Source organism: Mastigoproctus giganteus, chromosome 10 (genome assembly GCF_048544385.1).
Source record: "Mastigoproctus giganteus isolate SK-2022 chromosome 10, ASM4854438v1, whole genome shotgun sequence".
Lineage (NCBI taxonomy): Eukaryota > Metazoa > Arthropoda > Arachnida > Uropygi > Thelyphonidae > Mastigoproctus > Mastigoproctus giganteus.
Genome location: NC_143584.1, coordinates 63,817,781 through 63,889,869, shown reverse-complemented (window position 1 = coordinate 63,889,869; position 72,089 = coordinate 63,817,781).

The following is a 72,089-nucleotide window of genomic DNA, read 5'->3' as shown; positions in this document are numbered from 1 at the left end:
GTGTGTTACTTAGTAAAACACAAACAGGAATAATCAGTTTTATATATCCCTCATTATTTACGTCTCTTTAAGGAAAATACGGGTACACGTTTCTTTACGAAGGATTGCAATGTTTATGTTTCAATCCGCAGTAGGAAAACAAATTTTAATCAGACACAATTACCGACCTGATTTATTTTGGAGTTTAGAGTAATGATAAATTCTTTCGCCCACCCCCTCTCCATATTTATAATTAGGATCTTTTGATGGGATGTTCCCGATTATCAACACGTCGGGGGAGGGGGCGCTCCAGTACTTTAAGCGATCTCTGATAATCACTGAGAATGTTTCCAGCTTTCGCAATGGAAGAAAGAAAGAAGAAAACTGAAAGAAGTACACTACATAAGAATTATATTTTTGAGGGGAGGGGAAGGGAAGGGAAGGAGCCAAGGTTAAGCGTAATTCGATTCATGTATCAAGTAGAGTGCACAACAGTTCATAGTCGAAAACTGCGCAGATTTTGCCCCAAGATATTTCTGTTTCAATTAATTAAACTGACTCACTTTTCGGTATCCGGAATTAATGATTGATTTGTTCAGTGAAACACTAAGAAGTGTATCAGGCTTAGCATTTGCAAGAATTAGTTTTGTCTCACGAGTCCTCTGTAAGCGATGGCCATTGATGCTGTGATAGTTCAAGGATCCGACTATTAGCCCGATATTTATATCAAGCTGATCACTGTATTCGTTGCATTTTAAACACGGGCAACCTCCAACTTATCGCCTCATTTCATTAATCTCTGTCCTCCAAATGATTACATACGAGCTGACAATTCCCACCGAGAATTCTGTTTGCGTTACTTATCAGCCAGCAATCCAAATAAACTAAGTTAACGAATGTAAACTGTTTAAAGTAAGCAATGTACCCTATTGCAGCTCCACCGCTTCTGCCAATTACTGCGGAAGCCATTTTGTCAGTTTACACTTTTGTCTATTGCCACTAGCCTCTACATTTGTTAAGAGATGAGCCCGAAAGAGTCGAGACTTAGTTGAGGTTTTGCTGCTGAACATCGGTGTCCTTACTTTGCATCCCAGGATTAAGTGATTGAATTAAATTCACCGACGCGTGGAAAATGTGCGAAAGGAGTTCAAAGAGTATTATAACAGATGGCCACGTGTAAGTCTACGTTATTAGTTTTGCAAAAAAAAAGGGGGAATTTTACGGTTTGAAAGTGTGCAGTTACTCCAAGGAATAAATTAACACAGGTAAGTTTACGTCAAATAGTTTTAGAAATTGCTGAAAATGCTTACCGTTCAGAGCAATATCCATGCTTTCATTTCCAAGCAGGGCTTGATACAGCTGACTTGTTCCGGTGTTGTATGAGTTAGGGTCATTGCCAGAGTTGATCCCCGTAGGTGAAAGACTTTGCATGGAACCTGCTGGACTGGCAGACGGGCTAACAGGGGGTTGCTTGAGGTATTGTCCATGCGTAGCACCTGACCACGGCGAAGCTTGTATGATTGTTTCCCTTTCTATCGATGTAGACAGTGGCGATCCCCCATACAGCGAGTTCGGTATGGGAGATGCTGTAGAAGCGATGCCGGCGAAATCCGAACAGGGTGTTGGAGTCACTGGAGAGAGTGTACTCAGATTGGCATTTGCGGACAATGAGCAACTAGGCATGCAGTGACCGTTACTCAAACCCAATCCCATGCCGCCGACAGGCATCCCCATTCCGCCACTCTGTGTACTGGGGTGATATTCATAAGAGCTACTGCTCAACGGCGCGTTAGAACTTGTCATCAACGTCTGCGGATCTGTATGAGGCAAGTAGGGCTGACTCGTGTTCATTGAAGCGGTCATGTTCCCACAGGTAATGTTCGGGCTTTGTTGAGTTAACATATCATATCCTAGGAAGCTGGAATTTGGGTAATAAGGTGAGTACCTTCTCATTGCTTGTGATTTCCGCCGATAGCCGCGAGGTCGACGGCGAAACGAACCTTCTTGGAATTCGCGTTCACTAGCTGGGTCTACTGTCCAGTAATGCCCTTTACCAGGCCTACCTAAACCTTTTGGCAACTTGATGAAGCAGTCGTTCAGAGAAAGGTTGTGTCTAATGGAATTCTTCCACCCTTGGTACGAACCACGAAAGAAATTAAATCTTTGTTGGAGGTACTGGTAGATTTCGTTCAGTGTAAGTTTCTTGCTAGGAGAGCTTTGGATAGCCATGGCAATAAGGGTGATGTATGAATAAGGGGGCTTCTCCTGTCTCCGCACCCCAGCTCCTGGTTTCTTACTTTTATTTCCATTCTTTTCAGATTCTTCAGGATCGTTCTGGGAGGGCATGTCCGGAAGGATAGATTCGCTGCCGTTGTTATTCATGTCCGAAGGCGGAGACATACTAGAAAGCTGGGCAGTGTGATCTGTGATTACGGCTACCTTCTCTGAAGAAGGAGGGCTGCGGCTCGCAAGCGGAAGGTCGTAGGGTGTGCCGATTTGATCCTTGGAGTGATGGTCGTCCACTGTTTCGATCTTCATTTCGCAAAGAGCAAAGAATTAAAAAGCAGGACCGCTCTGTTTCTCGAAGGTGTCCTAATTAGCCGGCGAACATCACACTTGTCTTCGATTGAACCTGTCGATAATGTTTTGACTACTGAAATTTGAAAGGCGAATACATCGTAGAGTCTTGGTCAGTTAGGCCTCGAGTTTACATTGTGCTGACACATGCAAAACCACAAGCACCAAACATCAATTGCAACAACCAGTCACACATAAACAAGTGCTTTGTTCTCCTTCCTATCTCTGGTCTCTCTCCCTTTAAGCTCCTCCTTCTAACTGACGAACTTCGGTGGCACGCGCACACACTGAAACGACACAAGCGTATCACTATAAAAATCCTACCGAATAGTACACCGTGTCAATATTCAATTAGAGCGATCTGTTCCGCTTTCTAGACTCTGCGACAGTGTCTGAAGGCAGGAGGAGGCGTTATGACAACCATCTACTTTGATCCCCCCAGTTACCACCCCTTCCTAAAGACCATCAAACCACCACGTGAATCTGCGTACTATGAACAAACTGGTCGGTGATTCACGCACCTCGGGATACCATCTCAGACAGCAGTATCGCCGCCTTGTCCCTACGTCAACACCCCATTGTGCTGGGCGGAGCTATCGCTACGCCAGTCTCCCAAGCCACCGCCTTCTCAGAGAGGAGAGTGAATTAGATGACACAACCGTTTCCTTCCCACCTACAGTAATACGCAAGAATTATACATAACCCAGCTGATTTACTAATGTTTACGTGTACATGAAAATCAAGAAAGATGAGTAGCAAAACAATGTAATAATGTACCTGATCGGATTTTATTATAGTAAAAATAACTAGTAATGTTATAGTAAAAAGTAAAGGGATTTTTTATCTAATATACTATGATAAAATGATCATAAAGAGCAACACACACGTACACAATTTTGGTTTATCTAAGACAGTGCTCTGAACTGTTTTTTTCGGCCGCGGATGCCTTTTGCAAATAGAAATCTGCGGAATAATCCCAATTGCGGTAACATACACTATGTACAAAATAAATAAAAATCAATAATGAATCAAATAATGTATTCTATTTATTTTATTGTAAAATAAATAAACTCCACTGACAGTGTGGTCAGGGGAATTTACACGACACGGAGAATATGAGAAACAACACCGTATTAGCAGTTGACCACTCATCTACGGCGGCCATCACAAAACATTAGTATGGTCGCTTTTTATGTTTTTTTTTTTTTTTTTTTTTTGAACAAACTGAAAGCTAAAAGACACACCAAATAAATTTCATTTACTAAATGAACAAATAAATAAATTTCATTTATTTATTTTTTCATAAATTTCATAAAGGCATTAATTTCATTATATCAAAGTATCCATAATTAATGGCATAAAATTAAAATAAGGACAATACAACCTGAGTAGATATTCTCGCGCCGAGAGAAAAATAAAAACTTTGCGCCCCTCATCTTCAATAAAAATATGTTATAAATTAACATTGAAATATTATAAAATGCGTGTGGCTCACTATTTTTCGGTATTTCGGTGTAAAAAAAGTAAAAATAAATAAATACGTAATACTGTACTTTAAATGCGTACTTTTGTTTTCCCCGCTCGTAGTTTTATGTTCCCGAGACAAGCGCTCTGCCCAGTTGCTTCTCTGGGTACATAATAACAATATGTATAAATAATATTTTTATGAGGAAGCGCTAAATTATGTATAAAAGATATATTAGTACATTATATTACGTTCCAGATGCTCAAAAGTTAAGCTGCATTTTGACATTTGAATAAAATATTTAAAAATGATATAAAATTAAGAAGGCTGGGGCCCAAGGAAGGGAAAGGGGGGAGATATATATATATAGAGAGAGCGCATTCTTCCTCCTCCTCCTCAAAATTTGGTGACTATCTTTAATTTAGAATACACTTCACATATTCCACCCGCAGAAAAAGAATGTAATTCTTTTTTTTTTTTCTTCTTCTTCTTTTTGAAACTGTAATTTGTCCACTCCTCTGAGGAATTTAAAGCATCTGCCATGGAAACGGCATTAGTATATTACTATGTCTCTAGTTTTCTTAAAAAAATGGACTGAGAAGTTAAAGATTACATTATGTTCAGTTTAAACTTAAGAAAAAAAATACTACAAATGGCTAAAACCAAATCTATCGTTAAAAATAGCTGTAGCCGCGTGGTGAGAAGTTGCAATACTACTTGAGTTTGAGTTCAGTGTGGTTCTAGCCTACGTAATTGATAAATACAGTGATGTTTTATATTCTTTCCATCATGTAAACTCCTCTGACTTTATTTTGACGTTCCGGAGTATACACAGAAAATTTATTTTTATTTATTAGCAGTGAGAATCACCAGGTTTGAAATAAATCTCGGGGGAGGGGGGAAGCTAGGGTAAATTTGCAGGTGAGTACACCTGTCATAGGGGAGGGGTGTCGTTAAATTTTGAACACATTCTCTTCAGAATTAGTACAAATGTAATCAATGTACCTACAAGACATCTCTGTAATCAGAGAACTTAAGTTCACGATCAGTGGTATTAATTTCAATGATATTCATTAAAACAGTATTCATTTTATAGATCACGTTGTCAGGCAGTTGTTAAAGAGAAGAAAATAATCTTGTTTGTGTTGCCAAATATTGGCATTCCAATTATTAAAATTGTCAACTTTGAGCACATTCCAGGATAACAAGAAAGAAAAACGGAGGAGGGGGGGTATCCTCTCCACGTGTATGTTATTTTCTTCTTCCTACTGCAGTGAGGGGGTGATGAATATTTTTTATTCTTTTGCAGGTGGTCATTCTTTTTTCTCTTTATACATTACATTGAACTTGAGACACTGCTAAAAGATACAGCAAATTTGAAAGAACTCGTGTGTTTCCTGTAATAAAACGACAAGCGTGTTAGCAGGCGCACGGGTGCATAACTACACGTGCCTTGAGTGACCGGGGTTCAAGCTCGTGACTGCTAAATACGGTGCTGTTTCTTGTATTCTGTCTATCCTATAAACTCCTCTGACCGTCTGGTCGTCCCGGAGTACAAACAGAAAATGTAATTTTTATAATAGGCTAACACCTCTCGTGGCGCACTATGGCAATAGATTAAAAACTTAATAAATTAATGGCCATAGACTGTAAAAAATTACAGTCTATGATTCTACCACCTAACGTTAAACATCCTCAGTTAGCGGTATGGTGACAAGAAAGTAAACCTGACTGATAAAACAAAGGCTACTAAAGAAGACTACTAATTTTATTCGCTATAAAACAATAATTATATCAAAGTTCGCAGTCACAGACAAAATAGTCTCAAGAAAACTTTCTGTTCGCATGAGAGTATAAAAAAGCATGTCGCGAAACATTGTTTCCCTCGTCCGTCCTTCAATACTGACACCCAAGTACTGTACTGATATTGATACTATTTATAACTTCAGTAGACTCGAAACTAATAAAAATTTAATTTGTTTATGTTCGAACTACACAGCGAAACATTCTGAAAATCACACCGGCGTTTTCCTGTTGGAGAATACTGTTGCTATAGTGATGGGCATTATGAAGATTCCCAGTGTTTGTTCAACGCACATCTAGAAGTGCCTGCATTGGGTTTATACATTTACCATTACTGACAGTCAAAGTTTTTTTTTTTTTAATTAAAGGTTTTAATTTGTTTTTAACTTTAAACTATTTTCGACTCCAGTTATACTTTTTTTTTTTTTTTAAAGAAACTTATTAATATGCGTCTTTTAAAAGGGTTTAATCAAGACTTGGATCCAGTCGTTTCCTTCGTGGGGGTCATAAGTTTGATACAAATTACCTGCTCTCTTCACACCGCGATAAAATCATTTATTACTCAACAGTATATTGCAGCAGCACCTTTATCGCAGTTTGGAAGTGGTCAACGCTCCGGTAAAGGTACCGTAACTTCTTGCTGGATAATGAATGATTTTATCGTAGTATAAAGAGTCTAGGTAATTTGCATCCGATCTTTAGTAGGGAAAATACAGACTGAGACTTTTGTCTAGAAACCGGTCTCGTTTTATTCCGAAGGTATTACGTGCTTGATAGTTTTATTCCAAAGCTTTTTTTTACTGAATGGTTTTATTCCAAAAGAATTTCATTCTGAAATTTGTCAAAAATATTCACCAGTCCAAGTTTAAATTCCACGTTTGAATACGTAATTAAGAATTTTAAGGCGACTTCTGTTACTTGAAGTTTTTAATTTTTTTTAACAGAGAAAAACTGATAGAAAATCAGAGAAAATAACCTAATACTAAAATAAATACTTTGAAGAATAAATTTTTCAGTGCCAGTGAAGGTGGTAAGGGAGGATCAGGCTCATCGTTTGAGAAGTGGCAACTGAGGTTGAATTCTATCACAGGGGATAAAAGGGCAAAGTAATTGCAGCTTCTTTTCTGCTCCGGGGAAACTGAAGGAGTCAGTGGTTAACGGAGTATTATGGTTTCATTTTGACAGGAATTCAGCTATATGGAAAATTCCAGCATTGCGGTATTACTGCTACGGATAAAAAAATTGAGTAGAAAAAGACAGAGGGAGGTTATAAATAGGCGCTGCTCTTCTTGGACTAATGTTATCAGTGGAGTCTCTCAGAGTTCAGCGTTGGGCCCTCAATAATGACGGCGGCATATCAAACTTATTGTCTACAGTAAGTTTAATATGATACTGAGGTTGACAAGGAGGTTAACGGCAGGAATCCTAGAAAACTTAGGCTGAAGGGCTGAGAAGTGGCAAACGAGGATTATTATTATTATTATTATTATTATTATCATCATCATCATCATCATCATTAGCCATATGGTGCAAGGAAGCCTGAGGCTTTTGCTGCACCAGCCAAAAAAAAAAAAAAAAAAAATTCTAATTTACCCTAAGAGAGAGAGAAAGAAGTAGAAGGATCACCAAGGAAGAGAAGAATGATGATATCCAGCTCAGGACCCTGGGTGTGCCAAGCCCATGCTCACGAGATGTGAGCCCCTGAGGTTAAATGTGAGCTCCTGGGGTTAGCATTGATAAAAGCGAAGTACTGCATATAAATAATTAAATAATTTTTTGTTTTTACTCGGCGATGATCACACAGTCAGAGGAGCTCACAAAATGGAGAATACAAGAAACAGCATCGTCTTTAGAAGTCATGTGGGCTTGCATTGTTCACCACCTTGAGTACGGTACCACCATCTGGGTGGTATCATACTCAAGGTGGTGAAGAATACAGAGCTAAGGATAATTTATGCAGACAGGATGCTACGAGAACCCACGAGTTCTCGTAACATCCTGTCTCTCAATGATATACAGTAATTTTGCCAATGGGGACAAGGAGGTAATTATCCCATTGTATAAAGCAATGTATTCATTAACGGCATCTTGATTAACGCATACAAGTTTTGAAGCCTAATTAAAAAAAAAAAGTATACTGACGGATCTGTTGAACCGGGTGCAGAAAGAGCAACACGATTAGTGAAGAACATAAGAGGGTATTCTTATCACGAGAGACTTCAGTTCTGTAAATTGCATCGCTCGGAAATTAAGCACCTGCGAAAAGACCTGATTGATGTGTTTAAGGCTTTAAATGGATTGACCAAACTTAATAATGATGCTATTTTTACTCTTTCGCAGACAACCCACACACACAAGGGGACATAAATTGAAACAGGTGGCTGCAGGATAGAAGTGCATACAAAATTTCTTTCAGCCAGAGAATAATTAATTCTTGGAACAAACTACCATTTGTTGTTGTGAAAGTGAGTAATTTGAATAAATTTAAGGGAGAATTGGACATATTATTAGAGGGGACAAACAGATGAGGGGGATAGTTCTCTAATTCCTTTTTTTTTTATGTTGTTTTAATGCTAATTAAGTTGCTTCCTTGCATAATTTGTCACTACTAATACTAACAGCGAGGTGCAGAACAAGCTTTCGTGTTTAGGCAAGGAGAAGAGCGCGATTACAGCGTAAGAAAACTATTTTATCGACAGATAACGAGAAGCAAAATATACAAAGGCATGCCTCCAGAATAATGGTAGGAGGTAATTCATCACCTCTCTGGACCGTATTCAATTGAAATATCACTTTCAAGATAAAAGTTAATTAAAAATGATTAAAGGTCTATCCTTGTCACAAGAAAGACTGTTCGAATTCGGAATGTTGCCAACTGAATACCAGGAAGCTAACAGCTGAGCAACTACTAAGAAATTATCAATATATAATAATAATAAAAAAATAATAATAATATGTTATGTTTATAACCACATAAGTCAGACGACTTACAACTAATCATTTTCACAAGAACACGATCAGTACCCAGTGGCGTAGCCACCATGTAGGCAGACAAGGCAATTGCCACCGGGCCCGGGCCCTTGGAGGGATCCGGCGTCTTTGGCTGTCTCCTGTTTTTGTAATTTTCATTAATTAATTAGGGGCACGGAACATGTTCTTTGCCTCCGGGCCCGTAAAAGGGTAGCTACGCTACTGTCACTACCGCATTTAGCAGCTACGTAGGATCGAAGCATGGTCAACTGAAATTTGTGTTATTGCACCCTGGCTCCAACCTGATCCAATTCCGCCTCCAATAGACAAAATTGTGTGACGTTCATTAATAACAGAGTCTAAAATCCATAAGTTTTCAGGGTGTTTTCTCCGCGAATATATTCTTATGCAATCCAAATAAATTTAGGGTAAAGGCTTCATGATATATGAGCAAAAACATAATGATACACTGTGCATAATTTATTTTAAATGAGGAATGGCATGCATTTTAGGTAGACAGCAATAGCTACTTGAAAAAATTCTTTAAGTAACCTAAGTAAAAAATTTACTTTCAATCATTATTATTATTTTCTTCTTCTTTTTTAAAGCTTACGCAATACAAGGTGAAAAGGATCAATTTTAATATGTATGGAAATTGATTCTTCGAAGAGTCGTTTAAGGCCTGACGTAGCCCAGTGGTCAGGAGCGAGAGTGCACAGCACGCGTTCCTTGAGTGGACCGGGGTTCAAGCCCGTGACTACTAAATACGATAAATATTTGTATTGACGATTTATTGTAAACCTACTGACTTGGTTGTCGAGCCGGAGTATAAACAGAAAATTTATTTATTGAGGAACTGGTATTGTCCAGAGAAAGGGTACTAAGTCGGACATCAGGGAATGAGCAAACTCCCTTAACTCAGGAATGTCGAGTCATCCATGGTGGAAGCTAGTTGCTAGGTTACCCTCTTTCTGTAGTGGAAGTCTTAAACAAAGATTTTATTTGTATTTTATTACTCGCATCATTTTTACTCGTTTTTTTTTTTTTTTTTTTAATTCTTACGCTGCCCAAGTGGCTGCACAGTATATATACTGTGCTGCCACTTTATTAGGTACACCCCTGATGTGCACACAAATGGTTTGTCTCAAAACGTTGCAAGTCACATGGCCACAGTTTTGGATATAAATGCAGCAGATCAACCTTTCTAGTATCAGTTAAGCGTACAAACCGTAGCAAAAATGGGGAAAAAGAGTAATCTAACGGACTTCGAACGTGGCATGGTAGTAGGTGCAAGACATACTGGACAAAGCATCTCTGAAACGGCAGTTCTGAACTTTTCACGCACCACAGTTTCAAGGGTGTATCGAAAGAATAGTGCAAAGAACAGAAGACATCCTCTCAACGGCAGTCCTGTGGAAGAAAATCGCTTGTTGATCAGAGAGGTCAGACGCGGATGGCTAGAATTGTGCAAGCAAACAGACGGGCCACAATGTCGCACATCACATCAGAATACAACCTTGGTGCGCAGAAAAAAATATCGGAAACGGCCACTAGTAGCACTTTGTCGCGAATGGGCTACAACAGCCGACGGCCATCACGTACCTTTGTTATCAATGAAGAACAAGAGAGCAACCTCTTGTGGGCACAGCAACACCGGCACTGGACTATTGAGTATTGGAAAACAGTTGCTTGGTCTGACGAGTCGAAGTTCCTAGTGTATCGTGTTGATAGAAGGCTCAGAATTTGGCGAAAACAACATGAATCCATGGACCCGTCATATCTGACGACTACTGTGAAAGGTGGTGGTGGGGGCAGTGTTATTGTGTGGGGAATGTTTTCTTGGCACACGCTGAGTCCATTGATACCCACAGATTCACGTCTGAATGCCACATCGTACCTAAACATCCTTGCTGACCAAGTGCATCCGTTCATATTGACAGTTTATCCTCAGTCAGATGGTTACTTCCAGCAGGATAATGCGCCGGTGCACAAAGCCCGAATCACTACGGAATGGTTCCAGGAACATGATGATGACTTTTCTTTGCTGAAGTGGCCCGCGGATCTCAATCCTATTGAACATCTTTGGGATGAGCTGGAAAGGGCTGTTCGCTGCAGGTCTACACCTCCGTCGAATGTCAAGGAACTGTGTGACACACTCGTGTCAGCATTGTACTCCATTCCTGCACAACGTTTTCAGCATCTTGTTCAATCCATGCCTAGACGAATTCAGGCTGTTTCGAAGGCTAAAGGAGTCTCAACACACTACTAGGTAGGTGTATCTAATAAAGTGGCAGCACAGTTTATTTATATGTATTTATATGTCTGACTGAGAGAGAGAGAGAGAGAGAGAGAGAGAGAGAGAGAGAGAGAGAGAGAGAAAGAAAGAAAGAAAGAAAAAAATAAACAAACATCGCAACACTTAGATTTAGTTTAATAACATTAGATCGAATTCCTCCACTATCAATTTCCTTTTATTACTTTCTTAAATTTCAAAATCAAATTATTCGCATAATCGATTATTAATCATTCGATTATGTCCATTACTAATAAACACAGTACAGTATTTGTTTCAATTTACTCAGGACCATTGTTCCCTCCTGAAATTAAATTAAAATTATTTTCGCTTGTTTGAGTGAGATCGTGACAGTTACGTAGATTTATCTGGGTTAAGCCTGAAAGCGTTGCCAATATCTGCCGATTCGCTACTGATTGAATTGATGACGCCACTAAATTTGTCGATGATTTAATCTGTTGAAAAGGTTGCTGCCATTATCAAGGTTGAAGTAGCTGAGTGATCACGACGGAAGTGCGATAGCACGCGTCTTTATACTGACCATTATTCTAGTCCACGTGATTATTATATATGGCTAATAGCTGTATTTTTATTAAAATGATTAGTCTTCTCTCGCCCAGGTGGTCATGCTGGGGCATAAAACAGAATATATGAAATTATATTTTCGTTGACAATAGGGATTATTTATTTTATTTTATTACTCTGCCAAAGAGCCACCCCCTAGACAGCTAGAAGCTAGGGGGGTGATATTACACACAGAGGTTAAGACAGGGACATGTGCCTGGCGGTTACATGGGGCACATATATGCTTAACCCGACATGTACAGAAAGTAGTGTTTATTATTTTACATAATTAAAAGAATTAAAGGATATTATTTTCTCAAAATTGCTATAAATTACATAAGCATGAGGGAAATATACAAAATATAAAGAAATGAGGCAGTCCTTCACCGGTTGTTACACGTGGTATCTCTTCAATTCTTCAATCTTGAACGTAATAGTGCAGCCAGGCGTCTTTGGAGTAGTAGATTCTAAGTAAGAGAGGACCAGTGACGGCTTCAGCTATCTTTAACGGGATGCATTGTGGTGGCATTTTCCTTCTGGTGGCGTCTCATAAGTGTATGTTTGCATATGTGTTCTTTAGTTTCTGACGTCTGTATGAATGCTGTTCTCAGAATCCATCCAGGTCGATGGCTAGATTGTTCATCAAATCTACCGTGTTTCCTGGGAACATGCGTCTCAATCCTTTTAGGTTGTTCAAGCTGATTGTGAGTGGGAGCCTTGGGTCCATTTGATTCCTTCCGGCAATGCGTGGAGTTTTTATTAAATCAGTGATGTCAGGGGTGTCGAGTCGTCTTGTGATTAGTCTGGCAAGTGTAAGAAGGTTTGCTGCCACAATCTGTTGTTTCCATGGGGTATCTTCCAGATTTATGTAGAACTGAGCCCTAGAAATGGTGTATTGGTTGCCAGTCCGCCAGTTGAGCCATTTCAGGAGCCAGTATTCTAGGCTGAGGAACTTGTTGAAGTGTGTTGTGGGAGCAGAGGGCCAAATGGTTGCGGCATAGAGAGGTATAGGACAGACCAGTGTTTCCCAACGTGGGTCCCACGCCCCACATGGGGGCAATTTGATTGTTCAGGGGGGCAATTCAAAAATTGCTCGTCTAGAGTTTAAAACAACCGCCTACTATGATTTAACTTGTACAAAAGAAGAATTGTTGGTATCTCAATTTTAAATAAGCATTCGTTAAATGTTGTACTTTCTATAGAGCTGCACTTGAAAGTTTGGAGTAATATCAACTACAGTTTGCTCGGAGAGTATTGCTTACTATGCCTAGTGAAGGAATAGTACATACTGTATTGGACGATTGCTTATGGCATATGCAATGTGCAAGCAAAGTGGTTGTCTACTGTAGCCTACCGCAAACTCAGCATGTTATATGAAATAGGTAATTCCTTTCATACAAACGCTCGTTTGGGCATCGTGACTGTACATTTGGATAGGTTTGACGATCTCAGATTAAAATAAAAATTACTTTGTCCACGCACAGAATTATTATTAATGAAGAACCGTGATATACAATGGTATGTATTTGTCATATATGTATTTCTGTGGTCTCAGTAAATAAGCAAATAAGTCCAAAAACTCGAATTTGCAGGAGAGGAAAAATAAACTTCACACTCTCATATAAACACGCATATATTCGAATATACAAATATTTATTACTCACGCTAAAACTACAATAACGAAGATAGCTGCGTGTCACATAATAGTAAATAATAAATACTTTATTATAGTGCACTTATCTCATTTTTGACAAATTAGACTTATCTGCTTGTTCACAGAGACCACAGATTTAATAGCCCGAATTCAGTAATTCGTGTGATTTATTCATTCAAAAAGCGTACTAATAATTAATTTTGATATATTAAAATAAAATTAAATTAACTTTAATGCATAGTTTATTTTTAGTTTTTGATTTATCTTATATTTATTTCTTTCAGTTGCGCAGTAAAATGAGTAGTGCAAGTAAAAAAAAAGTTCGTCAGTATTCAGAGGAATACTTAAAATTTGGTTTCATACCCGCTATCCACGATCAAAGGTCACCTTTTTGTCTTTTATGCCAACAATGCTTGACCAACGAATCAATGAAGCGAGGTCGTCTTGAGGCGCATTTGAAGGCGAAACATAATGCTCATGTAAATTCAGATTTAGATTACTTTCAAACTTTAAAGAAGAATTTTGAAAAAAGAGCAACATTAAAGTCTCTGTTTATTGCTCATACTGCAACTGTCAATCGTACTCTTGAGGCTAGTTATGAAATTTCTTTACTCATTGCTAAATCTGGGAAAAATCATACTATAGGAGAGAATTTAATCAAACCATCAATATCAGCATTTCTTAAAACAGTTCTGGAAAAAGATGACAAAGACGTGAAAGCTATGCCACTCAATAACAATACTGTTAGCAGAAGAATAGATGAAATGAGTGAAGATATTGAAATACAACTTGTTGGAAAGCTGAAAACAAGAAAATTCTCAGTGCAAATGGATGAATCAACTTTGAGAGACAGTGAAGCCGTACTGATAACTTATGTGAGATATATTGATAAAGGTAATTTTGCTGAAGAAATGTTATTCTGTAAATCATTAGAGAGCACCACTACCTCCAAAGATATATATAATAAGCTAAAAAATTACTTAGATGACAATAATATACCAATGAAAAATATAACATCTTGCGCTTCAGATGGTGCTCCTAATATGATGGGCAAGAAAAATGGCTGCTTAAAATTGATGAAAGATAAGAATCCAGAAATGCTTCTTGTGCATTGTGTTATTCATAGGGAAAACTTGGTAGCTAAAAATATTTCGCCTGTTCTTCATGAAGTACTAAAATCAGTTATAAAATGTGTCAATGCTATTAAAGCTAATGCCAAATGTGAGCGTCTCTTCAAGCTTTTTTGTGAAGAACAAAATGGAGACCATGTGAGACTTTTACTTCACACTGAAGTAAGGTGGCTCTCGAAAGGGAACTGCTTGAAAAGATTCATGGAACTATTTGATACTATTAGTGACTTTTTAAGTGACAAACCTGAAATGAAGCATCTGTTAACGGTCGATGGTAAAGCATTTGTGAGTTATTTAGCCGATATCTTTGAAAAACTAAATATATTAAATAAACAACTTCAAGGAACAAATAAAACTCTCGTCGATGCAAAAGCGAAGATATTTGGTTTCATTACATTTATTGAATTATGTCAAAAATATATTTGTAACAAAAATTTTGAACAGTTTCGTTGGCTGCAAAAATGTGAAGTGACTGATACCGCTGTACTTGTTATTGTCGATCATCTGAAAATTCTGTCCGCTGATTTAAAAGAAAGGTTTTCTGATTTAAAACAAATTGATTTTCCAACCTGGATGATGCAACCAATGTTAGTGGATTTGTCTGATGTATCAATGCAGTACCAAGAAGAACTCTCAGAAATGCAAAATGATGAGTCAGTTAAAACTTTATTCAATATAAAAGGAGCGATGGCATGGCTTTGTGATGAAACAGAAATTAAATACCCAAATTCAACCAACTTTGCAAGAGAGCTATTGTTACCGTTTCCATCTTCATATTTAGCTGAATGTGGATTTAGTGCCATAAATGATTTGTTCCTAAAGAAAAGAAATCGACTGGATATCACAAAACGGGGAGACTTGAGACTGAAGCTGACTAAATTGGAGCCCAATATAAAATCTCTCTGCGGCAAGCATCAAGCACAAGGGTCTCACTAAATTTAGTGCACTCATCTAGAAGTGACTTCACATGGAATGTTGAAATTATTAAACAATTAAATAATAATTACTAAAAATTAAAATATTATAAAAAAATCTTTCATATAAATTATTTTGTACTTGAATTTTAGTTGTCCATTATATGTTTTGAAAATTTACTTACTGTTTTTTTCTTAATAATTTCCTAATGATTTCTTCCTAAAACCTAAGTTTTGTGTCCTGAACAAGTTGTAATTAGGCTTCATTTAGGAAATAATTCAATTTTTGAATATAAAAAATATGTATATCGGTGTTTCCCAACGTTACATAGGGGGCATCAGAATTTTAGAAAGACTTAGGTGGGGCATGGTAAAAAAAAGGTTGGGAAACACTGGGATAGACACATCGGACAACATATTTCTTTACCAGGTCGGCGTCATGAATTCCCGTTAGTTCCTGGCGGATCGCCCACATAGCGGAGTACATTTTTGTTTTTGTGTTTAGGAGGTGAGCCTGGAATGTCAGCCCCTCATCCCACACTAATCCGAGATCTTTGTGCGTTTTAACTTTCTGAATGGGTGATCCATTGATAGTAAGATTAATGTCATTGCGTGACTTCTTCCAGGTGAAGGACATTTGAGCTGTCTTTGTTTGGTTAATCTGTAGTCCGATGGAAGCCAAATATTGTTGAAGGTTATGTATGGTTTTATTTGCCTGCACGGTAGTTCTACGAACCTGAGTTTGGTCAGAGGATGTAATATAAAGTTTCAGGTCATTGGCGTATGATTGGAAGTCAGTTTGGGATGCAAGGAAGGGCTCCAGCGCTGCGGCAAATAGGGTTGGTGATAGGACTCCCCCTTGCGGGACACCCCTATTAGTAATGCAAGTTGTCTGAAGTCTGCGATGTGATATGATGAGATGTCTATGCTCCAGGATTGATTTAATGATACGGAGAATCCTTCCAGTGATGTTAAAGTACTGCTGGAGAATGGTGATTAGAGCTGTTATATCTATTTTGTCATAGGGCCGCTTTTATGTCAAAGAAAATAACATCAAGCTGTGTCCTGTTGTTGAGGGCTTTCTGGATTCTGGTAAGGGTGTCTAGGAGGTTGCTGTTAGTAGATCTCCCCTTAATCACAGTGTGGAGGTACGGAGGCCTGTGATTGAAACAGTGGTCTGCAATGGTGGGCTGGATTGCTTTTTCAAATATCTTTAGGAACCCACAGCCGATGGCAATCGGCCTGAAATCTTGAGACCGCTTGGGGTCCCTGCATTTAGGGACTGGCCGCACAAAGTATGTGTTCCAGATATTTGGAATCTCCCCACTTTCTAAGATTTTGTTAAAAATATGGACTAGTGAGTCTATAATATATGTACTGCAGATTTTGATTAGAAACAGAGGAAACCGGTCCGGACCCACAACAGCTTTCAGTGGAAGTTTTTTGATGACCTCCATCAGATGGTTTCGGGTTATGGTTATTAGTGAAATTGGAGGTTTGAAGAGAGGGCCAAAAAGTGTAACAGGGGGTGGAACATGTGACTGGTCGGTCTGTTGAAAAGTAAGCTCAGTCCATTCTTTAAATATTTCTTCCTTCATATTGATTTGCTTATGGCTCTGTTTCTGGAGTCTTTTAGATCTTTTCAGCTTATCCAGGGCAAACTGGTTGCAGACAAGTCGTTTTTGTCTTAAGAAGAGAGCCCTTGCCTTTTTATAGGCGCTGAAGTTTTCGGTGTCAGCTGATTTTCTCCATCGTCTGTAAGCCTTCTGTTTCTGGAGAAAAGTTTGCTTGATTGTTTGATTAAACCATACAGAGGTTCTGGAGGTGATGCGTATTTCTTTTGCAGCTCCCTCTTTGGCTATTCCATAAAGCTCTTCGGCTAGGTGGCTTAGGGCTACATCAGGAGGGACAGTGAATAGGTGTGTCCAGTTGAATTCTCTGAGACGTCTGAGGATGATTTCTGGTTTCAGGAATTTAGTAGAAAAGGTGAGTTCTCTCTCAGGTTGGTTTTCTTTCTTTTCTGGGCAAGTGATGACTGTGATTTTTTTGTAAGGCGATTTCACATGTTTTCACACGATTTCACACGATTATCACAACAGCGAAGAGGAAAGAACTCTTTCCAAAAGGCCTGCCTTGATATTCTGGTGAAGGGTTTGGTGGCTAGTCGTCTATTTAATACTTCGGTTCGCCAGGAGAAGAAATTAAGAATGCTGAAATAAATTTCGTAAATAGTCTTGAGGAACTCTAGCTGCGCAGGCATAGTAATACAGTAGAAAGTGGCATCTGGGTCAATGTTTATGACTACCAAGTAGTCTTTTGCTGACAGGGTTAAGGTTTTTTTAGATACAGTCGATATGTTTGCTGGATTTCGGATGGAAGATGTCGAATTAAAGTGATAAGCAGTGGCGTTACTGCCAAAGGGGTGCATTGGGGCCAAAAGGGAGCCTACTGCCTCCTGCCCGAAACAGAAGAAAATTTAATTGAGTAAAAATGTAAGGTTTTTTTTTTTTTTTTTTTTTTAGCTATGTTTATGATAAAATTTACTATGTCTACGAACTACAGTGAATAGAAGTGAAATGGTATTAGCATAGCTGCTGCTTCCAGGGCTATTTTTAAGGATTTGTGACTGCTGGGCCAAGTCAAATGGGGGTCCCACTTATTGAGGGTAGGGGCCCATTTATTGGGGGTAATTATTATTGAGTATGGTATAGTATTACTCAATATTTTCAGGGAGATCCCACACTAAACTTTTCATTTGGGGGGGGGGACCACTTTTTCTAGTTACGACATTCGTTGGAAACAAATTATTTCCACTGAAGTTTTATAAGATATAACGGTTTTGCAACTACTGTATAATCAATCATTTGCCTGGGGTTTCTTCGGAAATACAGTGTATGTATATGTTCCAGAATGGTGGAAAATATGAGGTTGGTAAAATTAAGTTGAATGGGTAGGCAAGTAGGTTTGAATGCCTTTGATAACAAATTGAGGGGCTCTATGATTCACGTATGATGCTACTAAAAACACTGACTCAAATTGATAAAATGCCTTTATTAAACAAAAAATAAAAATAAAATAAAAATACACATACTGACTGTATACTATATATTAAAATAAAATTAAAATGAAATAAAATGGTATGTAACAAGAATAAAATGCGATAAAATAACTGTTGAAATTAAAAACGCTAAAAAGATGTTTAAAATCACTAAAACAGGAGCTTTCGGCAGCAGGGGCTGCCTCCATCAGCAATAATTGTTGCAGGTTATCCGACAATTTATGTATGTACACATAAGGCTGCCGTAGCCGAGTGGTGAATGTAAGTACACGGGCCTTGTGTTACCGGGGTTCAAGCCCGCGACTGCTAAATACGATGCTGTTTCTTGTATTCTGTCTATCTTGTAAACTCCTCTGACCGTTTGGTCGTCCCGGAGTATTATTTATTTATACGCCCCAGCAGATCCGCGACTCGCAGGGATGCTTTTACACCTGTTGCCACTGCATATATTCCCTACTATCCGGGCATTTCAGAACCCATTTCCCGTATTTTACGTTCGTGTAAGATACGGTGTGTGCTGCTGCCGGGTCGGAGACTGCATACAGTAGTGTCCGCAATTAAAGATCCTACTGCGGGTAATGACACTAGTGGGGTCGTACATGAAATTGAGTGTCCGGATTTTGGGGGAAACGAAACGTAGGCTGCGTGATTGCGTGGGGGAACACCATAGGGCCCTCAAGACAGCCAATTACGTGGGTTCAGCCGTAGCTGAACATGCCTGGGAAACTGGGCATGGCATTACAGCTAAAGAAGCCGTGATCGTGGATAAGAGCGCATGGATTTTGAAACCGGAAATGGATTGAGAGTTTAAGGATATGTTCGTCTGGACGCTATAGGGATTAATAGGGATAAGGGCTGTCGCATTAATCCACTCTTTGAAGCACTTATTCCAGTGGGTTTCAACCTTTTTTTTAATAACAGCACCCCTAAGTAATTTATTTTATTTTGTAGCATCCCTACTTAATTTTCTGCCTGTTAAATCAGATTCTCTCTGTATGTATATATATATATATATATATATATATATATATATATATATGTATGTTACATGATAGTTATTACAATAATATAATTATAAAATTTACATTTCATAATACAAATTATATATATAGGGTATATAATTTTATTCTTTATATAGAGGTACTAAGTAAACATCACCACAAAATTAAAAATAAACTGTACACCTTTTTATAATGAAATAAACATATAAATTAAAAAATAATAAGTTTAAGTAACTTAAACCCAAATTATGTGGCACCCCTGCAATGTTGTTGCGGCACCCCGGTTGAAAACCACTGGCTTATTCTAAGGAGAGACTAACGGTTTAGAGTGGTTCGTTCCATTTCCGGTTCCAACGCACGAAAAGTAGACCGTGCGCAGGTGCCATAGTTCGAGTCGCGGATCTGCTGGGGCGTATGTGTACGCCCCAGCAGATCCGCGTACACATATATAGATTGTCGGATAACCTGCAACCATTAGCTGATGAAGGCGGCTGCTGCCGAAAGCTCCTGTTTTATTGATTTTTAGTGATATTAAACATCTTTTTAGCGCTTTTAATTTTATATTTTATCGCATTTTATTCTTGTTATATACCATTTTATTTCATTTTAATATAAAGTTTATACAGTCAGTATGTGTATTTTTATTTTATTTTTATTTTTTGTGTAATAAAGGCATTTTATCGATTTCAGTCAGTGTTTTAGCAGCATCACAGATGAATCATAGAGTTCCTGACTCCAGAGGCCTCTTCAATGAATTGAGGGACACCCTTTGTTCTCATACAGGATGAAGCGGCACAGAATGAAAAAGTGGATCAGTTTGCTGTTAAAATAATTTTGTTCCTGAACCAGGAGAATTTAAAAGAGCAGATTGGAATTATTACTCGTTGATATGTATACTGTATTTGACAACAAAACTAAAAGATTAAATGAATACAGTATTATTTAAGTTTATCCAAAGCATGCAGAAATTGCTGTACAACACTAGTTCTCATCTATTCTGACGCCACGATTACTTACCAAAACACTCGAATCTGTAATTTTGGTATACTTTATGGGACGTTTAATTAACAAATGGAATGTTTTGAGCTTGATTTTTGACGAGTTAGATAATGTGAGCAGTTACATTTTAGGCGCTTTAGTAAATAGTAATAATTATGATTTGTAATCACAAAAAAAAAAAAAAAAAAAACGAGTAAAAAGATTTTCATGCGCACGAATCGACCTCATTTCTTTTCTGCGCATCTGCCATTTGTCCATTCATTCCTCCAATCAACGCACAGCAACAAACATAATACTGTACAGGTAGTTCCCGACTTTACCAGTTAATTCGTTCCTAGCGTGCGCTCGTAAAGAGAGAATTTATTTCCCATATATATAAAGTTAAAAATATCTCAACGATGAAATTAGATAGCTAATTAGTTTGTTTAAACAGTGATTGATTTATCCAAAGAAATGAAAACGTAGCCGGTAAAATCAACGAATTATAATAATAGAGAAATTATTTATGACTTACAAATATTAAAGAATGTTTATGCTTCATCATCATCGACTAAATGCACACTCGTTGATTTGTTGCACAAGGAGTCGTCTTCTTCAGAAATGCTTCAAGAGGCGTTAATTTCAAAGATAATCTTCACTTTTCTTTATAAATTTCAATAGCATGCATAAGCATTTTTTAACGGAACGCACAAATTGAAACTAACACGATTTGCGCGGAGTAACAAGTTTAGGAGAGAAGAGAAGATTCTGAAAATTTATTAATGTTTTTTATACGATTGAACATTTCAGTGAAGGGAAACTCATTTCACCGTAACACCATAACGTAAAAAACTACAAATTGCAGCTATTGGTATTTTTGCAAATGCAGTAACATGGAGTTTATTACCCGTTGATAACTGATTGCACTAACAGAAAACCGGAAAGTGCAAATTGTTTTTATTGATTTTTGGTAGTGACCTCCAGAAATGTGTTTTAGAAAAATATCACAAAGGCATTCAAAATTGATTCTTATAACGGAACATATGGTAGCGATGAAAGTGTAGCGCATTTTAATGATTTGAATTAGTAACTAATACAATTTACACTATAAAAACGACCTTTTTGAGAATTATATAGCGAAAATTTCAACTTTCGAGGTCGTGGAACGAATTACCAAAAAACATTGTGTTATTGGGTTATACGATATTTTCACGATACGATGGTGATATTAATCCGTTCAGTAAGAGCCATTATGTCTCTTACTGAACGGTTTAATATCGAACGGATTAATATCGGATTAGTATCGTAAAGCGGGGAGCACTCTGTATCGTATAGCTACGAGCGTGGTTTGAAATGAGCTATTTATGAATGTTTAACATTCATTTTTTGCAATTAATATTCATATTTTCGATTTTGTTGATACTTGGGGAAAAAAAAAAACAAAAAAAACTCGTAAAACCGGGAACTCGTAAAGCGATAACTCATAAAGCGGGAACTGCCTGTATTCAGTGCTTCATAATAACCACTGCTAAAATTTTATGAAATTACATCCTTTAGGAATCGAGTTATTACATGCGGACGGACGCTGATGGTTTTTTTTTTTTTTTTTGATTTGGTAGTTGTTGGCGCATCGGCTTCTGTGGCCATATTGCACCTCCCAAGGTTTTTGCAGTACTTTGATCCAAGCCCGAGGCGGGAATCGAACCCGCGACCTTTGGGTTGCCGGGCAGATACTTTACCCACTCGGCTAGCCCGGTCGGCTACGCTGATGGTAAAGACAATACAGTAGATTATGCCATTATGCATATAATGTTTATGCGCCTAAAAAAGTGACAACAGAAAAGTTTTTGGGGTCGTATTCGTTCCTTGGTATAATGCACAACAGTGCACTCAGAAATTTTGTTTGTGAATGGGGGGGGCAGTTTGTACTAGTAGCTTTGGTAGCTTATTGATATCTTTTACAAGCGTCAACATATGGCAATAAAATTATAAATGCTGGGTGGTTATAAAATAAGTTTCCCTATTCAGGAGACCCTAGTGTTAAAACGGTCACAGTTAACGCTGTGAAAATCGGTGGATATGTCATTTAGAGTATGGGGAAGCGATTTGTAGAAGAAAAAAAAAAAAACAATTGTTCAAATTTTCACCACCAGGGGAAAACGGCGCCTCACATATGTAAAAGTTGTCATTTACTTCACGACACGCTGCTTACGCAAATGATGTACTGTTATACATGTATAAAAGCAGAAAGGCCAATGCCACCGTCAGTAACCATTATGACTCTTACAAAAAATAATCTTGTGGTCTGATGAGGCACATTTCACTCTAAATGCGCAAAACTGTCGAATATTCTCGTCATTGCTGTGCATGAAAGACCACTGCAAAGTTCATACGTTACTAAAGTTCATAGTTTAGCTAAGAGGAGGTGAAATTAGCTAAAGGAATTAGGACAGAAACAGACAATCCTGCTCTCGTACAAACTAATAGCCCAGAGTGTGGAAAGAATTAGTTGGAAGAAAGCGAACAGTACATGAATGAAGAATATAAAATTAGTGGTTATCCGGATGCTGGGCATTGTAGATACAGTAAATGGATCAATAAATAGTGGTATGCATACAAATATAATATAACTATATTAGATTATATAAATCTTATTCTTTGATATAATCTTATAATAATCTTACACTTATAGGTAACTGGCTGACTCACTGTGCGCCTATGCTGCATAAGACTGCAAACATTCTGAAGAAATTCATAAGCGGACAAGAGAATCATGAATCGGGTAAGCCACATAAGGAAGAAAAATAAATATATATTTTTTTCCTATTTGAAAAACAAGGAGTGCCCTTCAGGCAGAATGCGAATTGATTATAAAATAGCTTACTTAACGTTGAAGAAACGTTATCGGTGAAGTGTCTTATTGTTTTTTCACGGTGTCGTGTTGATGAATTTCATTTTGAATATTATCGCTTCTAGGTGAGGGCGTTGCATTTAGCAAGTACAGTAATAATATAAAAGACAGCCAAAAATGCAGAAAGCGAGAAAAAATATGGAAATAATGTGTAATTGGGTTTTCACTAATTTCCCACTAAGAAGGACGAAAATAGTAAATTTACAATGCAGTTGCTAAGAGCTAGTTCCTGTTGTTCAGTAATTTAACCTTTAAGTTAGCATGTAATGTGATCTGTTCCTTACCTAATAATCTTGACAAAATTTGCCCTCTATTTAAAAAGAAAGAAAAAAAAAAAAAAAGTGGCGAAAGGTATGATAAGGATCTTCCCGAGATACTGTATTTACTAAAATTTTCCGAAGGGGTGATTTAGTAGAAAGTGCTGACCTTCAGTTGGAAACTGTTGTGTAACACCACGTTGCTTTGTAAGGGCGCAATATATCAACGAGTCAGCCGACTCTCCATTAAATTTCGATGCATGCAAAATATTTGCGTGAGTTTCAAGCAGAAATAGGTTGAAGCGAAATACAAGTACGAACCAAAACTATGACCTTGAACAAAGAGTACAAAAAATAAAATGAAATAAAACAAGAATAAGACGCAAAAGAGCGATAGGGAAACAGTTTAAACCGATTAAATGTATTTGAACTGCGTTACTACATGTATCTAAAGACTGTAACTCCTATTTGTCCTTTATATCGGAGACAATCACTTTTTAATGACATCGATCGAGAAATATTTAATATTTTCAACTGCAGACTTTTCTAATATGACAATTTCCTTTATTGCAAAATCAATTGAATTGAATATATTTGGAAACCGGATTCTACTATTTCTTTTTGGAGAAAGTGTTTCCAATCTTGTAAACATTACACGTTATATCGATAACAGCTAATTATATACTCTGCTTCCTTTTTATGAGAGACTTAGCCAGAAGTTAAACAAACAAAGTGAATTGAGTTTATATCTTTTTATAAACAGCAAGAACGATAACGCATGTTTCTATTAAGAGCCAAACATTAACGTCAAGTGGTGAACATTCAGCAAAACTTGCGATGTTTATATCTAAGGCAGTAGTCTCAAATACGAATCTTTGTTTACTACCAGAGAAATAATTAGCATATCACAGATACAAAGTAAGAAACATTGTTCCTCCACTGACTACTGGAAATATTGTTACTAGCAGTAAATCCCTTCAAACACAAATAAAAAAGAAAAAATTCGTAGCTTAATTAAAAATACATAGATATATTCTGGTGGTATGTTAACAAGCAGCTCCTCATAATGATTTAACCCGATTATTGAAATGACTGAATAATTTTTTTAATTGATCACCGCAAAAAAGAGTACACATTGATGACAAAAAAAAAAAAAAAGTGGCAATTAGCAAAAGGAACACTATAAACGGAAACTTCCTTTTTGGAGGCTATTTTGCCGTCAATATGGAAGATAACATTAAATTTTTTTAGCTCGTTTTGCAATCTTTGTGAAGCAGTGGTTTACGTGTAAGTTGGAAAACTGCAGACTTGAGGTACCACCCTTGATTTTTTTGGCACTTTCAAAAAAAAGCAAGACTTCTTTGGCACTTTTGAAATTTTTTAAAATAATTTTATTAAATAAAACTGAACATAACGCGAGTATCACTATATAAATACATAGTGATTTTGAATTAGATCCCGCTGTGAAACAAGTATAACTCTGAAATGAATGAAGGCCTAGATGTAATTTAAAGTATATTTTATTGGAGAAATCTTAATTTTTTTTTAACGATTTACAATTTACAAATTCTCAATATGGCTCCCAGGAGTAAAGCAACAGTTATCCAATCTCTATTGCAGCTCGTCACACACATGATGAACTTGTTGGCATCCACATCAGCAACAATTCTTACCCTGAGAGGTGAGAATTCCAGAGAGGGATAAGTACACTGTATCCTATGTATATAAAGTGCTTAGCATCATAACCTAAAACGATGCCACCTTAAAAATTTTCTGTTTATTCAGAAATGGCTGTGTATTATGATGCTAAGCACTTTATATACATAGTCTAAATTCGTTCGCAGCTTGAGGCTCTAGCCCTAAATGCGCCTTAGTCTAAGTACACTGTATCCTTGATTTATCTCCACTGAAAGAAATCCGGCAGGGATTTCTTTCTGTATTTGGCTATCTTGGGGGATATGATACAAGCGTTGAGGAAAGACCTTACCCCTAGATGATGATAATCTGAGAGAGAGAGCCCTAGAACAAGTTATCAGCGAACAACCCTACGCTCTGTTAAAATTACAACCGTTGCTCAAGAAACAGCGATCATCTCATTCTTAAATCTGGTCCTAGCCACTGAAATCCCAGGAAAGTAGGTGGCAGGACCCGCCAGAGTACTCTAGCTACAGTGGTACACCCGGTCAGCCTCCCCGTGGCATGGTGTGGTAACGTCGGGTCCCACTAGGGGCTCGGCGGCTAATAGACCGGAGGAACAAAGGGCACAACACAATACACAGCACATGACCCCCACACACTTCAAATCTCTGGCCCCGATACAATGTACACCCGCGGAGATGGGAGAAATCCCAGGAGCCGTTAGACACTAACATACCTTATACCTTATACCTTATACCCTTCACGGCCATAAAGCCAGGGGCTTACAGTTTCCCAAACTTGGGAAACACTTCATGGGGTAACACTTCATGTTGTTGGATGATGAGACATCTCCCATACAGATCGGCATCTGCTCCAATTGAGGAAAAAGAAACAGCTGCAGCACACCTAAGTACGAATTCCTGTTACCGTCTTTTCAAGAAAGAAGAATGACCCATACAGTTTTCCTTCACTGATTGCACAAAAGACACTTTTACATTTATTTTCGACAATTTTGGCTGAATTTTGTGGTCTTCAGAATAGGTGGTAGATGACTTTCATCAACCGGTGAAATACCACCACTTTGCTTATTGGAGGCTTGAAGTGGTGAAACCCATGTTTAGTCTCTAGAGCAAAGTTTCCGGCATCCCCCTTCCCTCTCCCCATACTTCTCCTTCAACCCATGCACGGTACTAAGTACTATAGGTTTTGATACCTTTCGTGTTTGGGGTTCTCATAAAAAAAAAAAAAAAAAAAAAGAACGTTGTGCTGTTGGCCTTTCCATTTACGAAAAACGTTGCATCTTCACAATCCTTGAGTCAAAATAGCCTTCTAAGTCCATTCGTTCGCACATGTCACTGCAGAAGTCATATCTTTTAGTTTCTCTTTCATCGGTAAGTATCGGCAGTAACTGGAGTTTGTAGTTTCATCGTTACCCTTCTACCTAAGATACGCCAAACTGTTGCTTGAGGAATTGCAGTTCCATATTTGCACATGCACCTATTGGACTTTTTCGTGTTTATACTCCGGCACTACCCCCAAGGTAAGAGGTGTTTTCAATAAATCATGAATGGAGTCGATAATTGTATTTAGTAGTGAAGCGGGCTTGAACCACGGTGGACTATTTCTATTACTATTGCACTCTCACCCCTGACAATTTATATCAGGCCTAAAACCGGAGCATATCTGCCGAAGCCCCCAGATCGAACCAGGGACCTCCAGATCTTCGGTCTAACGCTCTCCCATCTGGGCTATTTCGGCATCTATTCTTGGACTCCTCTCGTAAGTTTCTCGCACACGTGCCACAGTTTCATCAGAAAAAGATCGGCGGCTTGGTTGGCGATGCACCATGCATCCAGTTGCAACTGAACATACATAGCAGGATGAGATAGTTTCGTACTCCTGGGTGGGATAGCTTTTTTCTAAATTCTTGTCGAAAACGTCGCTGTACAGTCGTCGCAGACTGACTTTCACCAAACACAAGGCTTTTATTATTATCATTGCTCTTTGATTGGGGATTCCGCCTAGTGACGGGTATTGCTACCAAGTACACAGGGTGGTTTTTTGTTATGTCTGGTATTACTGTTGGTTGAGGAACTCTCTGACTATCCTACAGGTATTCAGAATTGCGACTTTGTGGAGCTCCTTGCAGCTGTTCTCTGGGAGACCTATTGCTGCTAGGCTGTTATGTAGGGTCTTTGGCACCATACCTGTGGTTGACACGATGATCGGAATGGTCGTTACTTGTTGCATATATTATTATTATTATTTATTGTATTTTTTGATCTCAGCCAACCTGTAGCAGCCCCCCACCTCGTGTACACAAACTCATTCAAATAGAAGCCAGTAAAAAAAAATAGTTTCTGGTCAGAACTATATATTACCGAAATTGTAGAGTCCAATAAAGTCCAAGCAGCTCCTCAGGCTGCTTCTTGGATATAGTCACTGTTGTAGCTCATGGAGCTACTATTAGGTTTATACACTGCACAGAACGAAACCCACATAACACTATCATTATACTGTTGCATACCATAAAGAAGTTATGAGCAACCTTCATCATGAACAGCGTCTGTGTATATTCATACCGCTGAACATACGATCCATTATGAAGCATCATGTCCTGCGCACCATGAGCTGCAAGCAAAGTCCAAGGAAGCAGTATAGGGCAGCTCCATTAATCCCAAGAAAGAATAGTACAAGAACATTAATCAAAGCTATGTGCGGTAGCATTATGAACTTGCAACGATGAGCAGATAAGTATTTTTATTTATTTTAAACTGAATATGTAGGGCCGCACCACATCCACACAAGAACTTCTGTCCCCTTCTGTGCATCCTACAAGTATCTTCCGTTCATAGGGTATAACCCTCTTCCAGATCATATCTTAGGTAATTCCAGCAAGGCAAAACTGAGCCAATTGAACTTCCCAGTTCTTTATCTTGATCCAGACCACAAGACACATGACGATCGATTGCTGCCGGTGAAATTTGCAATATTTTCTTTCTTCATCACTGAAATTCGCCCTCTTGGCTATCAACGCCACCGGCAGGAAATGGGCTATAATTAAACATTCAGTATGAAAACTTTACACCTCATAAAACATAATACGCCTTGTATCTTATCCGTACCTTTGTTCATTTCTTAGTTATATATATATATATATATATATATATTTTTTTTTTTTTTTTTAAATCGGGATCTAATTTATTATCATCCTGTATATTAATAACAATAATAATACTGTAATTGATGAACTTTATTGATTCCATGTTGAAAACACACAGAACTGATCACTGTATCGACGAGGAAAGAGGACGAACAACGTTGAATTAGGAAGAAAAAAAAAAATATATATATATATATGAGAAGAGCGTGCGAATGTGCCAACAAATGTCAAGACACCCAGTTGCGAAGAGCACCCTTTCTACCGTCAAAGCTTTCAGTAGAATAAACAAATATCACCTGTGCTGTAAACGATTCTATGAAGTAAACAAACTGCACCATAAACGATTCCTAGAATCACACTAAAGTCACGCTATCATTTCTTTACCAAGAGGAACGAGGACCATATGCTGATTTATTCTTCGTCAGAAAGCTGAAAAAAAGCGATATAAGCGGGAAAGCTTTTCAACCCTGTCTTGGTCCTCTGAAGCGGTAGAGACGTTAACTGCTTGGAAGTTCGCAGGAATTGGCCTTCATATGGACCAGAAGAACAGAGAGATAGCGTTATATACAAGACTGTTATAACGGGAGATTATTGTACATGGTAACGTGATTGGCTTAACCATGGACGCCATTTAAGATGACGCATATCTACGTAAATTAATCCCACATTACTGATAATTATAATCACAGCGGAATAAAATACGACAGGAAAGTGACGAAATGAATCAACTTCTGCTTACAAAATATTGCGGAATGCGAACATAAGTGGCCAACGTCACAGCCGAGTGGATAAGATTTCACACTAGATTTGAGTGACCGTGGTTCAAGCCGCATGACAACTAAATAAAACAAATTTTCTGTCTATAGTCCGCGGGGATCATATAAATCAGAGGAGTTCACAACGTAGAACGAAACAAAAACATTACCTACCGTATTTAGCAGTCATGAACTACAGGGCTTGAACTACAGTCACTCAAAGTACGAATGTAACTTGCACTTGGAGTGAGGTTGAGTGCTCAGCTCTTTTGTGAATCCTCTGACCTTATATGCTCTTCACAGAGTATAAACAGAAAATTTATTTATTAAATGAACAGCAACAACAACAACAACAAAAAAAAAAAAAAAAAATATATATATATATATATACATATATGCAAGTTATTTTTTTATTTTTTTAATGTCTCCTAAAATGTATTGATTTTATTTGATTTTGTTCAATAGAAAGCGTAGCACTATAAAGTACATGTTGAAATGGAGAGAACTAGTTTTGCAATAAAACTAGAATTGAACCCTAGGCCATAAATGAGGGTTATAAGCAGAAACAAATTAGTGTGGTAATTTCTTGTCGTGGTAAAGTCTTTCTTGTTTAGAAGGTGGGTGATAAATGGAGTTTGCAGTGCGTGCGAGCAGTTTTTTTCTTTAGCAAGCAGTTGTGGTTTGACAGTGTGTCCTTATAACCTATACTGTTCTCCTTTGAATGTCTTGTGAGCAAATGGTCATTTCAGTTATAAATATCACATGCCTTGCAGCCCGATGAAGGAATTCACCCTCGCTAATAAAACCAATGTACAGTACAGTATTAACAACATTGTAAATGTGTTGATCAGTAATTGCCTAAAATCCAGTTCACGATTTTTAATAGACTACTGTACTGGCCAAAGGCATGCGATTATAAGCAATCCCCCTATATTAGCGGTGGTGCGATAGAATTTGGCGCCTCCGTAGCCAGGTGGGAAGGAGCAGCAGTGCATAGCACACGCTTCTTGATTAGACCGGGGTTCGAGCCCGTCACCACCAAATACGGAGGATGCTGAAAGGTCAAGGGAATGACCACCGCATATTCCCGGAGCAATGTGGCCTTAGTTGCTAATGTTCCTAAAAACCAAATAACAAACAAACAAACAGCGATAGAATTCACATCTAAATTCAGTTCAGCTGCCTCTCGACCTTTTCTTGATATTTTTGATGATCCAAGTCCTGGGTTAGTTGCAGCATTTGATTTGGACGAAATTTATTGTTCTTTTTAGCTCTAGTGTGGTATAGATTTGGTTTGAAGTATCGGAACCAGAAACTCCTTCTCCAATAACAGGTGTTCAACAACCATGCGAGATGGTTTATTTATTTTATTATTATTTATTTATTTATTTATTTTGTATTGGAAGGAAGCTGAGGTGAAGCTTAAGAGTTCCGAAGTGCGCTATTGCTTTTCAGTATCTGTGTGTGTTTGCTCTCCATCGCGTCAGCTACCGTTCATATGAGAATATCCGTTTAACGTGAATCCCGACAACCAAAGACTCTTTCAGTTTATCATATTCAATGGTGACAAACATAACATATAAAATACAACTAAAAGCCATTGGCGACAGAACAGTCCTGAAACTCCATAGGTATCTCTCCCTATGGAGTTTCAGGAATCATAATTACAAAACTACGATTGCGTTAATTTGTAAATGTATTGCATTTCTTTCATTCGGTAAAGCAAAGCCGGGAGAGGGTCTGTGTAATGATGGAGGCACTCGAAAAGGAACCAAACATTTAAATTTATATAATATTTTTCTAAAGGAAATTGTGAGATGTAAAAAACAAAGCCAATGATTATTAAGATAAAAAGTATATATTTAAAACTTTGTAAAAATGTAATATATAAAACTCAAATAGTTTCATTTATTTCTTTCATCATCCTTCTGGTAGGGAGTTTATACTCGTTAGAAGCACAGTAAATAAATACGTTAATGAATAATTCAAAAAAAAAAAGAAAAAAAAAGAAAGGAAAGAAAAGACTTTTAGTAACTTTTTTTTATAATGTGATCTCGTTATAAATTAAATTTAAATTGTGGGGTGTCCTGCTTTTAACCCCAAAAAGTCTGGATTTTTGGCAAGAGATCCATACAATTATAATTGCTTCGTAGCAATTTCTTTAGAGTTTCATACTGATTCACGCAGTGTCATTAAACTTTTGAACTTCCGAAAGCACTCCTTGAAATCGGATATAAAACGCAGAAGTTCACTTAAGAGACACCAAGACACAGAGTACGAATTAATATGAGTACAGAAGATAAATTTTGTTTCACTTTTAGATACATGGCTGTGCGATGACAGAATCGTTATAATCTTGTTTTGCTAATGCATGACTAAGCCTTAGCGGTTGATTAGCGCTGATTTCGGCTGAGTTGTTATATTTGCAATTCGTACTGTTCAGCACTGTGGCTTTCTATGCGTGTGCTCCTTGTGCCTTGTTTTCCAGACTTTGTATTTAGGCTTTCTGAAACTGCATTGTTGGTCCTAAGCAGCATCGTGATCTGCAATATCTTTACGTTCTCGTTGAAGAATTAATCGCTAGACATAATGCATTGATTTAAGCAGCAGGTACAGACTTCTCACGCCATCCCACATCATTTCTAAACCTTTTCTTTCGTCACTCGTTCCCAGACAAGACAGAGTTCTGATAACGAAGCCTCTCCTCGATGCACCCTTTTCCCGGCCGGCTATCATGCAACTGGGGTCATACTTGGCAGACAGTGGGGATTGTTAGAGCCTTTACATAGCAGCAAGCACAAGGGAAGGAGGGGGGAGGGCTGGCCATTAGCCCAGATACTTACTTGCCATATATCATCCCCACTATCTGGGAGGCCTTTGCATCTTCCAGACGGTTGACATGGGTCTGCAAACATGGACATGCATGGGGTAACAAGGTCACACTTCGCGTGGAAGGGCAAGGGTCGTCTATTAAGTCCCCCCTTCTCTCTCTCTCTCTCTCTCTCTCTCTTCTTCGATATATATATATATATATATATATATATATATATCCTGCGCACTTCAAAATTCTTGTTTATATGGTTCCATGCGTCATCTTGAAGAGCACAACGAGTCCGCTTTTTATTTTTCTCCAATCTTACATCTGCGTTTGCGCAATTAAAAAAGAAGCACCCTCTGGGAGTAATGATCAGCTACTGCAATTTTAATGTAATTTAATTAAAAAATGAAAAAAATCTGAATTTTGTTATGGTTAATTATCCAAAAGGATTATTATTTTTGATTATTTCTTTACTTATTTTTTATTTGTATTTATTTCTGTTTTATTTATTTATATATTTTTTTGAAACCCGTTTACATGTGAACAAACAAACACATAACATAATAAAGGATTTTTGCTCTACCATTTTAGATAAGTTTTCTGGTGGGACATTCTGCTTCTTTTCTTGAAACAGTGTGCATAGTGTTAGGGTCAAGCGCCACCTGTGGTTTCCTCACATCTGCGCTTCTTTTCTTGGCACTGAATTAGGAACGCTCTGACTTTTTCCCATTACGGTTTTTTACTTTAAAATTTAAACTTCCCCGTGAGTGCTAACAATCATCGCCGCCTGTAAATAACAGCAGTGGGAATGGACGATAGTACAAATAGCGAGTATAAAACAGGATTTCGGTTGTCTAAATTTGAATTATGCGCTTCCATGGGCGTAAATTTGCAGATTGATACCAATGCTTCTACTTAACAACTGTGTATTGTACATGGCTGTCTTGAGGTGATCGATGGGCATCAGCAGAAACAATATGGCATTTATAGTGATAGTCACGCAGTACGATTCAGTTTCTTACAACTGAAGGCAGGTATTCAATAGATATTTGCCAGCGTATGGAAAAGTGTAAGTGGACACGTACTAGTGTCATTCCAACATGTCTGAATCCGCAAATCGTTAATACGATTGAAGAAAAACAAGGGTTATCGCTACAGTCGATAAAAGAAAAAAGGAATTAAAGATTTTCGAAAGCACTGTAAAGACTGTGTTCATGGCTTGTTCAGCTCACAAGGATTACTGCTGTGCCATTCTGCCACGTTAGGAGGCGACTTATGCCAGTGCCCTGCCCATAGGGCAACTTGAGATCCGGCTTCTGTTATTCCTGATACTTTTTATTTGTGCTCCCGGGTTCGCCTTTCCCTTACGAGGTTGAACAGACCTTCCTCATTCAATTTACTCAACCCTCTCAGCGCCTCGAAGTGACTATATATATTGATGTTCAAAGAAAGTTCATCACCTAGGAATTTCACATTTCTAACCCTTTTTCGCGATGGTATGTTACATTAATGACTAGCATCACAAATAGAAATATAAAGAAATATATGTATTAATAGTTTGGCTCTGATGGGAGACAAACGAGTCGTTTGTCTCGCATCAGAGCCATGCAGGTTGAATTTCTTCTCATCCGAGAAAATAACTGACTTCCACTGCTCGGTGGTCCATTTGACATGCTCCTTACACCCAATTAATCGGGACTTTTTCATTTTTTGTGTGAGGAGGGGCCTCTTCTTAGGACGACGGGCTACAAGTCCATTTTTGAAGAGTCGTCTTCTGACTATTATTGCACTTGCTACCCCTCCTGTATGTTCTTCCCATTCTCTTTTCAGCTCAGTGAAACACCCCGGGCCCTGAGGCAATTGCCTTGCTTGCCTACATGGTAGCTACGCCTCTGGTTCGTAGCGTCAACTGCACGTAACTCGTCATCCTGACACAAGCAAGGAATCACTGCAACTCTTGCAGAGTGTGATTATATAGCTTAAAGTAACAGATGATGCAATATTACGTCATCGCCTACGCGTGTCAATGTGATCTGATGCAATCTGTAAGAAATATTGCCATATACTTACGTTATTCGGACGACAATTACAATTTTAAGGGGTGATGCATTTTCTTTGAACACCAGTGTATATATATGTATACAGTGCTGCAGTCGTAAAATTAACAGAAGGTATACTCTATGAATTTTATGAAAAACAGAGAATATACTGTGTATATCAGGTTTATTAATCGAATTCCAGAGGGTATACGCGTGCATATATGTATTTGGCATATTTACTTATATGCAGGATGGTTTATGAGGATTAGTAAATATTCTGGGAGGTTATAGTATTGATTAATCTGAGTAAAAAAGTTCATATAAATATGTGTCTAATTCTCAATGGATACGGAGATACAGCTGTTTGAAACTGGGGCGCACAAAGCCATTATGAGAGGTATTAAAGAACGATAAATGATTTATTGTTTGTATTTATTTACTTTTTGAATGATAACACAAATAATTGACAAATTTTTTACACTTCACAATAAATGAAAATTCCATCACGAACCTCAATGCACTTTAACAACTCTTGTGGTAATATGAAGTGTTATTCTTCTGATGTCGTCTTGGCGTTTCTTTATAAGGGCAGCAGTATCCAAAATGCGAACAAGCAATTCGTCTCTTGTATTCACCTTTTCTTTTGTATACTGCGCTTTTCATCCATTCCACAAACAAAAATCTAACGCAGTGAGGTCTGGAGACCTTAGTGGCCACTGAATGTAGGGTCCACCACGGCCGTTCCATCGTTCAGGGAAAGTTCGATTTAGATATTGTATCACCAGACGGGTATAATGTGCAGGGTCTCCGTCATGGTGAAAGTACATAGCAATCCTTGTAGCCAAGGGAACATCCTCCAATAGTAGTGGAAGTTCGTTTTGCAGAAATTCTGGATAAATGGGCCCTGTAAGACGACAATCAGTTGGTTGGACTTCTTGTAACACAAAATGTCCAACCAACTAACATAAAAAGTCCAACCAAAGTCCACGATTGTCGATGATACCACACCACACTTTTACAGAGAAGCGATGTTGAAAATTTGTTTCTACAGCGGCATATGGATTTTCGTCTGACCACCTATTAGAGTTACGGGTGTTGTTGATACCGTCACCGGTGAAAGTAGCTTCATCTCTGAATAGTATTAATGGAATTAATCGGCGATTAGCATATTTACCCACCAACAAAATTCCAATCGCTTTCCAATTCCAATTGGAAAGCGATTGGAAATAGTGAGATCCTTTTTCTTCAGTAGTTTTCGAACCTCCTCCCACAGGAATCTCAACCGATCCCAATACTCTGCTTAATTTTTCATTCCTTCTTATTTGCTAAAAAAGCAAAAAAAAAAAAAAAAAAAGTAATTTCATTGTTCTTCCTGTTTACTGAGCAACCCCACGTTAGCCTTTCATCTGTGCCAATCGCCTCCAGAAATTACCTATTTTCGTGTTTACACCTTTGCTAAATGTTGTCAACTTACCAAAAAAATCCGCCACTCTCTGGCTCTGTTTTCCTGACGCGAAACCCAGACTGGCCACTTATTCCTGTTTCCGTCAAAAAGCGGCTTAGATCAAAACGCGTCTTAATTGGGTCCTATTATTTAGGACCCAATTAAGAAGTTATTGCACTCATTGCAACCCTTTCTTACCCTTTCTCAAATGGCACCCTTCCCTAGTATAGGCCACTGTTTTGTTTACTCTCATTTCACCCTACCTAGCCCTCATTAATATTTATCGTACTCAAACTTAATAGTCAAACCATAATATTTACCATATTCAAACCTTAATATTTACCGTATTCAAACCTTAATATTTACCATATTCAAACCTAATACTGAAACATTAACCGAAATCCTCACTTTTCATCGCCCTAAACGCATTTAATTCGGATTAAAAAATCCATTATGTTTGTAAGAGTGTACTCTTACAAATCCACATATGCTGCTGCAATCTGTCTTGTACTTCTGAGGCATCAGAAATAAAAGACAGATTGCACTTCCACTTCTCCATGCCTGGTATCATCATCTAACGAGCCCCTCCAAAGACCAGAAACAGTTCTGTCTATGTTGACAGATGGTTTACGTGTATATGATTCTGTAATTAGTCTCACGTATAGTAATGATCTTAATAGAAAAATTGCTCTATGTTATTCTTATAGCTATATGTTATTTGTAAATGCATCCCTCCAATTATAAATCCTTAGCATAAAGGGATTTGTTATTCAGTTTCTCTTACCACAATTAAGATTATATTTATTCAATCCCAATCAGATCTCCCTTAGATTGTCTTTTCGTTAGACTTCACAATCCACATCTTCTTCTAAGCTGTTCTTTATACGCGTATCGATTTTGTCTTAGAGAGCGTTTGAGACGTAAGAATTTTTCAACAAGTTTAAAGAAAGATTTGTTTTAGTGGTTAGCTGTTCACAGTCTAAGGATTTTTAATTTTTTAATTATAACAAGGTGGTACATTGTTTGTAAACTCCGAAATCTGACGGACAACCTCTAACATTATCATCTTAGATGTTATTTCTTAGAGCTGTTTTGAAATATCTGCTGGATCATCAGCGAGTTCGCTAGAGAATAAAACTTGAAAATATTTCATTTACTAAGCTACTGATAGAAAACAGGTTGCACAGCATTCCTTTTCAACGTCTACGAATTCTACTAAAGATTTCTCCGAAATCTAGATTTTCACAAATTTTGGGTTTTATTTTTCTCGCTTATCAACCATCTTTCACACTTGTTACGGCTACCAACAATAAACGTCCTGACAACAGGTTCGATGAACTTTCTAGGAAATGCAAAGAAGAAAACGGATTGTGTAAGCTATTTTCTTTAAAAGAATGCGTGGCAATTCTGAGAAAAATGCAGCTGATATGAGAGGAATCTAAACGCGCAAACAATTTTTTTATTGTCAGTGCACATTGAAGTAAGATCCATTGAATTAAGCTGGCCTCATTCGAGAGTGATTACGCAGTTTATTCGTTTCACTGATAACGGCAACAAACTCCACTACTTCCAAACTTCGTTTTAAATGGACGCAATGTATATTGGAAGAAACTTTAACAATTTATATATAAAAAACAATCATTTTAGCAATTAAAATGTTCTTTTCCTTTGGAAAAAAAACGCACAAAACGTTTTGGATATACTGTATCTTGAAACCACCCCAATTTTGCGACTGTTGACATGATAACAGGTTAATTTTCAGTTTATTGAAGGAAAACAGGTCCTGTTTACGAAAATTGTGCAATCAGTAGCTCAACACTGGCATCATAAAAATGGTCCTATAGTATGTGGTCTCGTGTGGCCATGTGACATCCAACCGATCAGGTGACCGAAGAGATTCTGAGAAATTCTTTTTGACCACTCCTCATAGCTTACCTGTTACACCGTTACAGGAGAATTCCGCAGAGCAACAAAATGTCGATCCAATGCATCCCACGGGTACTCAATAAGATTAACGTCACGAGAGCAAGGTATTGAATACGATATCCTCCTTTCCAGCATTTTCTCAGCCAGCGGTTAGCCAATCCATTGAAGTCAGACATGGAAACTGAATCAATTTCTGATTGCTGAGAATCTCATCAAGTTGATATCAGAACCTTATCTCCATACGTGACCTGTTAGGGACCATGCAAAGTAAAAACGTCCTCAAATAAGTTAACATTTTTAAATTTTAAATTGTTGTATTTAAAACAACATCGATGCTTCTTCAGGTGGTAGATGACTTTCATCAACCGGTGAAATACCACCATTTTGCTTATTGGAGGCTTGAAGTGGTGAAACCCATGTTTAGTCTCTAGAGCAAAGTTTCCGGCATCCCCCTCTCCCCATACTTCTCCTTCAACCCATGCACGGTACTAAGTACTATAGGTTTTGATACCTTTCGTGTTTGGGGTTCTCATAAAAAAAAAAAAAAGCAACTTTTGGACAAATAATTCTAACTAAAATGATACCTTTATCCCCTCAGTTATCCAACCATGGAGGGAAGGCCGTAGCCGGCTCTTGATTAAATCTAAATAAATTAATTGTTTATATTCATTATGGCTCTAAGGATCCAGATTCCAAATTCGTCTTAACTGCTTTATTGAAGCTGATATACTAACGCGTATGTTATTCCCCATATGATTACCCTGGCAATCTCGTAGGCTCTCGTTTCTAACGTGTGTTTTCATGGATATTGTAACTCATGTAAAGTTCTGGGGAGAGTGGTTACAAGTCAAAATTCGTCTCCCCACATTTATTCAATGGGTTCTAGATCTACAAAGACCTAACGTAGTCGAGTGGTCAACGCGTGAGTGTAGTAGTATAAGATTTTTAGTTGGCCATGGTTTGAGCCCACATAACTGCGATAAATGTGATGAATGATATATTCTTGTGAAATAACTAGTTATAAATTTTTCTGACGTATGTCATGCCTGAGTATAAAAATGGAAAATACAACAACGAGGCATTCCATTCGAGAAAATCTTCGCTCAGAAAATTTCCACCAGTTGCTGTTTATGGGGAAGCTGCCGGCCATTAGAAAGAAGTTCCACGAAAAGCAGAAACAGGTATTTTTAGCTGAGTATGCAATTTTAAATCGTTTAAAATTTCTTAAATGCAACTCCTTTCGGAAGGAAGATGCTCACGGCCTCGAAATTCACTATGCCGCCACTGGAAATCAGTTTGATACTCCCTAAACAACGTAGCCTGCAACGCTGAAACAGGGCTGGATTGGCCCGCTTACTGGCTGACAAATGTACAGTATTGTTTATGGTGAGTACTGCAGTGGCGAACCTACCATACCGCCAAGTCAGCTGAAGTAGTGGCGAAGGAGGAGGAGGAAGGGAGGGTAGGGTGGGAATGCCTGGTTTGGTATAGTTATTAAAGACCATTTGGGGGTAGTTCAGTAATCTGGTTGGGGGGACTACAATTTAGAATTACTGGACCTCAGTTTTATCAAAAGTACAGCACAGCTGGTCGTAACTTTCAGTAAACCGAACAGTAAACTACACACATGTCTTATATTAACCTGATGGCAGAATTAATTTACCTCCATTGTAAGGAGGTAAAAAATATCTATAAAACCTATAAAATATAATATCTATATAATATATATAAAATATATCTATATATAATATCTATATAATATATATAAAATATATCTATATATAATATCTATATATATATATATATATCTGCTATAAAACTTAAAAGCAGACATAAAACAGTAATCTGGAAGAGTGTGAGAAAGAAAAATGAAAGCCCTTTTCAGTTCAGACATGTACTAATTCATAAACATTAAATAAATTCCATCAGGTAACCAAAGTTTCATTTTAAAATTTGAAAAATTTCGCGCGAATGTTTAGTGATACTAAATCTCAGCCCACTTCACCCACCCTGCCACAGACTTTTGCCAGCCAGACCAATCCTGGGTTATATCCTACAGCCAGGTTTGGTACGTGCAGATGTCTGTTCGCTATATATTTCTCTAATACCTCTGATACCTATGAATTTGAAGTTAGTCTCTCTCTCTCACTTCCCCACCCAGATGAGGATACGAAGAGAGTTGGACTTAGGCTGAATCGGGAGTGATCCTTGAATACACATTATTGTTAGTTTATAGTTTATTTTCCTTGACGAAAGCGTAAATTTAATGAATTGGTTAGGGCATACCCCGGGACAGCTCCTATGGCTCTGCTGGGGTCTTTCATAGCCACTATTCATATATCATAGAGGTTTTGAAGTATCCCGTGATATTGATTACTGATCAATCAGGTGGAAATCCTTGTTAACATGTGGGGCGCATCGTAGTTTGGGATATTGTCTTTGCATTCTTCATATTGTATTGCGATGTAAACTGTCACACAGTGACCTGTCGTTGAGCCCGTACAACGCGAACACCCATCGCTCACCACAAACATTTGCCTTGCATAATCCTTTACAGTTCTGTCGGCGGGAGGTTGTTTGACTTGTTCGACACCATTCTTTGTACACCTTAACCATATTGGGCCATGAGCAACCGATAAGACGTGTCGGTTCCCATATGGAAGCACTCGACGCACGAGCTCGTGCACTCATGCCCTTTTGAAACGCAGGTATGTCTTTACTACGTCCCATAACCGCTACTTTATCACTTTAACTTGCACAAACTGATACAAATTACCGCTGCTCTACAGTACGAAGCTGTTCGGCTTTTTACACTGCGAGCTATGCGGCATAGTCCATGGATGGAGTGGTGATAATTTAGTGATCACTAAGTGATTAATGTGGAAAATAACTATTTGGGAGTGGTGACAAACAACTGTTGGGGGTTAGGCAATTTGTATGAACTATTAATGAACCGTGATATTGTATACAAAATGAATAAGAACAACACATTGGTTCAAAACGGAGGAAAGTCAGATCAAGGGTGGCACATAGTTGTGGCGGATGGACATGCGATATCTTGTGGGAATAGTCTATCATGACGAACACACGTAATTAAAGGATTTCTAATGGTCTCTCTAAACCTACTCGGTGCATCAGGGGAAGCTCGCTCTCCTGCTCATTTGGAAGCATAAAGGCGCTGGTCTGAAGTGCGTTTTGGAGAGTGAAGGTCGAGATTTAAGGTTTTTCTTTGCTTTTCATCTGCAGTCGGTGTCTCCTCAAGTTCTGCCCACCCCCCCGTGAGTCTGTTATTTTTTGGGAGCAAGAAAAGAAATTACATTTAGAAGGTGTAGTATGTCAGAATGGAATGAAGAGTTCAAGTGGACGAAATGATTATGATGATACCTTACCTTCGCAAGACGGAGTAAAGGAATCAAATGAACAGAATGATAATGGGGATGCCGATTGCGTTTCCTTAATTAAGAAAAGTAAATTTCTTGACAAGTTGTAATTCTTCATTTACAACAGTTTTTGCATACAAATTTGTTATCTAACAGAAAAGATAATGAAATCACAACACACAGTACATTCCGCACTGCAAACAGAGACAGCAATTTATTTGCATAGCAATTCTAATCTACTGTATCATTGAGTATCGAAAATTTTCTTATTAAGAATTTTAATTTGGAGTTAGAATAACTTCTCCTGAGCTTGAAATCTACACTAGCCAACAAGTTGTTTATTATATTCATTGTATGCCTATCTCCAAATCTATTTAGTACCCTAGGGTGAGGCAAAACAATTGCTTTTGGGTTCCTTAAATTATGTGAGACATTTCTTTGCAGATTCAACTCTTCGAAAATAGTGTTAAGATTTTTCAAGATTAAATTTAACTTCAGTAATAATAATGATAATAAAAAAACTAACTAGTGGCAAAATCACTGGACAAAAGCTCATTACTTCTGAGAAAAACAGTATAGTTAATTATAGTTAAAAACCAAAATATTTTCAGCATATCTGAGACAAAAAAAAATAATAATAATAAGTATGTAAGAACCAACAACAAAACAAACTAATCTTGACAGTTTGTCTTGCCCTTCGAATAAATCCTGTCACTGCGCGAAGCAATCAAAATGAGACAACTGCCCTTTGCAGCCTAAATAGTCCGCCAGTCATTTTCTGGAAGCCTTCGCAATCTTCATTATCGTCAAATAATTGTTCACTCGAGCTATACTCGTTCTGTCTGAGCGCTGGTTTCTTCCAGTTGTTAACCACTGAAACTTGACTATGGAAATTTTCCAATAGTCAATGTCGCACTTTGTGTAGAACACACTTATGATCCGATTTGTCATACACTAACCACATTTTCAAAGTCCATAGATCTTCTGGAGCACAAAATGCCCTGTAAAATTCAAGATTGAAATTTTCATTCTCAGTGGCAGTTAAATGTTACCCATTTTCCTGATCCATGACACTCCAGAGCACACTTGCCATGCTATTCCTTGAAATTGAACTTTAAATATTCATCCACAATGGAAAGAGGAACTGTATTGTACATAATCTGTTAAAATTTTCTGCAAGATAACAATTACAACTTGGTCAAGTTATTCTAGGAAAAACAAATTTTGCCATTTAAAATTCAAGATTGAAATTATAATCCTCATTGGCAGTTAAATGTTATCCATTTTCCTGATCCATGACACTTGCCACGCTAGTCCTTGAAATTGAACTTTAAATATTCATCATTTAAACATTCCTCTCAAAAATGTTAATATTTGAAAATCCATAACTCTGGAACCAATTGCCAGAGGGAGGCAGAAAAACTCAGAAAATTAATTGTTTCTCTTATATACAGCCGGTCAAAAGCCTTTTGAGATCACAGAAGCTGTGGTAGTGGAGTTACTGACTGTTAACTGCAGACCCAAAAGTGGCCCAAGTCTTAAAATTTCATACTAATTACGTAAAGTTATATGTATAAATATCATGAAAAGCTATAAGAGGTATGATTTCCACTGTACTGGCTGTAGCAATGAGGTACCTATCCTGGTTCACTTCAACAGTCCATACAAACAAGAAAACTACTTCTGAAAAAGTTAATTTTTAGATTTCCAGGTCCTCAGAATCAAACAGCAGGAGACTAGATGATTCAGAAAATGAACATTTATACATATATATAAATTCATTCAGGAGCTGAAGATCACAGATCCTAAGGTAAAGGAAAATCAATTACCAACTTCACGCCCTAAATTGACCCAATTACCAATTTCTTCTATCTATACTGACTTGTGCTGAGAACATGATTAAGTCAGCAATATCCACCATTTTGCTACCCTTCACTGAGGTAAATCAATGTGTATATTGTATATCAATTTTCTAACATATCAAATAGATTATATCCATAAAACTTACTCGTTTCTTAACAAAGCTGCTCTAAGTTCCCGTCTTGTGGTAAACACCAAGAAGGAGAAGTTCTGGAGAACCCCAAAGCTTTCGGGATCATCAATCAGTAGTTGTATATTGTTTTCATCTAGATTGGATATGTTTGTATAGCAATGTAGCTCTAATATTGTCATATTGTGTGCAATGTAACAGTACATGCAACCATGTTTCGTCCTGTCCGAAAGTGCACAAAGAGTCTGTCTCCAATCCTCTTTCATATTACTTGAATCTAAGGGAACCATACCCTGATAACAAGAATGAAGTAAATATTGTAGGGTAAAACCAATGAAACGCTGTTGTTTCTTTTAGTTGCAAATTCTACCCGCGGAATGAATTTTTTAATAACTTCCCCAAATACACTTGCGTCCCCTATCTCTGCCATTCCTCCCTAAATAAATTCGAAATCCTGGTTTTTTTCCTGTTTAAAGTTGTTAGCTTAGCCAGATCAGAGACAATATGCAGACAAGTTACTGAAATCCCCTTTTTTAATTTGTAAGGCATCCCACGATATTGTATATAGAGGTCCAGAGATGTAATTCCTGCCAACACTTGCAGGTTGTTATTTGAAATTGTTCTGGGATCATTTATGATGGGCAACAACACAGATCTCTGTAGTGATATTAATTTTGCTTCGATCTTAACCTTAGACACAGTCTGAAACCACTCCACATGCGTAAGCAATAATGGGAAGGAAAATTGTCTTGTAATATAAACATAACACTTTTTTACCGAAGCCCCACTCTTTACGGGAAAGCCGAATAATTGCCGCAGTAAATTTATTATTTTTTTCTTTAAATTTATTTACATGGACCTTGAAACCCAGTCTATCATCCAGAATGATACCCAAATACTTAGTATTGGAAACATAGGGTAATTGTGTGCCTTTCCGTAATACTTTAGGCGGTCGGTCATAATCAAAATGTGGTTTAAAAACCGTAAAGTTGGTTTTATTTACAGGTATTTTCAACTTGCTCAGTTTTGTCAGCCATCCAACACTGGTTGAATTTTTTCCTCAAGGAACCTTCTGGATCATCCTAATACTCCGACAACCAGGTCATCGGCATAAGCCACTTTTATGTAACTTTCACTTTCCTTCTGCAGCCACTGGTCCAGAACCGCGTTCCAGAGGAGAGGCCCAAGAAAATACCCTGAGGGTATTTTCTTGGGCCTCTGGACACGGAAGCACTGTATGAAATACAGTACTTCCGTGTATTGGCTTTAAATGCAGTAATTTGGCAAAGTGGTGGCTTCTTCTTCATCCCCTCCAACTGCTGGTAAACAGGTTTCTGCAACAATGGAGTCTCAAGATTCCATTAAATCCCGTTTAGAGCGTTTGGGACATTCTAATGAGGTTCTTGCTAACTCTATGGAGAGAACAACATTAGCAATAGTATTAATGGAGTAGAATATGATGCAAGAAAGCAAGTTTATGCAGCTTACACAGAAAGCAAGCTCATACAAGCTTATAGTGAATCTATTGAAAGAGTGTAAGGCAACTGTTTAGCCATCTGCTGATATAGATCAGATGAGTACATCGTTAGGAGGACACAAGGCAACTGTAGTGCCATCTCTTGATATAGATCAGACAGTACAGCGGTAAAAGGACGTAAACTCAGTAAACCAAGAAATTCGTTCGGTGATGCTTTACTTAGTCACAATAATGATTTTCGGAATGCAGTGACTTTCGCTCGGCTGTGAAAGTTGAATATACAGTGCTGTGAAACATGTGCGTTGTGTTGAAATTAAGCGTATTCTGTTGGAGAATTCTGGATCATCGCTACATACATTGAAAGTCAGGAGGATTAGGGAGTGTTGGGATAATCAGGTAATAATGAAGGTTTGTACTTGTATAGACATTCAGTTGCTTGAATCCAATGTATGTTTAAAAGAATTAGGCCTGTTTGGCTAAGGCTTTGAGGCTACCACCTCGTATTATCATTTTTGATGTGAATCGAGATATTGAAGAGCACGATTTAATGAAGGATTTATATGAGCGGAATTTAATTGAGTGTGTCCTTGAAGAGGAGGGGTTTAATGGTGAAAGTTGTTGTATAGTTTTAGGAGCATCAGCAACGAAGGCCATATTGCTCGATATATATACTGTCCTGAAAAAGGCCTCTGAGGTTGGGAAAATTCATATTTTAGTATTAAATCAGCTCACACCAACCATAAGAATAAGTATTTACTGTAACTAAAATATTTATTTACATATTAAAATAAAATAAATATTTACAAAAACTGCTATTATATTAAATATACATGTAAAAACATTAAAACTGTGATAAAATCCTTGAGATAAAATACACTAAAATAAACCGGATTAAAAGCGATAAAAATGATAAAAAATCTCTGGAGCTTTCGGAAGCTTGCGCTCCCTTCCTCAGCAGTAACAAAACTTCCTGCAGCACGTCCATATATATAACAGGCTCACGGTACCTATACACGTGGTGCAGTCGGCGCATGGTCTGAACTGGAAGCGGAAATAGCTCGGGAACGTGTTAAGCAAAACCGTTCATCCGTACTTAGGATAATAGTTTCAAACAGAGGATGCATACGCATACCTCTGTCCCTATTCATAACAACGCATGAGGTCTCTATATACGCTCAGACGTGTTTTTCTTAGTCTCCCAGGATTTATCTTTTTCAGTGTTTTCTAGGCCACCCCACCTTTGTAAAAGTATGTCCCCATAACAAAGAAATTATGGTGAGTGTACTCATAACTTTCTTGGCTCTGTGAGTGAAGGGATAGCGCTCTGCTCCTCATCCTTAGTTTGCATTTTTTATTGAAATTATCGCTATTGATAACATTGAACAATGGCTGACACTTAACGTTGTTGTTTCCCTTCACTTACAGAATTTTTTTTTTTTTTTTTTTTTTTCTGCTTTGGCCTTTGACCCTCAAGCTTGGGGTTGTTAAAGGTCTTGACACCATTCTGGAACTCTAGGGTGGCTGATTGTTGCACTGGGGTACTGAAGATTAATTTGTTTTGTGCAAATAGCCAGCCATTACCATGATTTATATTTTTTCAGCTCTTGCCTACCAAATAAATTGGAATAATACTGGCAGCCATACTGTCTTCCCCATTCTCTTTGACCAATAGGCTTAAAGGTCATTGAGTTTTGGCGGACTTTTGTTAAGTCACCATTTTGTGTTTGCATGGCTGCCTCCATATGGGAGTCGCCATTTTGTGGTGTAGCTATAACCTATAGCGTTTTTGTATATTGAGTTATTACAGACTGTTGGTAATACCATTTTAGCTTGTTATACTATCTTTGGTGCAGATTATTGGCTGCACTGTTATATAAACATTATCATTGACTATAATATATTTGTTTTGGTAACCAATAGTTACCTTGAAAATATTGTGTATACTTGAATTGCCATTTTTATCACTATGTCTTTTAAATTTTGTAACTTTTGTTTGGGTGCTCCTAATATTTTGCCCTTTAGTATACTTTCTTCTCATGCCCTATAGACCCCCTCCATAAAGTTTTGGGGGTTTTGGCTTATTAGGGACTCAGATATAAGCATAATTGTCTTGTTTGCTCAAACCTGCCTTCAATATTATTTTTGGGCTGGTTTGGGCTGTTATTTTTTTAAACTTAAATCGCCCTTTTCTCGATACCTATTGGGCGGATCCTGCTCATTTTTGGTGTGGTAATTCAGATTAAAAATACTTATTTTTGTGAATTTTTTGAACGCCCCTGGTGAGTAGAAACAGAACTATTCATTATCAAACTTTAGGTACAATTACATTCCAAATGGATAGCTCCACCAGCTCAAGTACTTCTCGTGATGATAATACAGGTAAGTGTCCCCAACTATTGAACATTTCAGTGTTGGACAGTTCTCTTACACAGAAGTTTGGACCCATTGGTTCGATTCTTACCAGTACTCCTTCCAAAGTTGAAGGCCCTCTGGCTTTGAATGAGTCTCAGTCTAAGAGTCTCAAGAACTTGATTGTGGACATTAGTAATCCTTCTGAATTGATTTCAGCCTTTAACTTTTATAAGAATCAGTTTTCTGAAGTTTCACATTCGTATAAGGGCATTCCATCTAAGTTTATTACATCATCTTGGCAACTTTGGAATGGTGTGGAGGAGATAATTCAGAAGTTGGCCTTTGCTTTGGAGGAACAGAAGAAATTTTTCAACGACTTCGCTGCCAAAGACGTTGAGACGACTTCAAAGCTTAAGGAGGAGATTGCTTCTTTGCAGGTTGCAGCTACAGATAATATTTATTTGAAGGAACTATTAACATCAAAGGATTTCCAAATCACAGAACTTCGTACAAAACTTGCAACTGTGGAAGACTTTTTGACTAAATTTGAGGATGTTTCTGCCAGCTTGCTGGCTAAAGATAACCAATTGAAGGATATCCAAATAAAATTGGATACGCTGACGCAGCAATTGGATGAAATCTCCAAACCCTTGTCTGTTTCCTCAGACCCCTCGACAGCATCCACGTTTGCTACAGTAACTACTACTAATTTAAGACCTCAAACTGGTCCAGCTCTAGCCCCTCCACCTTCGGGTGCTCAATCGAAACACGTTCTCTTCGTCAAAGCTGGCGTAAACAGTACGGTAACGTCAAGCGAAGATGTAAAACAACTCCTTTCTTCGGATTTTAAGCAAGAGTTAAAGAAGGTTAAGATTAAATCAGTGCGAAAGCTAAGGGAGAAAGGGATAGTAATAGAGACTGCTACTGAGAATGATCTCCGTACTTTGGAGAATTGTGGTAAATTTGCGGACTGCGATCTTCACATAGAACATCCTAAGAAGTTAAACCCAACCTTGGTAGTTTTTGACATCCCTGGGGATTCCTCAGATGAGGACTTTTTGGATGACTTGTTTGAGAAAAATCTCTGTAATAAAATTGATAAAAAGGATTTTGAAACAAATACTAAAGTAAGATTCAGGTTTGGCTCGAAAAATAAAAATACTTGTCATTTAGTTTTCGAGGTTTCCCCGAAAATGAGACACTGCTTATTGAGTTCGGATTGTAGAGTTTTCTTGGGCTGGACAGCCCACAGTGTAAAGGACTTTACCATTGTTTCGCGCTGTTTTCGTTGTTTAGGATATGGTCATTCCGCAAAAACTTGTCAACAAACTGCTAATGTATGTGGTCACTGCGGTGATCAAGGTCACCAATTTGACAATTGTACTAAGAAAGACTCCCCCCCCTTGCTGCGTTAACTGTAAGGTGAGGAGAAAGGATAGTAAACACTCTTATAGGGATCTTAGCTGCCCGGAATTTATTCGAGCACAGGAGCTGATTCGCTCAAAAACTAATTTTCAATAGAATCCTCCATTCTTCTTTTAGTCCTTCGCTAAAAGTTATACAACTCAATTGTCAGAGGTCAGCTTCGGTTACTAATGACTTAGCAAAAATTGCAATTGATAAAAAGATTTCGTTTATGGGTTTACAAGAATTATATTCAGTAAAGGGTTTGGTTAAAGGCTTTCCTTTTTCGTTTCGAATAGTCTCTTCTTATATACAGCATATTGGTACTGGGGGGAATGCCAGGGCTATGGTTTGGGCAGCCCTGGTGGTGGCTGACCCCTCATTGGTTGTTACTAAAATTAATACCTTGTGTTCTAATTTTGCTGCCTGCGCCTGCATAGAGGGTCCGTTTGAAAAGTTTTATGCTATATCATTGTACATGCGTTGTTCACAAGGTGTACAGCCAATTGAGCCTTTTTTAATCTATCTGGACCACGTATTATCGCATTTAGCTGGTGAAAAACTACTAATTATGACAGATTCTAATTCTTCTTCGTCGCTCTGGTCTTCTTTTCCTCCAAATCTTAAGGGTGAGTTGTTTGAGGAGTTAATTTTTTCTAAAGGTTTAACGGTTTGGAACATTCCGTATTCACCTCCAACTTTTGTTTCTGCTTCCGGACAGTCCAGTGTTGATGTAACTCTTACCAACAGAGCCTTTGGCAGTAACATTCATTCTTGGTCGGTTCAGCCCACGTGGTCCGGTAGTGACCATAATGCCATTGTATTCCACATTAAATTTAACGTTTCCTTGGGCCCTTCCAGACACACAGCTGATTTTCCCAGATATAGAACAGTTAATATATATTGGTCACTTTTTGATGCAAAATTTTTGGATACTTTTACTCCTACCTGTATTGCTTTTCTGAATTCTCTGGACACTAATTCCCATCTTGAAGAATTTATGAAGTTATTCTCTTTTGTTTGTGACTCTACATTGCAGAAATGTTCTCGTTCCCCTTCTTCCGTCCCTTGGTGGACGTCTGAGCTCTCGAACCTGAGAAAAGCTTTTAGCTCTGCAAGGCGAAAATTTCAAAGGGCTAAGCGTTCACACAGACCCCAGGCGGAAATACAGACTTTTTACGAACAGTATAAAACATCAAGGAGAACTTATTTCAATACTATATATAAATGTAAGAGAAAAGCTTGGGATGATCTAATTTCAAAAAACTTAAATTCTGACCCTTGGGGTTTTGTGTTCAAACTGGTTACTGAGAAGATTCACCCTGGTCTGATCCATTCTTCAATCCTAAAACCAGATCTCACGGAAACTCTTTCTTGGAAGGAATCCATCACTCTCATTTTACAAGAAATAATAAAGGATGATATCACCGTTCCTGAGAGTCCTTTGCAGACTTCCTTAAGATTGAATCATCTTTGTTACTCTGCTTCAAGTGTTGAGGAACCTTTTTCCATTTTTGAAATCGACAACTCCATCAGTTCACTTAATTCGGGCAAATGTCCCGGTCTGGACTTGATGGAGGTGTCCATACTGAAGCGAATCTGGAAGCTTTGCCCGACTTGCATTAGTGACTTATTGAATTCTTGTTTGGCTGGTGGTTGTTTTCCTGATTCTTGGAAGGTAGCAAATTTGAAAATATTATTAAAACATCAAGACAAACCGGCAAATATGGTTACTTCATATAGGCCTATTGCTTTACTTCCTGCTTTAAGCAAAGTACTAGAAAAATTAATCTCACTTCGTTTTCAGATTTATTATAACAATCATTCTCTTTCGGCACGTAATCAATTTGGCTTTCGGAAAGGGTACTCAACGGTGGATGCCATTAATGCCACCCTTGATTTGACAGCTGCCTCTAATAGCAAATATGTCCTTGGTCTCTTTGTAGACTTCAAGGGGGCCTTTGACACCTTATGGTGGCAAAGTGTCCTCGCGAGGTTTCGGGAGGCCGAGGTTTCCATTCCTTTATACAGGTTAATATCAAGTTATTTCTCAAACCGTAACATTGTTGTCTCCTCTGGCTTTGAAGTTGTAAAGAGACAGGTTACTCGTGGCTGCCCCCAGGGCTCTGTTCTGGGACCAATTTGTTGGTCCGTTGTTCTGGATGGGTGGCTCACTCAAAATCTACCATATACACATAAAGTTGCTTACGCCGATGATTTGGTCGTTCTCATCCTTGGTAATTCCAGGTTGGAATTGGAGGAACGTGCCAATGAGGCACTCCTTGATCTTGACTGCTGGTGCCAACTGCATAAGCTCGAGGTCTCAGTCTCAAAGACAAAGCAGATGCTGTTGAAGGGGCGGCTAGCTGTTAACAGACCACCAACCGTAAAACTTAATGATAATTCTATTGGCCTTGTAACTTCTTTCAAATATTTAGGAGTCATGCTGGATAATAAGCTAAATTTCGTCCAGCATGCGAAATACTTGCTAAAGAAAATTAAAATCCTCACTGGCAAAATACTTCATATAGCAAGATGTACTTCTGGTTTAAAATCCAGTGTGCTTCGAACATATTACAGATGCATCTTTATCCCGATTATTGTCTATGCTGCTGGTGCTTGGGGCCGTAAATGTACTACAACTATGGTTGCAAAGTATCTTATACAAGCGCAACGTTTTTTCCTTTTAGCAACATCACGTGCTTGCAGAACCATTTCTACCCCAGCCCTGTTAGTTTTAACTGGGAAATTACCAATTCAATATGAGGTTATTCAAAATTTTCTTATGTTCCATAAAAGTCGAGGTATTCTTGTCCAATTGAACCAGTATTCTAACAATTTGGATCTTACCTATAAGGAGGAATGTAAAAGGTTGACAGCACTCTTTAAAGATTCCTGGCAACAGGATTGGAATCTTAATACAAAAGGAAGAGTAACTTATAGTTTTAAACCTACAGTAGAAATTTTTACTAGGGATAACTTTCCCTGGTTTACGCCAGGTCTATATCTCACCTTTCTTCTTTCTGGGCACGGTAGCATTAATTTTAAGCTTTTTCATTTCGGTCTTGCTAACTCTCCAAACTGTTTGTGTGGTGAATTGGAAACAGTTCCACACATAATATTAGACTGTCCTTTATATGTTGATTTACGGCTTCCTTTTCAATTAATAACAAACGTGTTTGATGTTTCTGAGTTTCCTCTTTTGGTTTCCTCTTTGGAATTGTTTGGGGCTTTTTCAACTTTTGCGGATAAGGTTTTCAAACGTCGGAAAATCTTAATGTCAGATAGTTCTTAGATAACATCGACACCATTAGGAATCTAACTCTTGTGTTTTAGGTATAATAATGCACAGTTTTTGTTTTGCCCTGGTTAGGGTGGAGTCTTTCTTCTTGTACTTCTGTTGTAAATGAGATGTCTTAGCTCGTAGTTAAATGTAAATATGTAACAAAGTTTTAACTCTTCTAGAACTTTTGTATTATATTGTAACTTACAGTTATTACCTGGTTTTGTTTTTGGGTTTTTGAGTCTGTTCTGTGTTTGTTTTCTAGTTTTGTATATATGTATATCTCTTCTGAGAAATTGAGATTTTGTAAATTTCAGCCCCATTCGGGCTGGTGGTTGATTCATTAAGTTAAATGGTAAATGTAATTATTTACTTAAGTGTTGTTCCAATAGTTGCTGAATTTTGTTGTAATAAGTTAATTGGTGTTATTGAATCAAATTTAACTTAACTGTAGTTGAATATACTTACTTATTTTTGCTTTCAATTGGAAGATTTTATATAACAAAATATAAATAATATTTTGTAATAGTAAGAGTTTTAAAGCAATATTTGTTGAAATGTTTTTAATTATTTGCCACTAGTGTTGAGGAAATTCTTTTTTCCTCTTCTGTTTCCTTTTCTAACCTATTTCTTCCGTTTCTTTCTTCTAACTATTTTCCTACTAAGTCCTTCCCATTTATTCTTGATGTTTTGCATCAGTATGAAGTATAGTTGTTCCTGGCTGCCTCCACGTGGCTAGGGACGGGAGTCTGGGGGTAGAAGGAAATTGCTTCTGCCCCCAGACTGCGAAATGCCAGGAGCCGGCACACAACATACAACAGAACACACACTTACACACAGTAACGGGTTCAAACATTTTATTAGTTGTTCTTTCCTTGAAAAGTTTTTTTTTTTTTTTTTTTCTGCCGGCTCAGCGATATGCTTTTAGAGTACACTGCGGTGTATAGGGGAAACCCTGGATCCCGCCTAACAAACACAAATACTTGAATACTTGTCCCTATTCATAATATTGTGGTCGGATGAACAGATTCGTAGGCTCTCGAGCCATTTACGGTTCCAGAACCCATGCGCTCGATCCATGATAACCGCATCCTCTGGGGAAATTTGATGCTGCTTCTCCCAAAAATGTTCGGCCACAGCAGACTTATTGTAATCAGCGGTTTTTATAGCATTTGCATGCTCCCCCAGACGATCCTTGAGCCGTCGTTTTGTCTCGCCCACATTTTATTTTAATATGTAAATAAATATTTTAGTTACAGTAAATACTTATTCTTATGGTTGGTGTGAGCTGATTTAATAATAAAATATATACTGTCTCTAAATTGCTTGTGTTCTAGACTCGATTTTCTGTTTGCTGGACGAAAAACCAGAGTTTCTGAGAGAAACAACCATGCTACCATCGCTTGAGACCGACCACTCAGCCACGTTGTGAAAAATGCCTATAAAAATTCTCACGTCATCGACCTGACTCGAACGCACGTCTCTTTTCCACCTCCTGCTGGGAGGACAGCGACTCTACCAACTATGTTATCTACGAGGGCCTGAAGAATGCAGAGTTTGTTTCTCAAGAGTTAGTAGATATGATAATAATAGAAATTCGGTATTGACTGTCAGTTTTAGGGATTTCTTAAAGCGTTCTCAATATATACAGTATACTTGAGTTGTAAAAGTCACAAGTTCAAGAAGTATTATTTAATTAGAATGTGCTGCGGGTATCTTCACTAGGAAATATGGCGGGGCGTTGTGTAAAGGAAATAGTTTGTTCTCATTGGGCAAGGAACGGACAGTCTTCTGCAGGAATGTTCATATAAGAACATGCAACCAACTTTTGCGAATTGCTCAGCTATGAGTTGTCATTCGCGTATTCTGTACGACGTTGTTGTTGTTTGTTGTTTTATAGCGCATTGGCATCTAAGGCCATAATGCACCAAGTCGACATTTTGTCCGAAATGCATTGTGTTTGTTCATCGTTCCGGAACGAGCTGAAGTTGGTCAGGAGCAGGCCAGAGACTTTTTAGTTTTTGTTTCAGGATATATGTACTTACTGGTTACTGTTGCTTAGAGCTCTGTACAGAGATCGTTTCCTTCGCATACTTCTTTCAACTTCTTTTCTCTTTCCTGTTCTTGCTATTCTTTTCTATTTCTCTATTTTTTTATTTGGTATTATGAGTAGGCAGATAGTAGATCCGTAGCTAGCTCCACGTGTCAGGGATGGTAACCAACTAGTTGCAGTATATGTTCGAAATTATCTGTACAATATTGTAAATAGGTGGCGGGGTTGCCAGAAAAGCTGGCTGGACCGCCTAGTTTAATAAATAAATAAATAAATAATCCCAGAGGCTGTAGGAACGAGGTACTTCGCTGAGAAAAGCACCACAAATAGGACAGAACTGCCGACACAAGGAGCTGGAGCTTTGTAGTATTGTGGGTATCTTCACTAGGAAATACCTAGTGAGATACCCACATGGTGCTGACAGCACCATGAACTCACAGGGGATATCAAGGTGAAACCAAAGGCGCCGATTATAAAGACGTCGACTATTAAATACGGCAGTGGTAAAGTCCTGGAAAGCCGAGAGGTTATCTTGCGTTTCCACTAGAACTGTTTCACAGCCTTCTACCATAACATTGAAATCACTCAGCCGAAATAAGAGTTCAACTCTTATGTGGATATGGAAGTAGACGTCCGCCCAGATTCAGGAACAGAATACCGCATCCTTGCCTACTCCCACTGAAACGAATTCATTCATTCTGTTCAGTCACACAACACAATCCTTCATATGAAAACTGTGAACTATGTAAGCTAGCTGTGTAGCTACAGTTCTGCACCCATCATCCATACTTCATTCGCAGCTGAGTTTCAAAGCATTTCAATATCCTCGCCTCCAGATCACAAGAGTCTGATCTAACGCAGTGTTAGATCTCCACCACGAGGGCGCCCAATTTTCTAAAATAGATCTACTCCTGTTAGAAGAGATAAGGATTTGAATGTGACTCGACCACATGAACTCATGACTCCAGCAAGACAAGTTCTCAGCATTCTAGCAAAGCCAGCTCATAAACCACACTTTACTCCACTACCAATCCCAGGATTCCAGATGCAGAAGCATCCTTCCCTATTAAATATTGCAGTAGAAAAGTCTTGAAAGGCCGAGAAGTTATCTTGCGTTTCCACTAGAATTGTTTCACAGCCTTCTACCATAACATTGAAATCACTCACCTGAGGTAACTGTTCAACTCTTAGATGGTTATATTCCTCAGAAGTGCAGATGATATGTTCCCATGACTCCGTTTCACCACAATAATAACTAGTTCTTTTAGTGATTCCGAAGTCGCAAAGTTAATTGTTTTGTACAATACCCTTCATGGCTAAAGGCCAGGGATTTTTACAAGTTTTGGATACAAATATCAACGTTGATTATAACAATATTAAAGTGATATAAAAAAAATCGTAAATGAGTTAAAATCAAACATAAGTAATAAAACTTAAATAAAAACCTTTCAAAGATTGTAAAGAAATAAAGAAACTATGCAGGGTCCTTTGGTTATTGCGAAGTTACATTATGCTGGTGTAACGATGTACAATACGAGTATATCAAAAATAAAACAGGCGGTAATATATAAAAACACATTCAGTAAGAACCCAAACTATCCAACTGAGACACGAGACATTACATAATGCAGATAAGGCAAAACATAGTAAGGAGTTCAGGTCTGATGCCGCCGTAGCCGAGTGATCGTTCTTTAAGGTTTCAGCATTGCGTGCATTTGAGTTAACCGCAGTTCACGCCCACATGCGACAACTGAAATGAGGCAACATGTGATTATCTCAGAACTCATGAAAATATTCTAAAAATTTAGAAAGTTTAGGATCTTATTTATTTCAGCAATATTACAAATCTAAAATCCGTTCATGGTTTACACAATCTACTAAAATTAAAAGAAAAAAGTGTCCTCTCAGAAAAGAATATCATTGCAGTCCATTATGATTTCTACTACGAAATAACGCGATATTAATCCAGGAAATTTGTTGCAAGGTTAATTGTGCATTTATAACGAACGTACCTGCATACTGGAAAAACTCTGAACGAAGATTGCGCCTATCAGCCTTGAAGTTATTCCAGCCTGAATATTTATAGAACGCATGTTCTACTCAGATAAGACTGTTTTGTGTTATTCATCTAACACAGTTATGCAGTTGTGTGAGTGCATGGCGTAATCAAGAGATATTCGATAAAATAATCAAATAGACAGATGAGAGAGTGCATCAGTCATCCACTGCATCAAACATCTCGTGTCTTTAATCAGTACGCAAAAGAACTGAAGCTTGGAACACAAGAGATTTGAAATTGGTGAGAGAAAGAAAAAGTGAAATAAAGCTTTTTCTTATTTATTTATTTAATGACGATTCAAACAAGAAAGGTTCTTGAAACCGACAGTACGAAAACGGGCTCGGAAAGTGAAAGAAATTTGTTAACATTGGATTTAAATTTTTGCGCGGTGTAATTTTCAGGAAACAGTCAAAGAGGAAAGTTGTCCCAGAGCAGAGGTCTGAAATTTTCTTTAAACGCATTGTAAATTTTATATTTCTGAAAGAGGAATTTCGAGCACCACACGGCATCTCATCAAGGGATATTGCAATAATCTGCATATTTTTTCAATGTCTGCATTCCTCAGAAGTTTATAAATACAAAAGAATCAGAAGTTTATCAATATCAAAACAGTTTATATATCAAAAGTTCGTAAATTGGGAGCAATTTTTCCATCATACACGTATAATGACATAATCGTCATTTTATAGTTATTGATCATAGTTCATTTAATGCATTCACTTTTATTTACGTCCAGTAAGATATATCTTATTGGGCGTAAGATTCTTACTTCGATAGTTATATACTTCGTCATTGCGAAGCAGAATTCGCCAAGCCTTGGATTGTTCACCCACTATCGTTACATAACAAACTTTGCAGTACATATTTTAGGTAACGATGGAAAGCAATATACTGTCGATATCCTTTCATTCCAAAATCAGATAATAGTTCGTTTCCAAGGTTATCAGAGTTTTTATTTCATTTAATGTGTATTTCTATTTATTTTCAATTTACTTCTGAAATATCCAACATTGCAGCTGGTTATACACTGGTGTGCAAAACTTAAGGACCAACACTATTTCTATAGGTTACAACCCAAAAATTGAATCGTGATGAAAGGGCTCACATAAACAGATAAAAGCAGCAGTTCAGCAGTTATATGCAAATTACCGAATGGTGAACACGATTGTTACAGACGTTCGATTGGTTTCATACAGTGCTACACTACAGACAACGAAATGGCCAGTAGACAACATCTGGATGACTTTACCCGGGGTCGAATAGTTGGAAAGCTCGGGGAAGGTCGAAGTGCGAAGAGTGTGGCTGCAGAGTTCGGTATCGCCCATAGCATCGTCTCACGTGTGTGGTCGACCTTCAGAACGACAGGTACAACTGTTCTAAGGACCAGTAGTGGTCGTCCACGAAAAACAACGCCCAATGATGACTGCTATATACTGCTACAGACCAAGAGGGACCGACAACAGGCAGCGGGATCCATTACAAACCACCTGCACAGGAGGCAGGATATCGCGGTTTACTGTGGCCAGGCGACTCCACAAAGGTGGACTGTTTGCCAGACGGCCAGTACGCTGTGTCCCTTTAACACCTGCCTATCGGAGACACCGTTTACAGTGGTGCATCGAACACAAGGACTGGACAGCAGCGCAATGGGATAAGGTACTCTTTACTGATAAGAGTAGATTCAGTTTCAGCAGCGATTCTGGACGTCAGCTAATCTGGCGAGAGGTTGGCACACGGTATCACCCTTCAAACATCACTAAACGGGATCGATATGGCGGTCAAAGTGTTCTCGTCTGGGGTAGCGTTATCTTCGATGGATCACCAGAGTCTCCAGACGGGACTGGGGACTCAATAGGCACACTCTGTCTTTATTTTATAAAGTGTTTATTTTATTTTATTTTACACCGATTATAATGTACGCAGCAGACATCTGGTACCCGAAAGCAATCACTGTTAGTGATAGAAGAATCCTCGACTCTCTGCAAAGAAACATCCTGCTCGCTACAACCCGTGCCTGCTGCACTGTCAGTACCCATGCTCTGCAAATCCTGGCAGGCGCCATGCCACTGGACCTGGAGGTGGTCTGCTTAGAACTACTCTTCCACCTCTCCAAAGCAAATTCCAAGACCATCCAAATCCTCGACTTCACAACAGACACTGCAAACGACAAAACAGCAGAAAAGAAGCATCTCCTCACGCATCTGCAGGGCGTGGCAAGCGAGATGGACTACTTCCAACAAAGGCGAAATCACTAGAAAGTTCTTCCCTTACATTAACAGGGTGTTCCCCAGGCTTCCCCCCTGGTTTTCACCTGGCCTTTATGCTACATACCTATTAACTGGCCATGGATCATTAAAAGGCAAACTGACGGCCCTGGGAATAATCGATGATCCCACTTGCACCTGTGGTGGGACTGAGAGTTAGTCGCACCTTATGTACGACTGCCCCCTGTATGAGGATCTCCGCTGCACCTTCATCACTTCCTTGACCTACATACCCAAAGCCCAAGAAACACACCTGCTTGATAGTAGGGAGGAATATACAGCTTTTACGTGTTTCGCACAAGAGCTCTTCAGCCGAAGGAAATCCTTACCTACAGTTCCTGTACCGGCACCACAACGGTCCCAAGGAAGACAAGACGGTTTGAGACCATGATGGACTTTCATCCAGACTAGACAGTCATGAACTTGACCGTCACACCATCAAACGGACAACTATCTGACGATTGTAGTTTGAAAGCTACCATTGAATTCAATTAAACCCCTGGATTGGACGCCAGCCGATGTTAATGACAAAGGCGCCAAATGGCGATCCTATCCGCTCCCTTGTACAGTCACTTTCGACCCCATTCCTTCCCCTTTCTTTGCCTTCGCCTGATTGACTGAGTGGGGATGCCTTTGCCTATATCCCCTTACTCTTACTTTCATTCTCCCTCTTCTTCTGTACACCCTCTTCTACCTCGCTCTATCTAATCGCGCTTTTTTTTAATTATTTTATTTTATTATTTTATTATTTTTTTTTAACTTGGTCTCCGCTCAGGAAGCTGAGGCGACCCTGACGGAGACTAGCCAGAGAATTATGGGCAGCCTGGCTACCTTCTAGTGGTGTGTACGGGCAACGTGGGGTTCCACCAGGGGCTCCACCAGGTTCCAACAGAACCCAACACAAAACTACATATTCAACACACAACACTTTTCTGGCATCTACAGTAGTACTGTATTTCTTCACAGTGTACATATGGCGCAGATGTCGGAAACTCAGTACAGTAGCGTGTACTGTAACCAGTGCACGCTACTGTACTGAGGTAATCCTTCCCCATGTACGTCTGTTTCGAGGTGCCATTGGTCCGAGTTCGTGTTTATGGATGATAACGCCACACCCCATCGCACTGCAGCTGTTGATATGCTTTTGGAAAGTGAGGACATTGTTCGTATGGATTGGTCTGCCCGTTCCAACGATCTAAATCCCATCGAACACATATGGGACGCTCTGGGGAGACGCCTAGCGGCACGTCCACATCCACAGAATATGTTCACCAGCTGAAGATAGTGCTGACAGAGGAATGGACAACGTTACCGCAAGAACTTATCAACAACATTGTTCTAAGTATGGACAGGCGGTATAAAGCCTGCATCAACATTAGGGGTGGCCATATCTCCTACTGAGGACCACCTCTTCCCTTTGTTCCATCTTTGGCAGTGATGCATCTCTATCATGGCAGCCAGCGCTATGTTGCCATTTTTGAATAAAGTCCCTCTGTACCATTTTGTTTCCGTTATTGTGTCGGTGTTGTTTCCTTCATCATTTCTGTATTTCACAAGGTTCCTTTGGTATGCTTTTCCCATATCTAGGCCACTCCTATGAGAAGCTACAGGTGAAAACCTGACTGGTCCTTAAGTTTTGCACACCAGTGTAATATTGAAGTATCATGCTAACAACAAATTGCAAGACAATAATTGTCTTTTAAGTTAACAAGAACAAAACCATTATATTAGGGCCACTCGGCAATTTCTTACATATACCCATGCATGTGTATTGTCTGTAAATTGCGTGCGTTCTCTGGTCGATTTGCCTGTTTTGCTGGAAGAAAAAAAACCTCAGTTTCTGGGGGGAAAACCTTGCTATCTGAGACCTGACACCTGAGACCGACTAATTTAGCCACGGAGTGATAAAAACCCATTAAAGTTCCTCACATCATCGACGGGATTCGAATCAGGGGTTTTCCATCCGGTGTGGGTAGAATGGTGACGAGAGCACTGTGCCTCCGCGCAGACTAGGTTAACAAGAAGAAAATAACATATCACTGCTTTTTTTCTTTGTTTTTATTTATTGTACTATGCGGTCCCAACCAGCTTTCCCAACAACCCGCAATCTATTTGCAATGTTGTACCATTAAAAACGTTGATGTACAGTTATCTCAGATTCCCTCATAGAGGATCAATTCGTTCTCAATACAATGTCGATATCACAATGCAATAGCATGAAGATAACTGACACTATAAAATCCCAACATAAGGTTGTGATGATTTCTGAGCACCCAATTGACACCTGCAGGTGCACTATAAAGATTTAAAATGAGAAGTCCAATCCAGGACGTAGATGTCTAAACCAGAAATTATGATCACAATGAAGAAGTCAACTTTTCCTTAAACCCGAAGAGTCCCAACAGCACAGCAGTTAACAGTAAAGGGGAATGCCTCCATAAGTCTCCAATACAGTCTCTGGAACCACAACTATCATCACAATATCACAGGTCCATTCATCGAGGAGGTAATTACAATGACACCCAACAGACTCATCGTGGTGGTCTAACCCTCTACTGGAGCCCTAATTTCTCCACTACAAGCCTGCCCGAAAAGCGCCAGCGGCCTCCTCAGCAACTGCTCTAAATCACCTGTTAGTGGAAGAGGCATCTGGAGGATGTATCATGAAGTTATTTAGAAGTCATGGTGATCACAGGGTAAGTTCTCGCCTATAATCAGAACGATACCACTCCTTCTGCGTCAACCCTGTCTACCATAATAATATTTCGTTCTAATATAGCATGCCGTGACCTTTTTAAGCCCTTTTTCTCTCATTCAGAATCTGGCTGATGCTCGTCCAACTGCAAATCCTGAATAATTTGGCTGCAAAATTTCCAAGTGCGTAAAAATCTTCTTTTGTACTAACTAACAGTTCTTCACATCTAGGAATAAAGAGTGGAGATTAGGAGCTTCTTTAATTAATTGTCCCCTCAAGTCACAATACTCAACACATTCCTAGAAAAGATGGCTCCAATCTTCCGGGAATCCACAAGCACATAGAGTTCGCTCAGTGATTCCAAATTCCTTTAACTTTGCAAAAAAGGAACCGTGTCTAGTCAAAAGACAAGTTGTATGGAGACTGGGATTAAACCAAGTTGCCTATGTTTACCATTATCATTTACTACCGGAAAAAATTTTTTCGTTACCGCTCCTTTTACACAATTTCTCCAACATTCTTGCCACCATTTTACCAATTCTGTCCAGAGACACTTTCTTTCCTCTTTGTAACTCGCATCATAACCTATTTCAAGTGACAAACAGTAATATGGCAGCCACTTTCTTAGATGATAACTCATTGATAGAAATACCAAGTGTAAAGCCAGTGGTAGGCGATGTGTCAAACTTGTAGTGCATCAGTAGACACAGTTCGACAGGCCATACACATCTTCAATAGAATAAATCAATGAATTGAAAATAACTTTTGCACATTGAATTTCTGCAAAGCAGAGCTGAACCAGATATGTGACGCATATACCATAATTGGCAGTAAAATGCAGTGATAAAATAAGTCCAATGTTTTACTCCTGATGCCCCATTCTTTCCTTGTAATTCAAGCAATCGTGCTTACAAACTTACGAATTTTGTCCACAAATGTATGTGATGTGGGTTATAAATCGCATCTGCCTGTTAATCATCACTCCCGGATATTTTAGAGTTTTAACTGATTGAAGACTGGCTTCCCCCTAGCACGACCATTGGATTCTTTGTCACTGATAAATGGCCCTTGAGTTATAAGGTTTTACTCTTTGTTTTTGAAACTTGAAACTGTGCGAATTGCACCAATTCTGCAGCTCTGATAAAAAAAAAAAAAAAAAAATAGAACACTCTTCCAACTGTGATTGAGAGTCACCCTTCACTAACATAACCAGGTTGTCACCATATTTACATTGCAGTAATTGCATTTCAGACAGTCATTTAAGATTTAGGTTCCACATCATTGGCCCAAATACGGATCCTTGTGGACATCCTCTATGAAAAATACTGGTAATTGATCTAGAAGAAGATTTAACAGTGACTTTCCAGTTGTTGAAGTAATCCTTGATTCCAGAATAATCTGAGGGGAACATTGAGCCAAGCGTAACACATTAAGACACTTTGCCAGTTAATTGTATCAAACGCTCCCGCAAAATCAATGACGATACCTAGACAGTATTTCACTTGCAATTGCTGCGCTATAGTCACTAGCTGCCTAAGCACATAATCAACTCCCTCCCTTGCTTTGAGTGAAACGGTAGGACGCTATTGTCACAGACATATCTCATTATTCTGACAGCCAACATCTTCAATAGACATTTTCAATAGAATAGACTTCAATTCATAGACTTTCCCCAATCCGCTCAGCAATGCTATGGGACGGTATGAATCCACCAGTTCTGGAGGCTTGGATGGCTATTTCAAAATTAATTTCAACAATGCCTCTTTCCAAATATCCGAGTAAATCTCATCTCTCAATTAGGCATTATATATAGTAAGCAGATGTGATGGCATCACACGAAAACTTCTTTTAATTATCTCACCCTCAACCAGATCCATACGGGACAGCTGTTATTTTTATTTTTATAGGGCTCATTTCCCATGCCAATGCAGTACTCATTAAGCAGAATCACATCGTTGTACACTGAAATATTAGTTTCATTCCCATTGTGATGGTTCAAATCTCCCACCAAATGGTCCAGTATTAGTGTTATACTTTCCTTCCAGGTACGAATCGTCCTTCCTGCAGCCTAAACTGAATGCGCAACATATCCAGCAGGGTACCATAATTTGTTACTATACAGCTCACATGCCAATTCCCATGGATTGTTGTTTCCACATGTTTGTACTAGGCTCTTCCATGCATTATAATTTTCTCTAACGATCGTTTGTGTGTATTTACATCTTGTTCGCCTATATTCATTTTCCAGGTTTCACTGCCTCCCCTACACTTACAACTCTGATACAGTTTTGTTACTTTAATGGTTTCTTTATGGAGAGATGTCAGTTCTGGTGTCCTCCACTTGACCGTAGCACATCCTATCTGGGTATACAAATTTTGTAATTGTAGCCTTTGCAGACACTTCCTGTAACCAATCTTGCAATAAATGGTCACCCACAGTTCCAGGTAGTGCATCAATCTCGTCCAGCATTATTGCTCCAGTTTTGGAACACAGCTGCTCATCAAAAATATCCGAGTTTGGATTTTAAAATCTATGCAATACACCCTGTGTATTCCTAGGTTCACAATGGGACGTTAGTCTCAACTGGAACTTCATTACTTGGTAATCAAATTCCATCTGTTATTTCGGGGTCAACTGGCGATGTATTTAATGCACTTCCTGGTGTTTGCTACCTGGTCTTGGATGGCGAGCATGAATCCTTCAGTCTCGGGGAGGAGCCTTCTGTTCGTGAGCCAAGTGATAAAAGACATCTTATCCATGTAGTCTTGATGGAGGTCATTGTACTGTGTGTGATGGAATGTCTACTTCGCCCATCTTTCTTACTTTGTTTCTTCAGTCTGTGTGAGTGCGGTCCTCTTGTTGGGGTTGGGTGATTTTGTGCACCATTTGTATATCTTTCTTATGATACAGTTTTGGTAGACTAGTGCTGTGTTTTCCTTGAAGTAATACCACAAGTTCTTAATCGCTTTCTTCTCTTGTTCAGTAAGGTCAGTCAGTCCGCTCTCTCCTTTACAGGCTGTGTTCAGTCTCTTATTGGCCGACTTATAGTGGTGTTGGCAGCACTTGGTCATCATTATCCTCGTCGAGATCATAATCTCCTCCAGGTCAGTGTTGGTCCAATCTATGATCTCAAAGGACTAGATTAGTACTGGGACTGCATAAGTGTTTATGGCTTTGACCATATTCCCACCAGTCAGCTTTGATTTTAATAGTTTTCTCAGTCTATTGCGGTATTTCTCAGTCATGTGGGCCTTGATCTCCGTGTGTTCTAATATGTGGGCCTGCATCATCCCCAGATATTTGCATGTCTCTCCCTCTGTAATGGCTTCAACCTCTTCACCGAACTGCAGCTAGTCCGACTGGATGTCATTGATGCAATCCATGGATCTTGCAATTTTAAGCCAAATTGCATCCTCATGTCAGTACTTTTCAGTGACCCGCAGTAGTTGTTGGAGTTGATTCTCGGTTGCGGTATGGAGTTTGATATCATTAATGTACATCTGAGATTGGGTGTATGGGTTATTCTCCCCTTCTTTTAGGATATACCTGTACTTGCTGTTCTGTTATTGAGTATGGTGGACAGTGGTTCAGTGCTGGGCAGAACCACAGTCGGCTTTGGTCATCTTCCTGGAAGATTCCTCTTCTGATGGGTATCGGTCTGATCATGATGTTCTCAAACTTGATGGTGGTCCTCAGTTTTACCATGGTTGCTACTAGTAAGTGTGCCAGTGTTCGGTTTACTTTGTAGATAAAGGGGCCTTCAGTAGTAGTAGCCATACAGGAGACTGTCGAGAGTGACTTTATCCTGCATCACACTCGAAGCAGTATGTTCAATATTACTATAACTCATCTTCATCTATCTGTGGAGGTGGACCGGTTTAGTGTTGACATCCAATGGTGGGTGGTAGTTATGGGAGCGACAGCAGTTTTCGCTACTCTCCGCCTCAGTCGTCACTTCGATCTTGGGGAGGTAGGCCCAATGATGAGACTTATGCGATTTGTTTTCTTCCTGCAGTGGGATTCAAAACGTGGTCCATGATATTGGTGGTTCAGCATCTTAACCACTGGCCCAATCGCGTCCTTTTATTATTATTATCACTTTTTATCTTTATGGGATTTTTTTAACATCGTTAAAAGTAGTGGCATCTAGAACATGGGGTGATTGGTTGTGTCTAATTACTATTTTTATTATTTCTGTTTGTCGAGGAACTCTCTGGCCATTCTACAGGTGTCGAGGACTGAAGCTTTCTGGAATTCCATGTAATTGTTCGCTGGAGGCCTATTGCTGCTAGGGTCTTATGGAGGCCTTTTGGCACCATGCCAGTGGTTGTCACGGTGATCGGGATGGTTATTATTTGTTCCATATGCCACATTTCTGTTATTGTACTTCCTGTCTTAGGTTTGTGGAATTCCTCACCTTTTCCTCGAAGGTTTTCTGGAGGTTGCTGATGTGGAGCACCGCTATGTCGACGTCGATCAGGTAGGCAGCCATTTCCTTCTTGTCGACGCATATTTGGTGTTTTGTGTGGGATTCTCTTATCCGTTATTATGGTTCGGTCTCATTATAGTTTGTGAATGGGGATCTCTAGTAGGGCCTAGGATTTGTACTTGTAATACGATACACTTTCTTTGATGAACGGATAGTTTTGAGCTAGCTTCTTGTGTATTATCCTGTCCACCTGTTCGTGTCTATGAGTGTACTCTGTCTGGTTGTCACCCTGAATCCTGCCGTGATGTGCTGGTTTTTTCTGGTGTTAGATGGCATCGTCGATAAGTCCCGGGATCTCTGTCAATTTATTTCCTGTAGTTTCTGGTGTTGATTACTGGTCTTGGATGGCTAGCATGAATCCTTCGGTCCCCGCTAGTGAGCCATGCGTTGGAAGCCACCTCATCTATGCAGTCTTGATAGAGGTCATTGCATTGTATACCAGGGAGTGCCTTCTTCGCTCATCATTTTTCTGTGCAAGTGGTCTCCTTGGTTTGGTTGAATGAGGATATTAGAGCTGGAAACGGAACTAGAAAATGTGAGTTGGAATATCATCGGCTTGTTTGAAACAAGAAAAAGAAAAGAATCACTTTTAAGTTTATCAAGTGGAAATCTGCTGTACACCGATGGAAACAGTGAAAAAAGTGAAGGTGGAGTTGTCATTTTAGCCCATAAAGATATAAAAAACAACATTTTGGAACTCAAAATTGTGTGTTAAAATTACGGAGGGTTGATTCAATCTTTTGATAACGATTTTGATATTAATCCTGCTTGTGATGTACGGCAGCAATGTAAATTTTTTTTCGCTCAGCCGCAGTCCCAAACCTTATGAACAGTTGCATCAGTTGTAGAAGTTGTTTTAATGTTGACATGACTTGGAAATTGGACCCATGTTTGGAAGGTTACATAACCGCGCTTTCAGAAGAAGGTTCTGCGAAAATTATTGATAGGTGCAAGTCGAAAAATTTTAGTGTATTGGTATCCATAAGGTTTTAAATGCCAAAGGAAAATTTCGGATATCCTTTCTGATGAGGTACAACATGCATTGAATAAAATGAAGAATCAAAAAGCCGCATGTGAAGATATGAAGTTACTGTTGAGTTTTGTTAAAATTGGAAGAAAGAGACATGACACAGAAATTGGCAAGACTCTTCACAAAATACTTTAGGAAAAGCAATAATGCAATTATAATTTTGCTGCATAAAAATTGAGACAAATCAGAAATTGGAAATTATAGACCAATTAGCTTGTTGCCCCAACATCTACAAGTTGTTCACAAGGGTCATAACTAACATATTAGAAAGAATGCTTTATGAGAATCGACCGAAAGAGCAAGCTTGCTTTAGGACACGATTCTCAACTATGGATCACCTTCGCGTAATATCGCAGCTATTTGAGAAACCAAATTAATATTAAGATAGAGGTCATTGCATTGACCTCTTTATGCCTGGCATTTGTGGATTAGTAAAAGGCATTGACTCCATACAGCATAAGGCAATATTTCGAGCACTGGAAAGACAAGACATATTTTTCCCCTACATTATGATTTTGAAGAAAATATATGAAAACGCTACCTCCTTTATTAGACTAGACAAAGACAGTAACAAATTTAATATTGAGAAAGGAATTCTACAAGGAGACAATAGTTACGAAGTTGTTTATTGATGCCCTTGAAGAAGCTTTCAGAAAATTATACTGGTGGCAGAAAGGAGTCAAAGTGAATGGAGAGTACCTTAATTATTATTAAGGTACCTTAATTATTTACGATTTGCAGTTGACATTGTGGTCATAAGCCACGATCCCAAAGAATTAGAGGAAAATCTTAATCAATTATGCACAGTTAGTAAGGATTTCGGACTAAAGATGAATATGGCTAAAACAAAAGTAATGATGAACAAGTATGCCATAGAAAGGGATATAATCGTTGAAGGAGCAGTAATTGAAAAGGTGGATTCATATACTTATCTTGGACTACACTCATACAATATCCATACACTTTTAAATCTCTGGCATTTCCCAGCGAACTGGTTCACCCACAATGAAAGCAACGCGGAGATGGGGGGGAACCCCTGGTGCCGTTAGACACGAACACACTATACACTTATCTTGGACAAGTCATTAGCTGTAACAATGACAAATGGATGGAAGTCAAGAGAAGAAAAAATTTCGCATGGATAGCATTCAGGAAATATACCGTATTTCCCCATGTATAAGACGCACCTTAATTTTGGGGCCCGAAATTTGAAAAAAAAAAATGTATTACATAAAGTTATTGAACTCAAGTTTTATTCATCATAAAATTCATACAACTCATCACTGTCAAAACTCCCATCCATTAGCTTGTCTTCATCTGTGTCTGATGATGAATCACTGTCTTCATATATTGCCTCATCCTCAGTTCCATCTATGTCATTTGAAATGCCACACTTCTTAAATGACTTGACAATGATCTCAAACTTGATATTATCCCAATATCTTTTCCCCCAGGTACAAACTTCTCCTATAGTTGGTTTCTTCACTCTTCCTGCTGGTGTCAAATTGTCCCCAGAAGACTTCATCCATTGGTTCCATTCGTCTCTCATGGCATCTTTGAAGGTTTGTTAATGCTGACATCAAGTGGTTGGAGCTGGGATTCCAAGCCTCCAGGTATGACGGCAAGTTTTGTTTTTTGCTCTGCAGCAATCTTCTTTGTATTTTTTTGTTATGTGTGCCCTGAACTGATCAAGCACCAATAGGGCAGGTTTGTGTAAGAGTCCACCTGGTCTCCTGCTCCAAACTTTCTCAAACCAGATCTTCATCCCATCCTGATCCATCCAACCCTTGTCATGAACGTGGACAATCACTCCTCGAGGAATGTCTTCTTTTGGCATTGTTTTGCTTTTGAAAATCAGCATAGGAGGCAGCTTGGTTCCGTCTGCACAACAACTAGAACAACTATATAATGGCTCTTTTCATGTCTACTTGTCTTCACAGTTACAGTTTTCACCCCCTTCTTATCAACAGTTCTGTTACTTGGGACATCAAACTGAAGGGGACTTTGTCCATATTTGCGATCTGTCCCAACTCAAACTGATGTGTCTTCCGACACTGAATGACAAAACGATGAAATTCAAGGACCTTCTGCTCATAGCTTTCAGGCATCTTTTGGGCAAGTCTGGTGCGTGAATGCATGCTTAGTCCATTCCGTTTCATGAACGTGAAGCACCAATTGTGTCCTCCTTTGGAATCAGTAACTTCTTTTTTCATCAGCAATTCTTCTTGCCTCATGCTGAACCATCTTTGTGGACACAGGAATTCCAATTGCCCTTTGCTCTTTAATCCATATCTTCAATTCCCTCGCTAAATCAGGCCATTTTGAGCATTTTGCTGACTTGCCTCTCGTGGCCTTCTTCTGCCGTGGCGTTTTCAGTAGAGTTTCTTCTTCGCGTAGCCAGTCTCGGATTGTTTTCTCAGTTGGAGGAGGACCAAACTTACGTTCGGCAGCACGATTTCCATTCACTTTTGCAAACTGGATCACTTTTAACTTGAATTCAGCACTGTACGAAAATCTTTTCTGAGCCATTTCTGGGCAGAAACTGGCAAAACGTAACCTAATATACCGGTAACAAGTGCGAAACAATGAGCGCAAAGACAACAAGCGCGAAAAAGCGGGAAATGCAAGTAAAAAAAAATCTAAAACCACTGTATAAGACGCACCCAGTTTTTAGACCCCAAATTTTTCGAAAAAAGGTGCGTCTTTTACATGGGGAAATACGGTAGCCACTTACTGAGGAGCAATATCTCAATTTGTCTGAAACATAAAATAATGAACCAATGTATACTCTCCACCATGACTTATGGAAGTGAAACTTGGGCACTCACCAAAAGAACGGAAGAGAAACTGAAAACTACACAGCGAAGAATGGAACTAATTATATTAGCAATCAGATCAGAAGAGAAACTCGTGGATTAGGCAGAAAACTCAAGTAAAGGAAATTCCTTTTCAAAACTAAAGAACTGAAATTGACTTGGGCAGGACATATAGCTCGAAGACGTAATGACAGATGGACTAAGAAAATAACAGAATGATGAGGCCTCTGTAGCCGAGTGGTCAGGAGCTGGAGTGCACTAGTACACGCTCTTCGAGTTAGACCGGGGTTCAAGCACCTGATTGCTAAATACGGTCGATCTGCGAACCAGATTATGGTCCATTCACATCAACATGAATTGTTGAGGAGACTCCCATCCTGCAGTGGGTTGATAATGGCTGCAGTTTACCATTTTTTCTTTTTTTTTTTTTACCCAAGACGAGCTAAAAGAAAACCTGGAAGACAACAACGGAGATGAACAGATGAAAATGAAGAATTCGTGGGTAGTAATGGATGGCCATTGCACAAAACACAAGGAACTGAAAATTTGCTGGAGAGGACTTCATCCTGTAGTGGATTGAAAATGGCTGGTGATGATGATGGTGTGTGTCGTTTATCTATCTTACTTAATATTATTATGTCTCCAAGGATCGTGTGATCGTTCCGGAGTATAAAGAGAAAATGTGTTTATTTATTATTATTATTATTATTATTATTATTAGGACACAAGCCCCCGACATGCTTGCAATATATGGCCGATATTAATAAAAAAGACTGACAGTATTTCCTAATGCTATTGCTGGCTTATCGGGTAGCTAATTCTGTTAACCAGTATTATGTATTTCACATTCTGTAAATACTGTATTTACATCAACATGTTAAGCTTCATGAAGTTTTTTAAAAATTAATCTTAAAAAAATAAAAATTATCAATGCAGTCTACCTCTCTCAGCCAGCAAGATACTTTTAATGGTGACTCAGAGTAAAGCTACCTTGTACCTTCCTTACAGGTCAGACCAGAGAACAGATAGCGTTTATCAAGAAGCTATTTTTTTATATTCTTTGTATTAAGGTGTATCAGACTACAGGCATTGTATATATGTATTTTGCTGATAGCTAGAAGATTTTATATATTCTGTTTAATTGTTTAATTTTCTTGACTTGTTTTATTAGTCAAAATTGGTTATCGAATAGCATTGGGGATGAAAACATAGCTGAAATTCAGCGTTTCCAAAGAACAGAAACTCGCAACGATTACCTTCGTCAAAGTAGATGTAAGAGTGTGGACTGGGCGATATCGAGTTATAACCATTTTCCTAATGGGAATAATAATGTTAAGGATTAATATACAACGGAAGATTGCATGCACAAATCTAAATACTTGACGTCGCATCAGGGGCACTTATTACCTAAAAGGACCACCCACAGGGCGGTCCTAGTGAACACTTGTCTGTCATTATTACACTAACCTCTCACTCATCTACACGATGCTGCAGGTGTTGGCACCGGCTTCCATCTACGAAGACTCAAACGTGGGAGGAACCAGCAGGGTGCTTGGGGGAGGGCTAATAGGAAGGAGGTCTCTCTGTCTGTCAAGGGAAGCCATGAAGAACGCAACTGAGCACTTTGAGGGTTGTATATTAGCCGCCCACCCACGTTGTTCCTGATGGGCTCGATGATGGTACGGCATGTACAACACTCTGGTAGACAGTTGTGTAACACTGGACCTGTATCAATGCGACCGAGCAGTTTTTGGCTCTGTGCAGGGTCATTCCCACAAGCGGTCATAGCTTATTTGTAGCCGACGTGTGCTTGTTGATTTAACCGAGGTTACATCGCGTGGATATATTCGGTGGAATAGGCAGTAGGTTCTTCCTTCACCGACAGAGGCTAGATACATTATTTAAGACTTTCCCCGCCAAGATAAGAACACCACATAAATTACCCCAAGATATTTATACTGCCCACGGACATCTGGGCACAGATGGCAAAGTGAGATTCTTGTCATTCCAGAGCGTTTAACAATTTTTGGTCAACTTCACCTTTCTCATGTTATCTGGAGACCTGTCACAGTGAGTTCAGTTGAACGCATTGCTTCACGAGCATTATCTATATAGCAGGGCAAGTTGAATTTAATTCATTAGTTAATATGTTTATTGTGACATGATCCCAAGCGGTGGTGGTCTGCTGACATACGGATAAAGAACAGAATTAGTACTAAGTTGAATTCAACGTGAACAATACGTAATTGAAGAGTTATTGAAGATTAATCATTGTTTTTACTACAAAACCCAGCTGAATTAAATGAACACAGAGTTTTCTACCTGCAAACCACACTTATTAATAACAGTAGCCCTTAACAGATTTATGAAGAGAATTATTAAGAATTATCTTCAAGTTAGTTTTTTTCAGGTTTCAAGTTAGCTTTATTCAGAGAAATCTTTTAATTTTTAATCTTTAAAAGTTTCGATATTTCCTTTGCAACTATTTGGTGCATAACGACTTATGTCGGTCTCATATCTGTCTTTTATTCGTAAATAGCCCACTGTTGGGGACAGCACCAACGGTGGACTATTTACAAATCGAAAGACAATATTTCTCGATAGGAAAGTGCGTACTTGTACGGAATGTTGTACATGCCGGATTTAAGTAGTCATGGGTACTGGTACACATATTTCTAGAGATCCTTTTTGATATTTTGCTATATGTAAAGGCTAGCGGAGTAGAATAAAATCAATAAATAAATTCCCTTCCTTAGTTGTTTACAATGTTGTTCATGACTACTTTTTATTTATCACGTGCAACAGGCCTTCAGCGTTCCACTTATGAAAGGAATTAAAATTAAATAACCGTATTACAATCTACTATTAGCCATTTTAATTGAGTTGGATATCAAGTTGGATATTTCACTAATTTTCCCAGGGTTCATTGTGAATTCTAGCTTTCGCCTACATCCATGCAGTATACTGCAATTACTGCCGTAATAATGTCTGTATTTTCCTGGCCCACTTCCTCCAAATTAATATATTGGAGCGCTCTATTTAATAATTAAATGTTACTGTTGGGTTTTACGCTCATCAGTTACTTAGGTTATATTGCACCGTATATAATATGTCTGTAAATTGCGTGTTCTGTGGTCGATTTTCTGTTTACTAGAAGAAACACCCGACTTTCCGGTAGGAAAAAACCAAGCAACCCTCGTCTGAGGCCGACTAACAGCCACGTTGTGAAAAAGGCCCATAAAAACTCCTCCTGTCATTGACGCAATTCTAACTCAGGTCTTTTCCACTCGGTGTTTGGAGGACGGTGATTATAACAACTGTGCTACTCATGAGGGCAAATATTACATAAGAAATCCGTACTGTTTACAGTTATCGGTTTTTCCTATCCACCGGATAATTAGTTTACTTCCTCTTTTTTCGTCTTCTACGTCCGGCACGTCTTTCTAAGCTGTCTTTCTC